Source organism: Corticium candelabrum, chromosome 5 (assembly GCF_963422355.1).
Source record: "Corticium candelabrum chromosome 5, ooCorCand1.1, whole genome shotgun sequence".
NCBI lineage: Eukaryota > Metazoa > Porifera > Homoscleromorpha > Homosclerophorida > Plakinidae > Corticium > Corticium candelabrum.
The window spans coordinates 1,790,051-1,859,480 of record NC_085089.1 but is presented as its reverse complement, the minus strand read 5'-3'; the positions used below and the strand labels follow the sequence as shown (position 1 = coordinate 1,859,480).

The window sequence follows — 69,430 nt, the reverse complement described above, 5'->3', positions numbered from 1 at the left end:
CGCGGAAGAGCGTTTTACCAGGTGATAGAATCTGCATGCCTAAAGTCCTGCATGCAGACTTTTAATTAATTAATTAAGATAGAAACTTGGCCCCAACTTCGCAGCAAGCTCTAGCAGCCGGTACTGTACAGATATACAGTATTTTCCAATTGTAAATACAATTTTGAGAATACTTGCATGCACACAAACACTAGCCACTAGTTGTGAGTGGAGCATCAGTGGACGATGACTTACCAGCGTTCCTGACAGAAAAGACTTACTAACGGTCTTGCCTCTACACTTTCATTACGACAATTCATCAATGACTTTGCTAAAAAATATCCCAAAAGATGGAATTAATCCATCGTTTGGGGTGCATTCGATTTACTCATTCCGGAATGAAGAGAATAGTCATTCCAAATCGAACACTGTAGGGTATGCGAGGTTATACGGGGAGTCAGTGTTGAGTTGAGTTCTGAGCGCGAACATGTCTAACAATACTTCTACCGTTACAACTGGTGACCGGAGTGGGATTGAAGTCAACACATCTCGCACCTACACAGGACAAGGGAACCTAGCGGTGTGGTTAAAGAAAGTAGACGTGTGGGCCGCTCTGAAAGGTTATAGCGGGGAAAAGAACGCTCTGGCCATTGCATCACGCCTAGATGGACCAGCTTTCGAGTGCTATGCGCGCATGAGCAAAGAATACCAAAAAGACCCAGCAGTGGTTGGAGACGAGCTGAAGCAGGAGTTTGTCAAAGCAGAGAGAGATAGAGGTACCGCTACCCACGAGCTTACAGGACAATCTTGGCGCGAAGGTGAGTCTCCAGCTTCATTTGCACATGATGTTTGCCGCCTTGCTAAACTGGCATATCCCGGATTTGGCGCGGATGTGCTCGATACCATAGCGAGGGATTGTTTTTGAAAGGACTACCACCGGAGCTACGCGTGGCCCTACGACGAGACTCGCAAACTACAACCAAGAAGGTTCAAGACCTGGCCGCAGAAGTCGTACGATTACAACTGGCTGGGGTGGGAAGCACGACACCACAGACTGCACGCGTTGCCCAGGCAACGGTTACAGACCTGGATGCATCTCACGCTAGCCCGTCTTTAGTAGATCAGATTGCAGAACGAGTCTATCAATTGACGACTGATCACGACGACGGCACCAGCGAGACGGAAACCAGCCACGTGCAGGTAGTACGACACAAGACAGCTCCGTCAAGAGGCAGGTATTCTGGCTATTCAAATAGCGGTCCAAAAAGGCGATCACGCATTTTCCACGAATGCTCCATCTGCGGAGAAGACAACCACACGAGAAAGTTCTGCCCTCATCGCGACCATTGCTACCGTTATTTGAAACCGAGGCACTACGCACGTGACTGTAGAGCTAACCAACCATCCAGACCTCCCTTCGGAAAAGCCTCTGTTATGGCCCTAGCAGTTGAGAAGCACGGGCTTCTTCGTGTTGATGTACAACTTAGTGGGCCGGGTTATCACCCTTTTCTCGTTGACACGGGGGCAGAAATTAGTCTTATTCCCGCGTCGCTCGCCTCCAATATTAAAGGCAAGATGAACCGGCAATTGTCCCGACAACCGGTCATGGTGGATGGGTCTAGCATCCGCTGCGAAGGCACGGTTACTTGAAGGATACGTCTTGGACACGAGATATTTCAGCGCAATTCTACATTGTGCCGGGTATCACGGAGAGCATTCTAGGACTAGATACGTTATCTCATCTGGACTTACAAATTGACACAAGAACTCGACGGTTGCTCGTTGACGGTCATGCCATACCGAATGTGAATGGCTTCGCCCTCCTGAACGATCACGCTCGTAGATCCATCTGGTCACGTTCGGGAAAGTGTATGCTACTCCTGATGAGTACATTGCTCCTGGCCAAGAATACACTGTTTGGGGCAAGGTTCACTGCCCAGGTCTACGTCCACGCGAGACATACACAGGTGTAGTGGAAGTAGCAAAGCGGTTGCCGGCCTCCCACGACCTTGTAGGATGTTGTACGCTTGCCATTGGGAGACCATCACAACACGTCCCAGTCAAGACTTTCAACTTGTCAGAAGAAACAGTACGCATTCACAAGAACCAGAGCTTAGCAGAGTTTACAGAGGCAGTCACATCCACCAAGGCAACCACAGGACCGCCAGACGTTGACAAGATTACGACCGGAAATCATCTCACAGATGAACAATCAAGACGACTGCAACATTTGCTTTGCAAGTATCAGACTGTGTTTGCTTACGTTGGAAACGAAGGACGAACGTCTACCATTGAGCACACAATTAAGCTGACAGATGACACACCAGTGGCTTCTAGGTACCGGGGCACCCCTAGCGGGTAGAGACATGAGATCGAAAGGGAGTCTAAAGGCTACGGAATAACGGTGTTATTAGACCGTCAACGTCCTCATACGCTGCTCCAATTTGTCCCGTAAAGAAGAAGGACGGGACTATGTGCCTCTGCATTGACTATCGTCAATTAAACGCACGTACCAAGAGCGATGCGTTTCACACGGGGAACGTATTGAACGTTATCGAAAACATGGCTGGCGCGCGATACTTCAGCACAATTGATCTTGCACAAGGCTATCACCAGGTACAAGTCGCTGAGGCCGACAGAGAGAAAACCGCTTTCCGTACTTCATCCTGTGTCTGGGAATTTACTCGGATTGAAAGGAGCGCCCGCGACCTTTTGTAGGCTGATGGCCCGTGTTCTCAGACATATGTCGCCAACGCATTTGGCGCTCTATATGGACGACATTTGTGTTATTTCTGGTACGTTCGACTCTCATCTGGAAAGCTTCGAGGCCACGTTAAAAACTCTTTTGGCCCATGGTCTCCGCATCAAAGCACATAAATGGAGATTCGCTATGGCAGAAGTCATCTTCTGTGGACACAAACTTAGCGCCGAGGGGATACATCCATCCAGCACTAAACTGGACGCCACCAGCAGGTTGCCCGTGCTATCCACACCTACCGAAGTCAAACTTTTCTCGGGGCGACTGGATGGTACAGAAAGTTTATTAAGAACTACGCCAAAACAGCTGGCCCTCTCACAAAACTAACACAGGCGGGAGTAGCATTCAATTGGACGCACGAGTGCCAAACAGCGTTCGAAACATTAAAACTACAATTGATGAAGTCATCCTTGCTAAGTCATATTCGTCCGGTCGGCACTTTCATTCTGACAACGGAATGTTAATAATAGCTAGCGGTTGAACTATGTAGAGAGGAATGTACAATCATCATGATCACGCTGTGCTGCCTCGGCAATCAACAGAATCTTGTCTTGCAGGCATAGTAGGGCAATTAGAACACAAGGGTGAGGGTAATCTGAAGAGCTCGTAGGGGTAACAATGCCAGTCTATCAATAGGTAAACTAGTATCGATTGGCATATATGCACACCCGGCTTTCAGGGAACCCAACATACCAACTACCCCATTCACTTTCGGACGCTGGGGAGCAAGCACCAATTCCCATGCTAGCCTTATACACGCAGTACTTGTTGCTGGAAAGGCTGTTTTAACTGAGAAGCGATAAGTAGTGGTGATACGCCTCTACCGTTGGTCTGGGCTCGGATTTCGCTCAGGACACACACGAAGGGACACGTCCTGTCGCTTTCTTTAGCAGAGCTATGACTAAAACGGAACGGAATTACTCGACATACGACCGCCAACTACTTGCTATAGTATCAGCTATTCGACACTTTCGCCACCACCTGCTCGGCAGGCGGTTTGTGCTACGTACTGGCCACAAACCACTGCAATATTTTCCCGTCACCCGAGACCCTTGGGTAGACGCGCCCGATGGCTTGCGGAACTTCAGCTGTATGATTTCAGCATCCAGTACGTCGAAGGTACCCAGAATTGCGTCGCAGATGCTTTGAACCGTTTGGGTTTTTAAAGGAACCCATTGACACAATTGCCAACGTCACGACAAGTGAATCATCGCAATTTTTGGAAGACGACATTCGGACTGCCCAAGCAGCAGACTCTGACCTCGCGGTAATCATCAGACTTCTCAATTCTCGTCGTCTTCCGTCAGCCGACGCATTCCCTAGTGTGAAGAGTTTTCTGCGAAGTGATCTTTATCTTGCAGAAGACATCGTTTGGCGCAAGGCGCACGACTCGAGACAGCTGGTCGTACCACTCTCGTTTGTACCACGAGTCTTACAAGTGGCGCTCGATGACCCTACGGCAGGACACGAGGGAGCCAACAAAACTCTCGACAGGCTAATCGCACGTTTCTGGTAGCCTACAGTTCGCCAGGATGTTGCTGCTTATACCCAGTCGTGCCACCGTTGCGGAGAATGCAACAATACGACTGCTTCAGCTAAAGTTCCACTTTGTCAATGCCCTCGCCCTTCTCGTCCGTTTGATATCGTGGAAAAAGATATTAAAGATCCATTGCCACTGTCCCCAGACGGATACCGCTACATTCTAGTCTTCCAAGATGCTTTCAGCAAGTATGCAGAAATGACATCCATTGCAACCGCGTCGGCCCACACCGTTAGCACCAAATTGAGAGAGTGGATCGGACGCTACGGCATCCCGCGTACCATCCATTCCGACCAAGGTGCTTGCTATACGAGCACAACGTTTAATCGTGTCATGCTTGGCAGAGTTGTATCCCAGCTGCACGTCCAGAAGTCGATCTGGCCAGTCGGTTTGAGAGTGGTGAATGACTTTTGCCAGAGCTGTTCCTATAGGACGGTTCAGCCGTTCAACTGAGCCATTAGCTTGCGGGTGGTAGGCTGAAGAGACGATGTGCCGGATCCCATACTTAGCACACAAGTCGTTAACGACTTGTGTGCTAAGTATGGGATCCGGCACATCGTCTCTTCAGCCTACCACCCGCAAGCTAATGGCTCAGTTGAACGGCTGAACCGTCCTATAGGAACAGCTCTGGCAAAAGTCATTCACCACTCTCAAACCGACTGGCCAGATCGACTTCTGGACGTGCAGCTGGGATACAACTCTGCCAAGCATGACACGATTAACGCGTATCCATTTCGCGTCGTTCTAAACAGGGAGCCCACACAATGACCGATTCTTTGGCGGACCATCTCCAATCAACACTGAAAGCAGATGTACAGCAATCACAAGAACGAAACGGTTTCTCTTCACATCTCCAACCGACAGAAACATTACAGTGCACACAAGAACTATATGACCGCGTCGCAGACCATCTTAATATCGCCACCTCTAATCAACAAACGCGGTACAACCAGGGCACAGACCACTCGCCATATGGCCCTGGCGACGACGTATGGCTCTACCAGCTACGTGTCCCTCGCGGCAAGGCACGTACACTAACGTGGTATTGGACTGGACCTTACGTTATTGTAAAGCGTTGCTCAGAGGTCACTTACGTCATTCGTAAGCTAGGCGGCAGAAAGGAAACATCGCTCACTACAACCGTATGAAGCCTTAAACACATCGTCGTCCACAAGTTCCCCCCGGAAACACGCAGACACGCAGCCCACTTACAAGCTCACCACGTACTAGTGTTGATAAGGCGCAAGAAAACCAGAGCGAATCGGAGTTGACGACTGCGGACGAAGCGACACCATCTACCGACGAACAACAACTGCGCGAACGACGTAACGCGGATCGCCCACGACGCCAGCGCAGAATGCCAAAACGTCTCAACGATTATATCATAGACACTGACATGACCTAGCGTAGTTAATTGCCGATCGTAGCGAGGCTTCTAATCTGGGTCGCTCAACAGAAATGGGCGTGGTCATATATGGCTCTTCCTCGAGCTTTTGGTATATATATATATATATATATATATATATATATATATATATATATATATATATATACGTATATACATATATACGTGTGTGTGTGTGTGTGTGTGTGTGTGTGTGTGTGTGTGTGTGTGTGTGTGTGTGTGTGTGTGTGTGTGTGTGTGTGTGTGTGTGTGTGTGTGTGTGTGTGTGTGTGTGTGTGTGTGTGTGTGTGTGTGTGTGTGTGTGTGTGTGTGTGTGTGTGTGTGTGTGTGTGTGTGTACACAAATCTCAAATTTCTCCTCCTCACGACCACGTTTTATGATAGGACCTACCTTAAAAATCGTTTCCGTGTCTGACTACAGATGAGTCTAGGAACGATTCTTGCAAGTGACCAAACGGCGGCGAAAACGCTTCATGAACTTACGTCGCCCCATCCTTTTGTATTGTAGCTAGGGACTGTGTGTACGTAACAACCAAGAAACACCCTCAAGAGCTGAATGCCACCTACAGTCAACTATTTACACGTCCCATACTACCATCAATCCTTTACTACAACGTGCTGCATCTAACACTGTTGATAGTCAATGTTTGCTGATATCAATTTTATGTCAGTAAATACCATACCACTGTCGTTACACAATTGAGTGCATACCTAGACTGTACATTTCAATTGTCTTGATCACGATCGCAAAACGACGACTACCTATACCAGCTATACCAGGCCTATATACGTAATCTAAACTACTAGGGAAGTTTTCATGTTTACTTCCATGACAGCTAGGGTTTCAACAAATAATTATTGATTATCTAGAACTGGGCGTTTCAGTAGACGATCTGAAAACTTCCTGGACCTGTTTCTCACCAACGCGAGGCGCCTACGGATACCGTACAACTAGTTATTATGGACAGATAGAGTTGAGTTGTAACGTTGTGTTGTACTTATTAGTCTAGAGTACCAATGAGAGACGTCTGGACTCGCTTTCATTTAAGGGGGAGTAGTGTAAGGGTATGCGAGGTCATACCAGTGTTGAGTCGAGTTCTGAGCGCAAACATGTCTAACAGTCCTTCTACCGTTACAACACTCGTACCGCATACCTAAGTGAAAGACGCCTGCGTAGTAGTTTCGTTAGGTCTGTTATCCATGTATGGTTTGCGGTTTAGTCCAAACCAGCAGGTATTCCTTTCATTCTCACACCTCTAGTAAGCAAACTAAACTGAGTAAGCTCGCCCCTCCTACTTTTGACCCCATAACCCTGTCACGTGCGTGTACTGTACGAGAAACCGTCTGAGGAACCGAGGCTAATCATAATTTGGAGCTCTGGATCCATGCTGTTGCGCGCGCATGTGCCTGCCTGCCTCACGCACGCACACACACAGCATTCCTTCGTCGAATTTGGTTAAAAATAGAAGCCATTTGTGATTTGCATAGCAAGCCCCACCCCGAATACCCGTACGGGAAACCTGAACTGAAATCATAGCTGTTCCTGCTCACGGAAAGACAGTCGTTACTTCGTCGTCTACCGCCTGACTAGAGTATGCTGCTTACGATCACTTTTCTTCTTGGCTTCCTACTCGACTTGTCGTCCGGACAAAGATCTGGAGGTGTCGGTGTCTCAACGACGACTATCCGGAGCAGTTCACAGTATTGGCACTACGGTGAGTAACACTGGTGTCCGCCTAGATACGCGTACATACTAGAAGCCACGCCGGGGATCGGAGTTCTACACGCTAGATAATTGGTTGAGCCCAGTTTTTCTATTTCGTGGGTGTAGCTAGTTAGTTCTTGCAGATCACTTTGGACGATGTTGCAGACTCTCTACATACTATTAGATGACACACCCAGCAGTAGTCAGATGGGAAAGATACCCGAGAAGCGACGAGGCAACTCGCAGTATAGGTGCATGCGCAGTCAAAAAAACGCTTCGTCTCAAGCAGCTACTTCATTGCCCTCAACAGTAGCTCTAGAGTTGCGGTTGATTTCAGAAATCAGGGCACACTTAATTGTCAAACCTTTTGCAGCACAATTGTCTTGTCTGCACCTGCGAGTGCCGGAATATAATAAAACACGGGAGGTGATGGAGGACCTTTGCGGAATGCAATTGTTGTAAAGTGATAATTTACTTATACATAATATTGTCATGTAGTAGAGTAGAGAGTCTGACTGGAAATATCCAGTGACCAATTGCAACTTTGTAGCTTTAGAAATGCTTAACAGTCAGCTAATTAATAAAAAAAGTTGCAACAATGTAAACTTCCCACCAGTTCTGAATGAACAGTTCACTCTCCCTCATCTGTGTGACTGTCACTTACACCTACCTCTTCCATCATCCAAAAAATGGAAGAGTTGCCTCAGAGACCATTAATTAATTGTGTGCAGTAGGTTGTGTTGTACGCTTTGTGTTGTATGTAGGCTACATTTTTTGTTGATATTTCAGTTACAGTAACATCAGACTCTGGGTGTTTACCTCCTGAGCAACACCAACACTGACACACACCAGCACCAACACAAGAACCTAGAGCACCAGCCACTAGCTGGTCCCACACTCATAAGGTTGTAGCTATATTTATATTGAAGCTTCGCATGAAGCTATCATCGATATGCATAAGACACACATGTAGCTATTGATTTTTTGTAATCTATCTCTGCATGCATTTACTATATATTGTTGATGAAGTAAGGATGCAGTTACATACCTACAGTATTTAGTCTCAGGTAAATGATATATATTTGTTATTGTGAGCAGTAAGGCCAGCTGCCAACCCATGACTCTAGAGGCTCGCGTGCAGCCAGTACAAGTACATGTACATACCAGAAGCCACAATCACTGTTCCTGCTAGCAGGAAATGTTTATAAGGTTGTAGTTGGAACTAGTTTGTCTGAACGAGTACTCTCTATGTCCTCCGTAGTAGTTCTATAGCCAGTCTTTAGAGGCTGCCCTGCAGGTAGAGCTGCATTTAGCTACAATTAAAGTCACTCTGACAGCCACCTGTTGTGGAGAGGTATGGTTAATTGTAATTCAATTGCATTGCCTGTGAGTATTAATAGTCTTGGAATCATTCTAAACCAGTCTTATAATATTGCATGATGTCACTCATGTATATGTATGGTGGATGTTCACTGCAAAATAGAAAACCTTTCTGAGAAAAAGCCTTTTTCAACTATAGTAAGACCAACCCATCTATAATACGTTATGAGAGAAAGGAAAGGAGATGACTATGTGACAGCAACAAATCCTTCTAATATAATACTCCTTTGTATCACTGACATATGGCACCTATCATAGTACAATTAAGTGCAGATATATTGGGTGGCCCACCGGGCCCACCCTAGCCAGTCTTCCATGACCCTGGGTACAGTATAAGAGAAAGGAAGTGGTTTGAATTGGAGCAGTAGCGTGATTTGTGTCTTACTAAGTGGACACATTTAGGCTGACTTCTAGCAGCATTTGTAGTTGTCAATTAATCTAGTAAGCAAATGAGTTTCAATGCTATACACATATTTACTTGGATCACCTTTCTCAAAGGTCAGAAATAGGCATAGCTAGGCTGGAACGCCATGGGGCCCTCGTACTGCAAATTCTGGATCCATGTCTGCAGAATGGGATTCTTTAGACCAGTTATATATTCAATGTACTGCTAATTGACTGCTGAAGAAACCAGGAATTTAGAAACATTTTGTTTTTGAAAAGGAAAATGTAGAGTTTTGAATTATTATAGCTGTGTATCATTGTTAGTCAACTTCAAATTAGTCATCAAGTGTGTCAACTTGCTGATTCTGTTTTAGGCAGCTCATTTTTCCATTTCACTGATATACCAGGAGTTGATCCAACTATCACGTTTTCTCAGGTATCTTCTCAAGGAAGTTATCAGGGATTCAAATCACCACTGCTGCTGTGTAGTGCTCAGAAAAGCTGGATGAGGTTCAAGTATGAAGTAGCCTCACCCTCTCTCCTCAGAGTACACAGTCGAAGTAGTGGCTATAGAGATCTTGGTGGGCGTTCTTTGACAGGAATGTGGCAAGCACATACAAGTGTGGACAGGATGGTTTCTACTACAACTGGTTACAGATGTGTGCAACTCACAAATAGGCTAAACAGGAATAGGTGTCAATCCTTTAGAGTGACAGCAACTGTTTCAGTTGATTGTAAGTATGTCACAATCAGTGACATCACATTTGGTGACAGGTCAATTTGTGAACATTCATTCAACACAAAGAAAACATTTAAATGTAATTTTGATGATGATGACTGTGGTGTTAGGAATGATGCATGCGGCTTGGTTGACTGGGACATAAGATACAATGATTCAAGCAGCTTAGACAAACCATCATCCCTCTGCAGTAAACATGTTGGTGTGCCACTACTGAAGCAACAAATACGAGAAAGTTGCTCATATGATGATCTCAACATTGTCAAGCTACAGCAGTCCGGGTTTACCCAGTTTACCACTTCATCAAGAGTTACTAGGCCGTTTACAAGCACGACTGCAGTCTTAAGCAGACATAGACGAACATTTGGATATTCTCTTTACCTTGTTCCATCTCAAATTGGGGGTGTAGCCATTGGAATTCTCAACCTGCCCATTGTTGTACACCACGATGACAATAGTTATCTGAAATTTGAGTGTGACATGATTGAAGATGGTTTTCATGATCTTATGGTGACTGCTGTTTGTTTATCAGACCCTAGCCGCTCACTGATCCCTCTTGGTCAACTAGGTTTACATTTTCATGTTACTCATTTAACTGGAAAAGGCATAAGCCACTCAGTCTGCCTAGACCTTCACAGTAAAATAAATATAAGGACATGCTCGCAGTTTGCAATACAAATCAAGGCTGCAGCTGTTCAAACTGCTATCATTGTTGATGACTTTGAGTATTTGCAAAACCTAAAGGGCAGTTACTGTGGTAAGTGATAATAATCATGCATTCTGTATGTTTGTTTTCTAGTTTTGAAATTTTGTGTAGATTATGGAACCGGATTTAAGAAATAAAATGTGTCCACTTGAGCGATACCAATTCAAATGACCAACTTTGTTGGATGCTATTGGTATGTGAACTGACATGTGATGGATTTATTACATTACATTTTGAGTCTAGGTTGATGTGCTTTGATTGCCTGGCAGTACAAAGCTCTAGTAAAGCTCTTAACAGCGTTTTCAGATATGCAAAATAAGAGTTGAATAAAAAAGTAGATTGTTACAATTTTCTCTGGTATAATGTTTTGTAAACTGCACAAAAGTCACAATTGTATTGCACTACAATAACACACACACACACACACACACACACACACACACACACACGCACACACACACACACACACACCCACGCACGCACGCACGCACACACACACACACACACACAGACACACAGACACACACACACACACACACACACACACACACACACACACACACACACACACACACACAAACGTGGATTTCAGGTTTAGGCTTAGCATGACAGATTTTAGCTAATTCAATAGACACTTAATGATTATAAGTTTCTCTGTACTACTGTATCAATTCAGCGTTGTTGTGTTCAATGAGCTGGTCACTTCTGATTTAGTTAATAGCTTGCTGTTACTGAAGACAGCTATGTTCATTCTAATGATGTACCGTAGCCATTGCAACCCCTGTCTTTTTATTTGCAAATAGGGTCTTTGTTTGCTGTAAAAGGTTCTCTTTATTGGGAACCCTATGCCATTTGCGATACACCTAGAATTGTTCTGATACCATCTCATATGAAACGTATATGTGCCTGGTGCATTGGCAACATCTTCCTAGACAAACATGCCCTAGACCAACGTACTGGTCAGCCCAACTATGCATTTTCCAACTTCAGACGACATGCTACATCCCCATATGAACACCATGCATGTAGAGACATTTATCAGCGCATTATGCGCACAAGGCTCAAAACTCTGATCAGTAACAAAAACGGGAGATAACATTTCGTGCCTTATCAACTGAACAGTGGATTGACCTTTGGAAGATACCAGAAACAGGAAGTTTTCTGCCTTTTCAAAAAGATAAATGAAAATGTTACATCGGGTTCTACCAATATATGTATATTATTGATTACACCGGTGGGGTCATTCATCCAATGCATCATGTCCAGCCAGCTGCAAATCACATGCAGAAGACACGATCGATCATTGTTTTGGAAACTGCCCAATAATATGAAGAGAAGTTTTATGAATGCTGTTAGACTTCTACATGTATTAGATGTATCCGCACCACCTTATATTCATCAACAAAGTCATGCCTTGGATCTTCTTCTGAAGGGTATAATCTGCAATTATGGTTCTCTATTCTACTTGTTAACATTTTGGCAGAAGCGACAAACTTCCACCAATGACTATCATCATCAGTTTCAAATGAACGCTTAGAGAACTTAGACATTGTTGACACAAACGTAAAGGATTAGAATCCTTTTATAAGTTTTAGACATCACTGATAAAATCAATTACACCAATTAGGTTTCCTGTGTATTCTCTGTATGCTCTTCCTTCTTTCTTTATAGTTTAGTTGTGTATTGACGTAATTTTAGTGCGCTTTTTATTGGAGACATACAGACTCCTATAATACAAAACTGTATAAATGTAGATAGCCTCAAAATAGTCTCACGCATGCAGATGCAGTGACATGGGAGTGTCATTCCGTTGGGCGTCAGGATGTGTTTCTGGGGCCACACCAACTTGGCAACCCCTAAACTTCTGTATGTGAATTAGAAGCCATTCAGGTTGCATAGCAACCCCACCCTGAATACCCGTTTAACTTCATTAACTTGCGGTAAACCTGACCTGAAATCATAGCTGTTCAAGCTCACGGAAAGATAGACACACTACTTCCTGGTCTGCCCTTCTAGAGTAATGCTGCTTACAATCACTTTAGTTCTTGGCTTTCTACTCAACTTCTCGTCTGGACAAAATACAAGTGTCCGTGTCTCAACGACTATCCGAAGCAGTTCACAATATTGGAACAGAGGAGGTGAGCAATATCCATCTTGGTGTCCGCCCTACGTATACGCGTACATGTTAGAGAAGGCTCGTCGGAGTTCTAGACGGTAGATAATTGGTCAAGGTTTTTGTATGTCGTGGGTGTAGCTACATATATGTAGATCTAATAATTAGTTCATAAAGATGCAGTTATGGACGATGTTGCAGATCTCTCTCTACACCCATAGATGACACACCCATCAGTAGTCGGATGGCCATACAGGAAAGAAACCCGATCAAGAAGCGACGTAGCAACTCGCAGTCTAGCTGCTGCGCGTCAGTGCGGGAGGTGATGGTATACTTTGACGGAAATGCTTCCTTGTAAATGTTGTAAAGTGATAATTTACTTGTCCTCTATATCTTATTCAACTGACGCTGTCGGCACACACATCACATATATTGTTTAGTAGACTCTAGAGTCTGACTGCCAGTATCCAGGGAACAATGGCTAGTACGTGGCTTCAGAAATGCTCAACTCACTCTACAACATAACTTCACCATACGTACGTGTACATAAGTAAAGAATGTTCCACCAGTTCACTCTCATTGTGGTGGCTGATTTGTGTAACTGTCAGTCCACATGCACAAACCTCTCTTATCGTCCAAAATGCAACAGTTGCCTCAGAGGCCAGTTAGCCAGTATCTAGAGGCTGCCAAGGAGATACAGCTACATTTAGCTTCAATTGAAGTCACTTTGGCAACCATCTGTTGAGGAGAGCTATTGTTAATTGTATTTCACTGGTATTGACTCTTGGAATCACTGTAACCTATTGCATGATGTCACTCGTGTTTGGGGAAAGTTAGCTGCATAATAAACAACCTCTCTGAGAAAAAAGCCCTTCAGCTATAGTAAGGCCAACACATCTTTAATAACTACTATATAAAGGAAAGCTGTGTGTGTGTGTGTGTGTGTGTGTGTGTGTGTGTGTGTGCGTGTGTGCGCGCGCGCGCGTGTTTGCATGTATCTGCGTGTCTCCAAAACGACGAGTCAAAGCGCCACCGAATTTTGCTCGCGCACTCTGAATCGATCAACCTCAAAAGTCAGATGTCGCCATCTTCCAGCGTTCTTTTGGGACGACGCTATTTCTTGCTGATAGAACCCGTCTTCACTCGCGCGCAAATTTCTCTAAAATGGCGCATAGCACGTCCGCCAAATTTTAACTGCTCGTTCGTGACCTCGGACGGTACGCACAGAGCGTGTCGTTTAGTACCGACGACATCGATAAACGCAATATATTTTCGACCATATCCGGGTCTTTAAATATCCGGGGTTTTAAAACATGCTCCTACCTTCGTTTGCCCGTGTACGCGCGTCGAATAGTTGCCATTGGCTACACCTGTTTTCTACAACAGCAGCAACGTCTTCGAAACTGACGACGTCCAACGAGACTGTCGAATAGCTGCAAGTTAGGCGTAACTTTGTCATATATACGGGAAACCGATTATCCGGGTGAGTAAGTAACTGCAAGTGACATCCAAATTTCTGCTGTCCGGATATGTAACTCTGGAGGGAAACTCACTACTAATTTCTCAAAATGGGAACACTCGGTTACATTTTCATTTGTCTTCAAGTGACAACGGGGTAGTGACTAAATATCAATGATTTAGTCAGCCCGGGCGAAGAAAGGGATACTCAGTGAAAAAGTAACTTCCGGCTTCTTAGCACAGACATGGCACTATGGGGTGGCTCACCAGGCCCGGCCTAGACTCGTGACCAGTCTTGCCAAGCTTTCGTCATTTCCTCACTGTCGATATCTGGGAATGAGGAAATTAAGCGAGGCGAGACTGGTCAAGAGTCTAGGCCTGGCCCCCAGCCACCCTTTAGCCGAAGAGCTGGAAAGTTTGAATTAGAGTAGTAGCACGATTTGTATCCTAATACATAACTAAAGTCCATTCCCGAATAGGAGAATACGTGGGAACTGTGGTTAATAGATAAGGAATTGAAGAGCAGAGATGGGCGTAGCTAGCGGAATAAAGGTTCCAGTATAGAAACGTTTCGCTATAAACTTACGTTCAAAGGTTCAACCAATGCCTCAACTACATAAGCTTGCTAGCTACAGCCGTTTTACTTATCAATCAATAGTTCAAAGTACGTCCGCGTCAGCTTTCAAGTAGTGGGCGTCGCAGCGGTGACTTTGAAGTTATCTGACACCTGGTGTAAATGGAGAGTAGGGCAGGGCCAAGCGCATGTCATACAGGAAGTTAGTAATTGTGTTGTAATAGAGCACCAATCATCATATTCAATAACTGATCTGGAACCTCCTCCTTGAAGCTTTCCAATGATGTTGGAATCAACTCGCTAGGACGTCTCCTTCAGGAGATGCAGGTTTTCCCCCACGTATTCTCCTATTCTGGAACGGACTTTAGACACATTAGGCTCATGTCCAGCAGCGTTTAGTGTTGTCAATTAATCGATCTCGTTCAATATGCTTTAGACATATTTACTTGCAATTGGATGTCAGAAAAGAGCGTGGCTAGGCTGCAAGGTCATTGAGTTTCTTACTGCCTCTAGTCTGGAATTATTTAGAGTTGTTATTTATTCAATATACTGCTAATTGCATAGTTCCTGGTTTTAAAAACAACGTTGCGATTTTGAAAAGAAAGTATAGTGTTTGAATTGTTACAGCTGCATATCGTTAGTCAACATCAAATTAGTCGTCAGGTGTGTTAACTTTGTTTGAATCGGTTCTATAGGCAGTTCTTTCTTCCATTTCACTGATATACCAGGAGTTGATCCAGCTGTAGCGTTTTCTCATGTTTCATCTCACCGAAGTTATCAGGGAATCAAATCACCACTGCTGCTCTGCAGTGCTCAGAAGAGCTGGATGAGGTTTAAGTATGAAAAAGCCCCATCCTCTGTCCTCAAATTAAGCAGCCAGATTACTGGCTATAAAGATCTGGGTGGGCGTTTTTTAACAGGAATGTGGCAAGCACGTACAAGCGTGGACAGGATGGTTTCCACTACAACTGGTTTCAGATGCCTGCAACTCACAACTAAGCTAAGCAGGAATGGGTGTCAATCCTTCAGAGTGACAACAACTGTTTCAGGTAATGGTGAATATGTCACCATCAGCGACATCGCATTTGGTGACCAGTCAGTTTGTGACAATTCAGTGAACATACGGACAACATTTAATTGCAATTTTGATGATGATGACTGTGGTGTTAAGAATGATGCATGTGGCTTGGTTGACTGGGACATTAGATACAATGATTTAAGCAGCTTAGACAAACCATCATCCCTCTGCAGTAAACATGTTGGTGTGCCACTACTGAAACAACAAATACGAGAAAGTTGCTCGTATGATGATCTCAACATTGTCAAGCTACAACAGTCCGGGTTTACCCGGTTTACCACTTCATCAAAAGTTACTAGCCGGGTACAAGCAAGGCTGCAGTCTTAAGCAGACAGAGACGAACATATGGACATTCTCTTTACCTTGTTCCATCTCAAATTGGGGGTGTAGCCATTGGAATTCTCAACCTGCCAAGTGTGATACACCACGTTGAAAACAGCTTTCTGAAATTTGACTGTGACATGATTGAAGGTGGTTTTCATGATCTTATGGTGACTGCTGTTTGTTTATCAGACCCTGCCTACTCACTGATCCCTCTTGGTGAACTGGGTGTCCATTTTCATGTTACTCATTTAACTGGAAAAGGCATGAGCCACACAGTCTGCCTAGATCTTCACAGTAAGATAAGCATAAACACATGCTCGCAGTTTGCCATACAAATCAAGGCTGCAGCTGTTCAAACTGCTATCATTGTTGATGACTTTGAGTTTCTGCAAAACCTAGATGGCAGTAACTGTGGTAAGTGATAATCATCATGCATTCTGTACGTTTGTTTTCTAATTTGTTTTGAAATTTTTGCAGATTATGGAACCGGCACGAAGAAATAAATGTGTCCATTTTTTAGCAATACCAATTAAATTGGTACGTGAGCTGACATATGATGGATTTATGACATTGCATTTTTGTGTCTAACATGACGTGCTTTGACTGACTGGCAGCTAGTACTTGTACAAAGCTGTAAAGCTCTTAACAGCATTTCAGACATAATAAGAGTTGATAGATGAAGAGGTGAAGAAAAGTAGAATGTTAGAATTTTCTCTGGTATGTTTTGTAAGCTGCATAAAGTCACAATTGTATTGCACTACAATAATTCTTCCATACAAGTACAAGTCATACATCGGTTAAGGAAAGCACACAAAATGTAGAACAAATACAGCAAATGTACAAGAAAGCTAATATAAATGACAAGCATTAGCACAAGTTAATTATCATTCTTGTGTGAAATTACAGCAAAAGGCAGATATACGTGTGTGTGTGTGTGTGTGTGTGTGTGTGTGTGTGTGTGTGTGTGTGTGTGTGTGTGTGTGTGTGTGTGTGTGTGTGTGTGTGTGTGTGTGTGTGTGTGTGTGTGTGTGTGTGTGTGTGTGTGTGTGTGTGTGTGTGTGTGTGGTTACACACTGGCACACCTACACACGCCCCCACACCTGAGCATAGATTTCAGCAATAGCTATTTACGAGTTTAGACCTAGCATGACAGTTGTTAGCCAATTCAATAGACAAATAACGATTTTTGCTGTTTTTGAGACCAGCTATTGCACTGGCCTAGAAAGTGGGAGGATGCCCCCTCGCTCAGTGTAGGAATTGAAATTTTCTGTGCTGAACGTCTTCCTAAGTCACTGTATTGTCCATTCTAATAACGTGTCCTAGCCATTGCAAGTTCTGTCTTCTGTTTGCAAATCAATAGGGTCTTTTTGCTGTAAAAGGTTCATTTTATTGGTACTCTTATGCCATAGTGATACACATAGAATTATTCTGATACACCTCATATGAAATGTAGATAACCGTTAGATACTCTCACAAATTGCTGGCCAGGTTTGACAACCATATAACAGAGTTGGGAGGGCCAAGACTCTAAATACTCTCAGTTTGGCTGTTCTTGAAAACACCTATTAGTAAATATTGGTTTTTGGCAATAGTTAAATGCCATACGTGCTTTAGCAATCCTGTTGTTTTCTTTGAAACAACCACCTGATTTGTAGATAACACTGCCCAGATATAAAAACTCATCACCATTTTGTAACTGATGACCATCAATGAAATGAAAGCTTTTCAATTCTCTGCACTTAGGAATTTTCGTCTTGTCAATGTTGATAGTCATACCCCTCTTGACACATGATTTGTGTAGAGAATCGATGAACAGATTGTTGTAAACCCAAAACAGACTTTGATATCAAAGCCAAGTCATCTGCGTACATTCTTGCTCTGCTTTTACTATGACCCTGAGCAAGAGATCTAATTCATGTATAGACCACCGTCAGTTTTGTAGCACTCAAGCTGAATGTCACTATCATTAGTCAAAGAGAGAGTTTCACAAACTATTTTGTTCATATAGATATAAAAGGTGCTAAAGCAGCAGCCTTCTTTTATCTGTGCAGTTTACCTGAACCTGTCTGACTTCCTACCTGTATTCTTAACAACACATCCAGTGTTATCATAGATGTCAACAATTAACCTACATACTTCTTCCTCTAATCCAAGAAAGCCTATCTAGAGACTAAAACAAAAAAGGCTTTTGACAAGAAGCATAAGTGGACACCAGTGTTATGCTCTAGAGCTTTTACAATGATCTGTCTCAATACCAAAACCTGGTCAACAGTACAGTACCTCTACTAGGGCAATACTCATACTGCTATCCTAAAAGACAACATTGTATTACTTTCTTGAAATGTTCCAACAGCATTTTCGCCAAAACTTTCCCAAGGACACTGAGCAATCATTTGCCGTTATAGTCATCAACTATTCTTTTTAAATAACGGCACCAAGGCAGCATCTTTCCAAGCCTATCAGACTTTGCCATATTCCCAACATGACTAAATGACTTAAACAAACCAAGAAAGAAGGCTGGGTGAATCAGCTTTCAGAAATTCCACTATGTTGTCACTGCTGTTGCCTTACCATTTATCAATTTTTTGACAGCAACTAGAATCTCTGCATCAGTTAGTGGTTCGATCTCCAGATGCCAAGTTGTTTGAAAAGGAAAGTTCATTACTTAGATTGGTATAACACTCAACATTCATTACTGAATCAAACTGTATTTCCAGTGATCTAGCTTTGCTTCCTCTATTACCAATTTCTGTCCATGTTCATCAAGAAGGACATCAACTCTTTGGAGTTCAATCCTATCAAATGTCTTAATTTTTCTAAAAACTCACTATGTCAGTGATGTTTTATATCACTCTCGACACACACACACACACACACACACACACACACACACACACACACACACACACACACACACACACACACACACACACACACATGTGCACACCTCTGAAACATACAATGCACATCAATAAGAGTACTGTTGCATTTCTTTGCTTTTTCTGTTTTTCTGAAATTGGTGTCGAAAGTCACACTACCTCTTTTCATCACTTCCTGTTGTAATGTGCCTCTTCTCCTGCTAGTGTTAAAGAGTTATAAAACTTCTCCTAACTTGTCACCCCACAAAACAAAGAAGCAGAAAAGAAGTGAACATGCACAGACAGCTGTGTCTAATTTGATCCCGTACATGCTTGCTTTAGAAAACTAACAAAGGTTCTAGCAACATTGCATATAACATCTTCAGTTTGGGTGAAGAAGTACTGCTTCCTTCCATGCAGTCCCAGGAACAACAAGCTCAAGGTCTTCGAGATGCTTCTTTGGTTTGGTTCTTCTGATTAGACTCTGCACGATCAACCTCTTCTACCGTTTTTGTGACAACTCTAATACCTCCCTGGTTACATATCGATTTCAAAAGAGCAAAAGTGTCAAAGAAATGCACCCAGACTCTAGAGACGGTTCTCACCCAAATGATTACTCTTACAATATAATAAGATTGCCAATGACAGTCTTTGTAAATTGCTTCTTAGAGCTTTAAACCAAAATCTAAAAGGTGTACGTGCCACACAACAGATACATGTACAGATGAGAGTGTCGGATTATTCAGAAGAATCCAGTGATTAGGGTGCCTGCAAGATCGGTGTTGCCAAAGGTGTTTCCCTGGATAACTAAAACAGTTATCTATCTATCTATTAACATCATTAATTAATCAAATAGTTCGTGTAACTACATTAAACTTAGTCAAAGCTAATGATATTTCAATTTCACCATCTTTCAGTCAATAGTCTACTTAGTCGCACTGCTATAGCTCAAGAAGTTACGCATTATAAACCATGGGTGCAGATGGCAATGACCACAACCCTAAAGGTAGCATTGTGCCCAGTTACCAAACTCTAAGTAGTCCCTGCAAGCAAAGACGCATTCTACAAAATACAAGTTGTATTTGTTCCTCGTGTCAGTTTGTGACCATTATTTCAAGTTCAATAATCACTATACCTACAGCTGCATTATCTTGTTTTAATACGCTATTTCATGTTTTGGAGTGATATTTACCATCACTAGGACGTCCTCTCATACCTTGTACTAACCGGTCGACTTCTCTTAGTTGAGCTGCTTGTGTTTCAACACTTAATTCAAGCTCTTGTACTTTTGCCTGCAATGTCTTTAAACTCTCATCCTGTAAGTCCTGTTTCTCTTGTTCCTTCCTTGAGCTTCGATAGTACTCAGCAAAAATTCCTGCAGATGCAATGGTATAAATGAAAAATTCACCAATCAATTCTGCTCCTAGCTCAACAGCTGTTTCATCATTGAGCTTTGGGACTTCCACTTTCCCAGTTGTCCCCATTACACGCATTTTGACATTCATCTGAAGCCAGTTGTACGCTAGAAACAAAAGAAAACAACGCTAAAGAGTTTCAGTCTCACTTTGCTGTGTACTTGTTGCAATAGCGACTAAGAAATGAGACATGCTCCTAATTAGTCTCACTATGCATGTGAAACCACTGTGTCTCTACATGAATTCTTTGTCACTCTTGTTTGCTGGTTTTCTAACTTGACAGATCAAAGATTACATAAATTTCAAGGCACCTGGGCTTGCATATTCTCTAAATAAATCAGCAATTTCTGCAATGAGTGCTTATATATTATTTCAACTAATTGACAATATATGATCATACTGCTATTGCATAAGCATGAACATATACAGTAATGACAACAAACAACAGCTAGTATCTATAGTTTATCTTGATCTTTCAAAAACAAGCAGAATAGCCAAATTCTTCACTCAAGTCTTTCTGTTGTTTACACACAGTACGTTGCAGACACTAACAATTTTAATACGTTACTACTTAAAAAATAACCAAGCAAACATTGTACAGCCATTGAGTTTAAATGAAGCTACTATAAAGAATGCAGAGCTCTAGCATGCTCATCTGAATGTTCAGCATCACATACTACTAGTACTTGTTGTGAAAGTTTATCACACATTCTGTCGATGATTCTGTCAATAGGCTTTGAAGATCTACCCGAATTTTTGTGGTAAACTCTGAACACTTCGTCCCAAGTAATCCATGCATACAAGTAATAACTACCAAATACACACAAATACCTATGGCCCGGAGGCCCGGATGTATGTCCAAATCCGGGCCTTTCCATCAACGACATCTGTCAGAAGCGTACTATTAGCGCTACAGATCATTCTCTGTCATTGAATCAGTGACGTTTGTCTGTCTGTACAGCGTTTGCACTTAGGTACCCTAGAGTTTACCTTGGGCTGGTGGCATGCAGACGTAACGTTTGAACCACAAGCTGCGCTTTGCGCCGGCTTTCAGCTGGTTTGCAATCGGTTTGGAAATCTGCCTGATTCCCAAATAGAGCAACTTCCCTAATGGAAAGACTCCCACTACCATCTCACAATTAGCCTCGTCCCCAGACTCTCTCGCGCTAGTCTTGTCCGGTGCCCGTATAACAATTCCAGGCGCGAGAGAGTCTGGAATTGTTATACGGGCACCGGACAAGACTAGCGCGAGAGAGTCTGGGGACGAGGCTACTCACAATCACAAACGAACAGAAACGCTAACTCATAAAAATCAATCTGTAGAACAACGTGGATGTTGATCACGTGATTAATTTACTACGCGTTGTCGTGAGACGACGCGATTTCTGGTCGATGTAATCACGCGCGAATTTCTTTGTAACCCCGCCCTGTACCTCCACCAAATCTCAAATTCAAATGCCAAATCGCGCACCAGCCCCTCCCCTTTTGACAAGAGAGTGCATGCGCAGTGCGCTAGTGGCGTAGGAAGAGGCTGGGCTACAGTAAATAAGCAAAAACACTACAGTCGCTTCCCAGGCCCTAGACAGCTATTTTCAAAATTTACTGGCAAAGAAAATTTCAATTCCTACACTGAGCGAGAGGCCCCAGCCCAGCCCTCGCTTCCTAGTGTCGACGACCAACAGGACTGACGAAAAAAGGGCAAATAGGCAAGTCAGCTACAGTACAGGTGTACAGTAGACCAATCTTCGAGATGACGACGTCCACATACAGTGGCAGGTTATCTGGGATTTAGTGTTAATTGTCACCGCGCCTACAACAGTGGTCTACGCGGGAATCTGTTCTGATTAATTAATTTGCTAGGAGAATGAACGGGCTAATCAGCTACTTGACTATGGCTGCAATGCTTACAGGGTGTACGTGGTAAGATAATTGTAACATCCAGTGACTGGTCTTCCTAATGTGCACATGACCGTCAGGTGTGTATTATTTTAGACGGCTGGTGAGCTGCATGTACGTAGATCAGCAACTGTGCAACTGCCATCATAGAATCGATCTCTGCTGGTGGTCTCACGCCCATGCACAATCAACAGTTGGACACAAACAGTTGACCTAGGAAGCTGTATAGAGTCAACGGTGTCATGTACCAATGACAAAACTTAGGCTGTAGAAAAGACATATATAATGATACATAGAATGTTTCACACAACTTATTCGGAGGCATTAATAGCCTAATCACAATCAGTTGATTACCTACTAATTTGCTGAGCATGCGCAGACGCTAAAATACAATCTCGACAATCTCAGCACGCTACACCTGTTGCCTAGTATGAATCCTTGTGGGATACTTCAACGTTTACACAAAATTACCGACAGTAATTTGTCTCTAGATAACACAGACATGCGTCAGCATTCCTATGATAGTTAGCTGTCAATGCTTCACTTCCATACACTTGCAACAACGCTCTAGGTATTGAACTGCAGCCTGGGCGTGAACTCCTATTGCATGCATATGTCGGTACATGGCCATTCTGCTTATTTATTATTAATGAATTTATGTATCACAAAACTGAATTGAGTCATTTTGGTTAAATGGTTAAATGGTTTGTTTAGATTTGGAATAGGTTGCATTCAAGGAACTAGACGTCAATGCATACGTAGCAGTCTTTTGATGTTTGTGATTACTAGTCAATTGACTCAACCATTGTTCATACTGTATATGGCATTCTCAAATTATAAATTTTCAAGATCTCCACAAAGTAGCGACCAAAGAGAAAAATTATGAGCAGAATGTCGTGAGCTTTCTTGTGAGAGTTGACTTATTGAAACCCTATAGTTATGCAGTCTGCTTCCTTACTCAAATATTATGACAGACAAGCCTACATTGAATTACATATCATGAATGCAGAAGTGGGGTGCGTATGTGGTACCTCGGGGTATATACAAGGTGGTGATAGAAGATCAAACTGCATTTCGTCATCATGATAGGCGTTGTCATGATCAGTTTGTTGCTTTGTACTGCTGCCTTTCAGCTCGTGTCTGCAGCATCTGTTGCTTCCGCACCATCTTCTACTGGTAGGATTGAACGTATTTTCTGACATAACACTGAGTTATAATCTTAGAGCTTGTTGCGTTTCTTTGATTGAGTCTCTATCGATCAACAATTGAGTAAAGGTAAAACTATGATATGGGTCTTCTTTTTATGACCTCATGCTTGCAGCCATCAATAGCAGCACAAGAAGTTAGAAATTGATCTAGAGTGTGAGGCGGCTGCCAGGTTTCCAGATGGCGCCTGCCACGTAGGAGACCTTACAAGAAGACATACCTCTTTTCATTGATCTACCGCTGCATTTACATCCACATTGTCACGTTGGTGTATGGTTTACATATTGTTGTTGTATGGATCAGTCCGAAGTTGTCACAATCATGGTTTCCATCAGTGTTTGTATACTGACTGATATACATGCATGCAGGCACTGCTACATTAATTGAACTGCATGCTGCATTCATCCATGTAATTACAAATTTATATCAGATAGCTTTAGCTGCCCTGTATGTGTAGATTGGAATAAAAACAAATCTGGCCCCAATCCAACGTTCTCCTTGTCTGGCACTCAGGCAATTACGTCACCTTTGCTTCTGTGTAGCAAAAAGAACAGCTTCATGAGATTCACATATAAGCCAAGTTCGGAAAATTCACAGTTTAAAGTCACACTGAACACTTACGCCTACAGTGATCTGGATGGTGCAGATCAAACAAAGAAATTAGCACAACTCCAAGATATAAAAGACAAGAAAAGCGATGTATATGGTGATGATTGCTTCCAGATCCTCGACAAAAACCTGATGAAAGAGTGCAAAACTTTCAAGGTAGAGGCAATTTTCCACTTAGTAGCTGGAGACCGTACACATGTTACTAACTTCAAATTTGGTGATGAGTCAATTTGTTCCACTGATGCTGAGTTAAGAATCGACTTTGAGTGTACATTTGAAGATGGTGACTGTGGCACTCGGAATGACGCCTGTGGTTTAGTTGCTTGGCGAATTCGAGACAGGAGTGCTTCAAGCAGTGCACGTCGAAGATCAGCAGACTGTACTAAACAGCCTGGAATCTCTCTGCTAAAAAAGACGATCAAGACTACTTGTTCATATGACCATCTTCAAAATATTGTGGACTTGCAACAATCAGGATTTCTTGTCTCTCAGTCATCAGATGCAGATGCCATTGACTCTTCACGAGCGAAACGGTCACTAGGATATGAACTGTATCTTCCTGCACCAGAGAATTCTGATGTTGGCAGCGGTATCCTTGACCTACCAGAAGTCCAATATGATGCCGCTAATGCAATTTTGCAGTTTCACCATGAAATGGAAGCAGGGGGATTCCATAATCTTATGGTGACTGCTATATGCACCTCAGATCCAACCAACCCACTCATCCCACTTGATAGCTTAGATGTTCACTATCATAAGACAAATTTGGATGGCAGTGGTAGTTATGGGAAGATATGCTTGGACATTCATAGTTATGTTGATCCGACAATGTGCTCCACATTTGTAATCCAAATGCAAGCTTGTGTTGTTGTCACAGACCTCATAGTTGACTCTATTGCCTTCTTTGACAGCATTGCTGCGTCTGATTGCAGTAAGTAGTCCTAAGACCTGTGGTTATACTAATAATTCACTTATGATGTGTTTCTCTAGGTGAAGTAGACAATATATAGCCAGAGCAAGCGTAAGTAGCTCATGCAGTATTGGTGGTGCTACTGTAGTTCTATGAATTATTCCCTAGTATGCTACTTTGTGGTTTAGAATTTGCTTGCTCTTTTGTTGTTCACGCACTAGGACTGTATTATTTGCAGAACTTAACACGAATGCAGTATGCAAGAATAAAGAAACAGAGAATCATGCAATATGTGGTTAACAGTGTGAAATAGTGGGTTTAGCAATAAATTCTAGCTGTAAATGTACCTACCATAGTTTGTTCATAAACAATACCACACCAAACAGCACACCTGCCCACATTCACAGACTTGATTGATAGTCATTGTAATCATGTTTTGCTGATTTTAGTCACATATAGCTTGGACCTTTTACATAAGTTATGAGCTAGCTGATTGTGAAAGTAGACTGCAATGTTGCAAACATATCATTAACAAACAGACAGACAAACAGACAGACAGACAAAGACGTTGACTACCACTTGAACAACAACTCAAACACAATCAGAGACAGAGCTCGTTTGCATTCACAGGTAGAGAAGCTAAAGCTTGGGTGTCAGCAAATTCCGTTCTCATCACATGTTGCACTTCCACCACATAATTTTCGTTTGGCAACTATGATGAGGTTGGGATGTGGCATTCCTGCATCGAGCAGTTGTTGTGATTGTGGCAAGGAACTGGACATCTAAGGATACCATCTAATCACTTGTAAGACTGAAGGCAGTTCAGTGCACACTCACAACTCAATTGTGTCAGCATGGTCTAATTGCCTGTCTCAACTCAATTTACAGCACAAACTACAGCCGCAATACAGGTATGTCAACAGTGACAAGAGGTCGGACATCCTTATCTTTAAAGGGAGGGTGACATGCAAAAATTGCTACCTATTTTATAACTTAGAAACGTTGCTTTGCCATTCAAATGAATGCATGAATTTTTTAGAATTTTTAGCTAATGTTCTAAGGGCTAAAACGTAGGTTTTTTCGGTGACCATTGACCACGCCTTCCGCCTTTCGATTAGTTTGAGGCGTGTACGTTGTGACATCACAAGTTGAACGGAAGTCGCGTAAAGCCTAGTTCACAATACGACGCTGACGTTGACGTTGACGATGACGATGACGCTGGACGTTGACATTGACGCTGACGCTGACGCTGACGATGACGTTGTACCATTCACAATATTTTTCCGTGAGCGTCAGGAGACGTTGGTCAGCACCTGTCTGGATACTCGAGCGTTGAGCGCATGCTAACGCACGTTATTGTAACACCACGTGTGTATCGTAGATGGACGAAGAAATTGTAATTCTTCTACTTCTCATTCGTCGCCGTAGGCGTAGAGCTAGAGAATATCAACAACGGCAGTCTTCTTGCGAGAGACCAGTTTCTTCCGCCACTTTCTTCCAGGCGTTTTCCTTGACGCGCAGGTCTTTGTATTCTTTTAGATGTACGCGCCAAAGACACGGATAACTCCGTACGCTGTCGATTAGACCCTCCGTGCGAAATCCGGGATTTGATAAGACTGTTCTTTGATTTGTAGAAAGTAATCACGTGTTTTCCGGTTACGTTGGTACACTTCCGGAATCGACGCTAGAGTTGAACTCGAGTCAACTCCAGCGTCAAGAACGCTGGACGAACGCTGGACGAACGCTGCGACGAACGTCGTCGACGTTGACATGTTCACAATACGACGCTCACGCCAGCGTCATCGTCATCGTCAGCGTCATCGTCAGCGTCAACGTCAGCGTCGTATTGTGAACCGAGCTTAAGGCTTTTCCAGATGGAGGAAGAACATAGTCCAAGTCAATCTAGCATCGACTCTGCCAGCTTAGATTTGAGTTACAGCAGGTCGTCGTTGAATAGCAGTAGTTCCGACACATTTCAGGAGGAAATTATAGCTTCTGGAGGCATTGTAGAGCCTTACCAGTACGAGCCTGTGGAAAGCGAAAACCGCTCATCTTCTCACAGTCCGGCCAATGATGGCACGCAAAACGATGAAAGACTTCAGAATTTAGACTAGTAAGCATGATTGCAGTAGCTTTGTGATCGCTTTCCGCTTGTTTTTGCGAGTGTTTACACTTGACGTCTGTCGTCACGTGGCCGTACACCAGGAAACCAGAGAGTACAGGAATCGTTTGACAAGCTTATCTTTACCTTTAGTAGCCAATCATGATTCACTTATAGCAATATCATGTCTGGTCATGGCAGAAAAATGATGTATACCTTTTAGCGTCCTGATATACAGCTGCATGACGTCATACCTTTCACCTGCAACCTCGAGTACAAATAGTTGTGTTGAAATGAAGGTGCAGCTGTGGACAGTGCGAAGTTATGCCTACAGTAGATGAATGTGTGTGCTGTTGCGAGTATGACAACATTGAAAGGAAACTGGAAGAAAGTGTAACATCATGCAAGTGTATCACAGAGCACGAAGGATTTGAACCAGTCTGCCTGAATGTGTGGGTCCTTCAAACAGCATACTTTCAATATCGGCAGGAGCATGATCATGATGATGAAGATGAAACTCCACAGGAGTAAGTAGTTTTAGAATTTATTGTTGACTCCAAAACTTAGTACATGCATGCATGTGTAATTCTCTAATTTGTAGGTACATTCGCACAAGTTGTTAGTCAGTAATCAAACTATCCTGTCACTCACTCCTGGAGACAGTTTTTGGCTTTACTTGAACTCTGACATTTACAGTGGATCTGCGTGGAATATCCTGTAAGCATACTGCCTGTACACCAATATCTGCATGAGTTGCACTCTTCTCACTCTCATTGTCTTCACTGTCTTGCCAAGTAGATTCCATTTCTGTTTCTCTTTCCACAGGTGCTTTGGAGTGCTGACAATTTCCTGTAGAAGCTGCAAAGTAAACGCATAAAAATCAGTCTAGACTGCAGCGAAGCCTCGCCGTTGTGTTCACACTTCAAGCCTAAGGCTACTAACCACACTTCTAGCAACACGCCTACTGCAAATCACACGTTGAGGTGCATTCACAATGCAACACTTCTATCAATTGTCAATACGACGTTACACAATAGCTACATACCCTAGCTCTTTGTCTCTTCTCATATGCTCCCCTCTTGCTTGTCAACTCACTCTCACCGCCAGTGGACGTTCGTTTCCGTGTTCGTTCCAAAGACATAGCTGACGATCCAGAGGCGCCTGTTGTCAAATTCGCTCTGACAAAATGCGTTGGAACGACGTCTGGCTTCAGGCGTGCTCGCCTGGCGATGCCAAACGATGAGGCCAAAAGATGATCGGTTTCAAAACAGTCCTCTGTAAAGTGGTCGCTGCATAGAACCGAATACCGTGAAGGCCCATTCCATTTGTCTCTAGTCCTCTGTACTGCTTCTGTCCATCGCTTTCGAAGAACTGGGTCTTGTGGGAAAGAAAACAAGCTGACTTGGTCGCTGTGTGAGTTAGAACAGCCAGCCGCAACACATCGCTTCACCATTGTAGACCTGATTTACTTCTGCGCGAGCAGTTTCCGTTCAACTTGTGATGTCACGACGGACACGCCTCAAAATTGCCGGAAGATGAAAGGCGGAGCCAAATTATAGTCAAAAGAACCCTCGTTTTAACCCTTAGAACACTAGCTAAAAATTCTAAAAAATTCATGCATTCATTTGACTGGCAAAGCAACGTTTCTAAGTTATAAAATAGGTAGCGATTTTTGCATGTCACCCTCCCTTTAAATTGATCCAGAGTCAGGTGCAGACATTGAATTAGATGCGTAGTTGGCTCATCCATGGTGCTTGGATCGACTCAGTATAAAGGCAGCCTCCAGACAAGAAAGAGTAGCAGCAATGAAACGAGAAGAAAATAAAGAGACCAACTAGAACTCTGAGCTGCTGCCAAAAGGGTTGCAACCATTCGTCATTCCTCTCGTTTTCGAACACTTTGGCCATTGGGGCAAACAAGCAGTAAACTATTTGAACAAGCCGGCAAAGAGTGCAAGGGATGATGAAGGAAGACGAAATGAGATCAAGATCAAGACCAAGTGGCGATCAATCATATCAGTAACACTTCAACGATGCAATGCAAAAGTTGTCGATCTTGGACAAACCTAGTTATTAGCACACCAGATTAGATTGTCAAACGTAGTGTAAGTGTAATTTGAAAGCTTCAAGACTGTAATGGTCCTGCATTAGTGTTACTTTGGATATTTCTCTTCTATTTGCTCATGATGTAAAGGCTTGATTTAAATGGAAATATATGTATTGATAGAGATAGGCAAACAGACCGAGCTACAGTTAAAATTAGATGAGAGAAAGATGTACACAACAATTCTTGACTTTGTGAGAAAAAGAAAGTTGCAGTAAATAGAAATTGCTTACCAATCACAGTTCACACTTCAAGATCTAGTCGATAGTAAGTAGACTAGATCTAGTATACCATCTACTGAGCACCTTTAGAAATATTACGTATTAATTAGCACTTAGGCACTAACTTCTGGAAAAACTGTGATTTAACTGGAAGACAGACAAACAGTATGACACTCACAAATAGACGTCAAGCATTTCCTTACCAGATGACTTGTCTTGACATCGTGTGTCGATAGGCGTAGTCACGTGTCATGCACTTCTGGCATGCGCAGACCAAAATGGTAGAAGATGAGCGATTTGGTTGTGAAGATTTTGATGCAGATGAATGTAACAGAGACCGCTAGCACACATTAGTTATTTCTCATGAAATGTGTCTTTTTCAGTCGCAACAGAGTTGGCCTCTCGCAGTGACAGCGATATTCAACTTCAGAAGCAACGGCGAGCTATCCAGATGCTAAGCGAAGATACAGCGCAGTCATTGAAGAGAAATGTGTACAAAAACTACGCTCAGTTTATCGAGACATCTAAAGAAATCTCGTGTCAGCCTATGTGTAGTCACGTGACGCTGTTTCATTCTCACATTGCTTTATTATATCCATAGATTTAGAGGCAGAAATGTATCAGTTGAGTCACTTGCTGACGGAGCAGAAGAACGTTGTTTCTGCATTTCACAATATTTCTCTTTCAGAGCAAGGTATGTGTTTTTGTTGTTGTTGTTGTTACTGGTGTGTGTGTGTGTGTGTGTGTGTGTGTGTGTGTGTGTGTGTGTGTGTGTGTGTGTGTTTGTGTGTGTGTGTTTGTCAGAAGTAAACTTAGATGTTTGCTAGAATTTGCATCTGAAGACCAACTAGAAGTAGAAGAGTTAGCTGATGACAGCAAGAACATTACATCAGTGCTAGAGACTGTAGAAGGATGCTCTGTAAACAAAACACTCCTTCTTTGTCTTTGTCTAATTAACCTTTTCATCTTACAGCATATTACTGAGGTTCCCAATCGTGCCTGTGTTCATTCTTCTCACGTTGTTGAGCTAGACACTACAAGCTATGTTGCAGTCCAGATGGTTCGAGCATACTTGCTTAATGATAGTCTGTTGATAGCCTCTTACATCAAACATCGGTTAGTAATTTGTGTTGCCACTTTGAAGGTTACAATTTGACATATTGAACAAAGTATGCTTATGCTAGTCTAAGTGCACCATGTAGCTTCAGTGTGTATGGATCCTAAAGTTGTGTTTGTTATGAATGATTACTTAGGAACTAACTGAAACATAGCCTGCAAGCTGTAGTTATAAAGTATTTTGTAGGCTGAAGACTTGTAGACTAGCCTTAAATGTCTACAGTGTTTGTACTCAAGAGCTCTAAGGTTAGTTGTTACTGTACCTATTAGTAGGAATAGTTATTCAGATGGGTAGTTTGTACAGGTGGCAGTGTCTGTTGCAAGGCAATGATGCACAAGCAATGTTTGTTAATGGTTTAAGTAAATTGAAGCACTAGATAGTATCAAACAGCAACAATTGTATGTAGCTTACAGTATTTACTTCTAAGACATACCGGTATAGTTATCAAATGTTTGCACCTGAATTTTTACTTTGTGGAGATTATTTTTCTATATGTGGACAAAATTTCAAATGCTAGCTACTGTTATGGCTGTCTAATATATACTTTTAGTTGAATGACACACTACACTATATATCTATTCAAGGTTTTTTGGCGTAGTGTAGATTGGTTGAGATTGCGATGTCAGAAGGACGATGCTTACTTGTTAGTCAGAGTTTAGACGACTTGTATGTAAAAAATTGTTTAAATCAACTGTATGGACAATGAATTTGTTTGAATTAAAAGACATCATTAGCATTTGTAAGTGTACTGGACAAGCATTTGGTATTGAAGTAGATTTGTGTCGTATACTGTCTATACTTTGTACAAGCCAATCTACAGCAATTAATTCTAGTAGTCTGTTGGAGTGATGTGGGTTGTAGTTAGCCTGTAGACCACTTTTGCACGTGAGGGGGTGACAGGGCACAGAGAGAGAAAGCTCCGCCCTCTTACCCACCCTTCCCGCTCCCTCACATGCAAAAGGATCTGGCTCCAAGGCTAGGTTTGTAGTATAAGTTAAGTTTGAATTCAATGGTTTACCTAATGTTCTTGCGTTTTGATGTTACGGTGTTGGTCAATTTTACTGTTTACTCCAGTAGCTTATTGTGAGGTTTAGCTTAGCAATTGTGGGTTCCTTTATGATTTTGGTGTCATAATTAAATTGTATGGATACTTACTGCGCCAGTCAACCAATGTAGGCACCGGTTTCAGTATTGATGTTTAGTGACCCAAAGAGCTGTTTAGTTTAGATTCTATTTGATGTATAGTGTCAGCTTTCAAAATTGCTTCCAAACAAATGTTGAGGGCTTATGATTGTTGCATTTGATTTGTTTCCGAAACAATATTTACAATGTAATATTTGCATGCATAACCTTTGATTTATGTTAGTCACAGGTAAGGCCATGATGCATGATGATTACAAAATTGATTTTTGGGTACAGGCATTACCATAATATGGCAAATAGCTTCCGTATTAACAATCAGTAGAACTTCTGGGGTATTTTTGTGGTCAAATAAAACTTTGCTTTTAGATTTAGTTGATTAATCTGTTTTAGACGAGGTCCTGTCAAATATAAATTTCAAGCTTTGCTTGAGTTAGACAGCTTGGCTGTAGTGAATGTGAAAGACTCTGAAGGTACAAAATGATATCTAGTACTTGTGTTGATTGCGTTTCTGATAATGTAATTTTATCAGATGTTCAAAATGCGTTCAAGGTGTTAATGTTTCCAGACAGCTACATGTTTCAAGCAGAGACAGCTGTTGAGAAAGTAGGAAATGAGAGTAGGTTTGAAATAGAGTCACGACTTACAGAAGTTCTTGACATTGTAGGCTCACTGGCTTGAGCTGATTGAGAAGACAAAGCAGAGACATAAAGCACAACGAGATGCACGAAAGAAATCATTAGCCAGCATTCCTAGCTTCACTACGACAGCAGGCTCAATAGCGAGAAGTTTGTTATAAGACACTGTCATATGAAATGGCATTATTGTATCAAATGTGTGCACAGAATCGGTGGCTGCTATAGAAGCTGAGAAGCATCAGGTGTAGAGATTTTGTAGTGAACTGTAATATGCAGACTTGACGTTATGAATTTAGGCTGAAATGCTGCAGGCAGACTGGCTGAAAGATGCACCCGATGATCTGGATGTGTCCATAGCACAAAGAGACTTTGAAAGTGCAATGGAACTTATTGAAAAGAGTAGAAACTGTTGAATCCATGCAATCCACATGTGCATGTAATTCATTATTTTGTAGCGAGAAAGTATCTTTCAGGTCTCTCAGAAAATCATGCTGTAAGAGACCTGAGGTATAGATGTTGTTTTTGTTTTGGATTTTTCTGATTTTGTTTTTTCAGGAGTCGCATTGATCATCGTGGCAAACAGCTAGCCGAGGTATTGGTCAAGGAACTACGTGGCTCACCGGTTGGTTCTCTTAGAGGTGGACCTCGAGCTGCACGTCGTGCTGTTGGTTTGTTGATACGATTGGGTCGATCAGCACAGGTCAGATGACTGCAATGTACTGAACAATCCACATATTTCAATTCTACAGCTTTAGGCTTGTGATTTATTTTTGAAAAACAGAAACAAGGTTATAGTTCACAGCCTTCAGTAAGTCTGCCATTACATGCAGTTTTTGTTTTCATACTGGCTAATGTGTAAAATTTGCTTGGCTAATGTGTAAAATTTGCTAGACTACTGAAAATTGAAGGCTCTGTCGTGTTGTACATTACCAAATTGGCGGGGGTGTTTTTTGGCGGTCTGCTAGAGAGTGTTCAAGAGTTTCAAAGAGCATTTAAGGATGATGTAAATAGTTCATCAGGTTTGTTAGTGATTTTAATGATTGCAATGTAGATCTGATCTAACACTGCGTTGAGTTAGCATTTGTTGTGTGGGCTGAAGAACAACTGCAAGGTTTTGTTGGCCAGCTAACAAGTCAGTTAGCTAATAAGAAGGGCCTATCTACAGTTGCTGAGTGTGTGGAAATTGCAAAACAGCGTTGTGCTAAGGTACTATTTCTGTAGTGTAGAAATAAGTAAGTGGCTGCATTTAACATAAGGAAGTCTCTCTTCATTAGGCAAATTTGAAGCCAGCATACCACTGTGCTGTTACTCATAGATTAAAGAAGACGTAGAGTTTACTTTTAGCCAAATTGTAGTTTAGTGATTACCCAAGAGAATTCATTATGATGAGTGCAAGATCATTGCACCTCAATCATAAATTATGAGTGGTGCTACTGAGAGTAATGTAGCATTTTCAAATTGATTAAAACCTTTTATTGTGCTTGTTGGTATATGTAATTTTAATTGTGGAATGCCTTGTTACTCCTAAGCAATTCTAGCTTGGCCAGGCAGTAGGGCATAGTTTGGAGGTGGAGGAAGACTACAAAAAGTGTTAATTCGACTGGAAACAGTTGAAATTGTGTGAATTCTGCACTGAGGGGAGCCATGTTTAGAAACATTGAGGGCGATGAGTGAAATAAATATTTATAGTTATAAGCATTATGTTTATATACTTTTGTAAACATACATAGGACTTATAAAATACAGGGCGCATTCGATTTGCAGTTCCGGCAGTTCTAGAATTGTAGGAACTGCTGGAACTCGCATTCGATTTAGTTCTGAAACTGTTCGAACTGATTTCGACAGTTTTGTCCAGGGAGCTGGAACTGCTAGAACTGACTGAACTGATACTCCTTTTTCTGCAATAGTCCCGGAAGTATGATGGTGCACTATTTTGCATAGCGATACTGATAGTTTTGTGCGCTACACTTCTCTTGAGGAAGATTGGCATTTATCACAAGATCAACAAGAGGCACTGTTAGCTGAAGTTGCTCTGGTAGTCGATGGATCCGCAGCTGATGAAGTCTTAGTAGGTGTTGACATTGCTTCGATCAGCAGTTCAAGTTCACAAAGCATATTTTCATTTGATTTAGTTCTTGTTCTGTCAGTTCCAACAGTACCGACACACCCTCTGTTTCAGTTCCAGAATTGCAAATCAAACTTGCCCACAGATGTTCTTGAACTTTCATCAGTACACGGGTACTTGTGACTAGTAGTTGTATAAATTACCCAAGCTGTGCAAACTCTTGATACACATCTGCCAAAAATGGTTCTCGGGCATTTTCAAATTAGCTGAAGTTGACAATAAGGGCAGTAAGGAAGATAACAAAGGCAACACCATCTAGTTGTTGTTGCAGAAAAGTCAAGAAATACTTGAACACAATACCGGTATTTTTATTGGAATCTGAGAAGAGTAGTTGAAAGCGTAGGGATAAAAGATTGCCTTTGATGTTTCTTTATATCTCTGAGCAAGTGGCAGCAATGGTAACAAGACCATCTCCCAGAACATGGGCAGGCATGTTACTTTAGTCACACAGTTGTACTGGTCTTAGACTTTGTTGGAGTTATGTTGCTTAGTTACAACTAATAAAGTAAAGTGATCCCAAATGTAGAGTGATTCTTAAGTACACAGTAGTTGTGTAACGTATTAACTGTTGGGGTAATATCTGCCTTTGACATTTATTTTCAAGAAAAGTCAGTTAACCTCTTATTGTCTTGTCTAGCTGTGTGATGTGGGTCTGGATTTTGGTTACACAATGCACAAGATGCTGTTGGAGTCTATTGTCGAATGCATCAATGAAAGCCGGGACCAGTTAGTGGAAGCTAATCGTCACAGAGCATCTGTAACTTTATGAGGAGAAGTTGAATTTACAGCCTGTCATAGTAACTATCTGCGTTCCAGGAAGAAACATGGAAACCGGTTAACTATCGAGAGGAGCCTCGACAATTGAGTAGTATCACTTTGGAAATGGTCAACATGGGAATTGACGATTTTTCCAACTTAGTGTTTGGCAAGTCTACTTGTATGCTGCACGTATGTGCAGCTAAAGCGATTGAATTTTATTACAGATGGTGGAAAGGTCGATTTGAGCAGTACAACATTGAGTTTTTGCCGTGGTGTCAGTGCTTTTGTTCAAGACGGTCTTAAACTGTACATTCCTGAAGTAACCTGCAGTTTTATGGAATATCTTGAATTGCAAATAATTGTGCTGTTTGTGTGTTGTTTGTGCAGCTGTATGGTGTTCTGATTGAAAGCATTGGTAACTTGTTTCAGGAGCAACTAATAATAATAGAAGAGGCACTGAAAACAGATCAGTACTTGCAGGAAGTAAAGTGGGAACAATCAGTAATTATACTTTGTTACATATCTTTCTGTTTGATAGCACGATTTTATTAAGAAGAATGCTTCTTTTCTTCTGGAGACAATACTGCCCATAATTGAAGAACGCATTGAGGTGTTTAGATGTGAATGTTTGATAATCAATGTTGCGGCATTACTATATTTAGGAATCTCTTGGTCGAGTGTCACCTGAATTAGCAGAGTTGCATGGAGAACTGGATGGGTTGATAGCAATGTCTGCTTCCAACAATCTTGGTGATTCTGATGAGGACGACTCTGACGAGGAAGTTATATGAAACAAGCTAAGTTGTTATTGTGGCCAGTTTGTAGGAAAGATGAATGTTGTAGTTTGGCATCTGTATGATGATTGTAAAGTTTTGGGCTCTAAAACAAAGATAGTGAAATTACGTGATTGAATTTCTTCTATAAATTTAGAGTTTGAAGTTTTTTTGGTTGTACCTAGTTTGGATACTAAGTGTTTATTTGCTCATTTGAATCAATTAGTACAGTAATCTTGTTAGAAAATGCCGTCAAATGCAAAGACTACATAGTCACGTGCAGACTACTTATTGAAAATATATGATTTTGACACTAAGGATCAGCTTTATTAAAAGTGAAACTTTACTTTTGCGTATGTGAAAGAAAATATAGCAAATCTCAAAGCGTGAGTAGGGTGTTTAATCTTTGAATGGTATGTATGATTATGGTATTGGTCATTCTGGTGTGGTAACTATATCATACTCTGTGATGCTATTGTGTGCACTCCACAATGTCGTATTCTGTTGCTATTAGATGCAGTTGCAATATTGGTGAAGTAGGTGAGAAATACAGATTGCTTCAAATCTGACAAAAATGTGACAACACATCACCCTAGTGCTAAATTTAGAAAAAGACAAAGTCAGACATAACTCTCGATTTTGGAATGGTATTTGAGAACTGATATATTTTGCCATGCTGTGTGAACTTAAAAATATTAGTTTGGCTGCAAACACTACCTGTAGAGGATCAAGCAAGAGTTGTAAATTTGGTGGTATAATCTAAAGTGACGTTACTTTTATCAACTTGTCAGTCATTGTAGTGAGGTGTGTTGAAGTGACTGTAGTACGGAGATTAGCTAACTAAGAAGGATGGTGTACTGGTTGTTCTTTGTTTCGTTCAGTCTTTGTGTATGTAGAAGTGGATTCTTAGAACAGAATGCAGTTTGTGGCATATATTTCTGTACGTATTTTTGTCTGCATGTGTTGTCTGTATTTTGTTATGCTCATCACAAACACTTCATTGCCGTAAAGTACTATGTAGCTCTAATACTACATAGTTATGTGTTCATTGGGATCTAGGCTTTAGTATAAGATTTGGACAAAATACTTGCTGTCGATTGTGACATGAATTGTCAACCAAGAACTGTAGCTTTAGATATTTGCTATTCTTTTAGATTGATACCGCATCTTTGCTTGGGATAACAGGAAACTGTGTTTTTTCATCCTATTGAAATAGAGACTTTAGTGTTTTAGCCAAGGGGCTAGTGAAGAGGCAATGTGCAGAATCTATGAGTTTGACACATGTCTTTATTACGTAGTAGGTGACATATGCATGTTTATGTGTGCGACTCAGGTATAATAACGATGACGTTCAGTGCTTTCCTGGTGATATCCACTAGGAGTGCTGTAACGAGTTCGTGGTCACTGTAAGGCCTACAATCTATATCGAATTGGCTAGTCATTGATCGCCATGTGGACTACACAGAAACATGTACCCTGCTGGGCTCACCTGCCGGGTTGGTGGGCGCCCAGATGGGGTAAAGACCCCACTTATCATTATGCAGGGGCGTAACGACACGTATGTCTTGTTATTGATGAAAGATGGACAGCTGTATCGCTCGTCTCAGAGCTAGCTGAGGAGCGCGTTTCTTGTCGGGAAACCAGAACAGGGCTTCTGGAATCACTGGAGCTGTTCGGAAGACCAGGAATAGTTCTGGGTGTAGGGCGACCGGTCGAACCATTTCTCGTGCGGCGTCTGATTTGAATTTGGCTTCAAATCCCGCTGACGAGACTACTGTGATGCCCACCGTTCCTAGCGAATCTTGTGTTTCGGCTAACAGGAGCGGCAATGCAACAAGACGACGGAAATGCAGGGTCGTAGCCGCCAGTTTGAAAGTGGTCCGGTTGGATTTTTGCATGTGCGCAGACGCAGACACAGACAGAAGTTACAAGCCTGTCCTCACTGTGCATTGGCACTCGGAAATTAGACATGTATAATTATAACATAACATATAGTTATAGATTAAAAGTTGCAATTGTGCTCTTTCTGGCTTCGTTTTTTGCAACATATTCGTTGGCGATACACTTTAAGTCTAGACTATCAGTCAAATCCTGATGGTAGTGCAGGATCATAAGGTGATTCAACCTTGCTTGAGACATCCTGCTCCTCAGCCAAGAGTTTATACGGCGGAGGGCACTGAATGATCGCTCTGAGGTTGCATTTGTAGTTGGCAAGATTAGCAGTAGCTGAAACACTCTGCACACTGTCGTCAACAACTTACGCTGGATTATGGACAGCGTCAACAGTACATTCTTTATGCTTTCAACAGATGGCACCTCCTCCTCTTCAGCTGAAGAGAAGAGTTCACCGAGAGTACCTAGTTCTGCCACCAATTCCTCTTTGTTAAAGTCTTCATAGAAGAAATTGCACGCAAGATCCAGCTCCTCATCGAAACATTGCTTCCCACATGCCTTAACAAGAAGCTGTTCCAAGCTTGAAAAGATTCTAAAGCCTTGTTGGTTGAATCTGCTTCTAATGCTTGCCATTGCGAGGTCAAGAGCTTCGAAGTACACTCGCCGGTATTCCTCTTTTGGAGACAATGCAAATTCAGCCACAGCGATACCAAGTTCCAATCGCCTAGGTAATTTTCTTCTCCTTGCAAGGCGAGGTTCATCAGTGTTCTGCAGGATCCTTTTCTTCTCAACAGTCAGCCAAAACATGTCAAAGTTTTCATCATTTCGCAAACTTTCAAGGGTTTTCACTGTCAGCATTGCTAGTTCATGGCCTTCGACACTAGAAAGCTTGGGTTGTTGCAACGTTTGAATAAGCCTGTCGGTGTGCCGTAAGATCATTTCAGATAGAATGAGACAGAAAAAGAACCTAAACAACTGCATCTGACTAGCTACTCCCTGAATCCTAGCTTTTATCTCGGTGTCTGATGTTTTATGCAATGATGTTACCCAAAGTACCTGGATCTTGTCATAGTTTGCAAGTATGCTGGCAAGAGATTCTGCACGAACAGTCCACCTTGTTGGGCAGAGGGTTTGAACGGCAGGAGCATCACTACCAATCTCTTCTTTCACCTCACGGAGCACGGCCTCTCTGTTTGGGGAGAACTTGATCAGCTTCACAAGTTCAAGACAAGTGTCTAGACAGTCCTTCATAGCGAGACACTGCTTGACTGTATCACTAACAGCAAGGTTCAGCGCATGCCCATGACAGTGTTTGAATACAGCTCTAGGCTTCACTTGCTCAATTTTTGCAGCTACACCAGCCTTCACTCCAGCCATGGTGCTGCATACATCATAGCATTGACCACGGAGCTTCGCCAGAGGAATCTGGAACCGCAGAAAAGCATCCTTCATGGCCTCGACAATGCTCTGTGCATCAATCGCAGACAGACAGTACAATTCCAGGAACTCTTTAGACACTACAAAATCCTCATTGATCCATCTCACAACAATGGTCAGCTGCTCCTTATTTGCCTTGTCGGTGGCCTCATCGACCGTTACAGCAATGAATGGCGAGCTGTGGATGTTTGCTGTGAACATCGCTGTGTGGTACAGCCGACATTGCACTTGGAGCTTACAAGCTTCAACAGTGCTTTCGGGGCAGAAATCTGTGTCATCCAGCGGACACGTATGCGAGAACCGTTTTCATCAGTTTCAACAATCCATTCGTGACTAGGCAGATTCTGCATAGAACAGAAAGCATTTTTCCATACAAAACTTTGATTGTTAACCCATCGTACTGCCGAAAAGCATCTTGAGTCGTTGGCATCTGCTGCGCTTTCGAGCACTTCATGCGAAATAACTCGTACCGAACCTCGTTGACACTGGTATACAAGTTGGCAAACCGTGAAGATGGGATACAAACTTCTCACATTCAATAAACAACTATTCAGTCGGAGCCAAGCTGCATCGTAGTGTGGTTATTGCAGGGCGTAAACAGTCGTTTTGAGAAGCTAATCTTTGTTTTTGCCATTTTCAGCAAAGGCACTCGTCGTGTCGCATGCAGAAAAAGCGCGTATGCCAGGGAGCGCAGCAGACATGTCTTCGCCTAAATTGACAGCGATGTACGTGAGACTAATGCAACGGCGTCGTAATTTTGTGCCAGTGAGCCATAGCAATGATGCGTTGATTGCGACCGCTTCTGTTTGCTGGTATTCCGTTGACAAATAACGCACGAAGCAAAATTTGTTGGTGGAATTGCGCTTCTTCTTGATCATTCCTGAGAAAGCAGCGTTGTTTGGCTAGCCGTTGCATCTTGCACCACAGTAGCAATAGGTTGCTGCTTTCGAATGAAATTAACCGCTCAATGTTGACTTATTTGTGTATTCTTGGTAAAACTTTCGATGGTAGAGACCTCTAGGTGGATCAGTTTGTGTCAGAGCACAATTTGAGAAGAACGCATGCAATTCGTCTTCTCGGATGGTGGATACCTCGTGCAAGCGAATCCAACTTTGCTGAGAAATTGCTACCAAGTTTGTGTCTAAACCACTCAGAACTTTCCCGCTGGACTGACAAATGCATTTGCTCAAACTGAAATGTGGTACTTTTGCGGCTGGAGGATTCAAACTTGCCGAAACTGCATATAATTTCTCTGCAGATGACCACCGTCCTTTTCTTTTGCTTGACCACTCAAATCGACTTTCATTACCACAAAATTATGGCGGTAATAGATAAAAACGTAGACGGTGCTCAGTACACGAATCGATTCAAAGACGGTACCTGTTGTGTTCAATAGTAGTGTATTTCAAAGACAACAATAGATACAAACTAGATCGAATACAAAGTAAACAAATTTCACTCTACGCAGAAAACGAATGAACAAAGTCTGCAGTTCTAGTAATTTTATACACTGATCGATCTCGAACTGACACTATGACTCAACAGCGATGAACGTATTACATGAACTTCTAAGACGTGAACCAACGTGAGCTTTCAGTAAGTCATCGGTCAAGAAACCGGTTGGTACGTGTACGTACACGCCGAAGAGAAAGGTCAAAGTAAGTCGTCTCCTCACATCCGGTTTTAGATATTCTTGCCTCTGGTAAAAATTAAAACAAAGCAAGTGTCAAGCAAACAATTCACACAATGCGATACCGTTGCGAAGCCGTAGAGATGCTGATTTGCCTGCTCTTTGTGTGATATGCGCAGAGTGTGCGCGTGAGCTCGGTGTCCCGACCCTGTTGACCAAAACATTTTCGTTTGCAATCGTCGCAATAGTTCGCGACCGCAAACATCGATTTTCGGATTGTATACTTATAGAACAAAGCTAATTTACAAAGAAAATGACGTCCACTGGGGGGGGGGGTCGAAACAAGTTGTTTCTGAAGCCAGATCGGCTCCTAGACTATATGGAGATTCTCAGACTTCGACGTGCGATCTCACTGTTGCTGGAGGTTAGAAAGGGTTTGTCGAACATTCGTATGTTACATGAACTCCGACTTCTCCTGCATCAGTTAGGTATTTCCTGTTCGGAAAGTTGTGAGGTCACCATCAATCGGTTGAAAATGGAACTTGAGTCCAAGGTCGAGCGAACCAGGAGGCTGGAGAAGAATCGTAAGAGATTTCGCCAGAACGGTTTGTTTCAACGAGATGCTGGACGGTTTACAGAGAGTTGGGTAAGCAGACTATCCAGGTCACTTCCCGCTATCCGAGTCTGGGATCGAGCAGTATTGGGGTGGTATCCTAGAAACTGAGGTACATCACAATTAGTCTGCCTTCTGGCTGAGACGTCAAACCGATGGCGAGACGCACCGGAGAGATGAGCAGCAGTTGGTCCCTATCACAGAACGACAAACAAATCCACATTTTGAAAATGTGTTTTCATGGAAGACATTGCGACTCATGTACACATCTTATATATGCACTGATTGCTTGACAGACAAAAAGTGCATGCTGTAAGTGGTGCTATACTTGCCTCCTTGCCATCACACAGACGCACACGCACACACACACACACACACACACACACACACACACACACACACACACACACACACACACCAGTTTTCAAATATCCTTTTATCGTAATTAAACTACAACCGTTACACACTAGAGTACGTTGACATGGTACTTTCTTGTAGTAATGTTCGCCACGTGTGTGCAGTAAAAGCAACTCCTTCCAACTCGTTTTAGATCTCGGAGCCTTGTCCCGGGGATGACGAATGTCTCTGAAAGAAGACGCGAGTAGGTTACACATCTAGATGCCATAGCACAACTGGAAGGAAATACCATACATTTACATCAAATCAGTATGAGAGATCTAGTCTAGGCTTAGTTATACCTTGGCCTCGGCAATGACCGTAACTCATACGAGAGCAAGCATTGCTCTTGCAACGCATGGAAGCTAGACTGCATTGCAATCGATAGTCTTGCAAGTTACGGGCAAGTGTACTCAAAGCTTTTTCACATTCACTAATTTATCTCAGCTGCTGTACCGCATGCAAGTCCTTTCCGTCAAAGTAAGTCTACAGTATACACTACTAGGTATACAGGACTGTATTTTGCTGACGTGGCTAGACCGTTCTCAGCACACCAATACTCTACACTATACTCGAGTCAGGAGTCTTCTTGCGAGTTCAAAGTTCTAGACGTTTGTCCCCTAGATTCACGTCTTTGTCGCCAAATTTAAAAGTCTGTCGCCAATTTTTCTTTAACCGACTAGAAAGTACGAGATTGTGGAAAAACGATGAATGCGACGTAGCAATGGCTGAGATACATGTAGATCTGTTAATCTTTTCCGAAAATCTATTATTTAAAAATCACGTGCATTTAGCTTGATATTGATGAACACTGACCTAAACTTGCAATGACTAGCAAACGTGGGAGTGACTTGAATGAATGGGGCGCTTTGTGTGAAATCACTGAGTCAAAGGTTAGACAACTCCAAGCACACAATTGCAATGCAATCTTAGTTGCCAAAATATTGTAAACTGAAATACAACGAAGCAGGCATGCATACATTCGGATACACTTTGCAATGATGCACACAAGCATTACAATAAATAACAACAGCTAAGCTAATCAATCACGTAATCTCCGTGTCAACAGTGTTCGTCACTCTTCCAGACATGACAATTTCAAGAAATTTTTCTAATAGGCGAGACTCTCAACCTGTACTTGAATTCGAAAGTAGGAAAATATGAATTGCTCGATGGCGTCACCTCGGTAGATTTCTAAGTAGAGTCCACGTTCAAAATGGAGTGGATCGGTATAGTTGCGATAAACGGACACTCCTCTGTCGTAAGACCCGCTGAGACTGCCCGAAGCTGGCTGTCCGGATGGCAAACGAAAGTGCGCAGAGTGGACAGTCGCCGGGTCGGATGTAACTCGGAGACTATCACTACGGCAAGATCTTGTCAGCGTATTTCCACTCGTTCCTTCGCATGACAGTATAGGAGACTGAGTGTCAAAATTGCTCTTATCTACAGTTAGAAATCCTACGGCAGAAACGCCATCGGACAGCATGACCGTGGTATCCATGTCCGAGTTTGGTGAGATAGGATTTCTGTTTGAGTAGGTGACGTCGACTAGCAGAGTCTCACTGCCGCTCAGTCTGTTTGGTCGAGATAACGGAATACGAAAGAGACGAGCTCTATTATTTGCCCCATTTTGGAATACAAGTTCTCCGTGTGAATTCAGACTGTACGATTCCCCAAAATTTGCGCTGTTGATGATAGCGTCAGGATTCAGGTAGGCATCGTAGATGGTGCCTCTGCTGTGTTGTGACCGAGCTTCTTCGCCGCATACGTTGTTCCCATTCACACAAAGATTGCACAGTAAAGCAAAGACCGTCGAGGTGACAGTCAACGAGAAACAAGAGAAAGTAGCCATAGAAATGAGATGCCACCGGTCGATCGAGTTGCAAGTCAACACTAAACTAAACTTTGCTTCCAATGCGAGAGTTTATATACGCTTGTGCTGCACCAGGGACGTTCCGATTAATTATTATTAGATTCACACAAAGTTTCGTAACCGAGTTGTTATAACCAGGAGAATCCATTGTATGTTCTCTCGAATAAAGGAACAGCTGGGAAACACATACACACTGACTGTATATTGATAAGCATGCGGTCACCTCGTTTCTGCTAAATTCAAACCCACGCTTTTACACAACAATCGAATCCATTGTTTGCCTCTGATAGAGTTAGAAAACCCGGGTTTTCTCTAAGTAATCATAACACCTTGCTGTGCTATCATGCGCAAGGTGTGTTCTTACATGTAGAACTTGTCCAGTTGCCTCTAATTAGTCATAATAGGCTGTGTGAACTCTAACAGACTGCAACTGATTGTATCATGTACTCGAGCTACGCTACTCAATTCCCGCGCAAGAATTGAAATGTATACCGACCGCTTTCCGTCTTCGAGTGCCTTCTCCAGGTGCAGGGATCACATGCGTGTGATAGAACAGCAACAGCTGCCTGAATCTATGGATGCGACAACGTTTTTCAATACAGAATTCCGCAAGTTGTGCTGCGGATTCGATTTGCTCAAGAAAAAACTGGCAGACCAACACTAAGTAGAGCAATCGACTTTGATTCATTGCTGTGATACGCAAACATGAATAAAGTGGAATTATTTGACAAGCGCTAATCCCAGCTAAACCCAGCGCTAACCCTACATTTGGAAGGGCTAGGCTAGCCCTACTCTAACCCACATTCCAAGTGTGAACACGGCCAGCGACTCAGGAGACGCGCTTGTTACGTGGTGGTCCTGCTGTTTCAGCCGCCAAGGAAGCTAATTATGCAGCGATTAGACCACAACATGCCGCGAGAAAGGAAGCGACAGATGGTTCTTTTTTCAGAGGAAGTGGCCTTCACAAGACCTCAAGGAATGTTCTTTGAGGAGGTACCGGTCATCATTCAGCGAACTACAGGTTCAAAACCCAATCCTGCCATCGCTGCAAAGGAGTATGTCACATTGCCAGAATGTGCCGCAAGAACAGGAGAGGCGAGAGCACTAAGGTAGCAGCCGCCCGTCAGCTACGCCTTCTAAGCAGAAGGGAAAACCGCTCAAGAGGAAGCGACGCTACTAAAGAAAGTTCATTCGAACAATAGGTGCAGTGTGGGAATTGTGGGTGTGGACTTTGTCAATTTGGGCTGTCTATTGGGGAAAATAGGAAATTGAATTAGCGTAACTACTTCAATGACGTCTGCTAAACACAATGTAAACACTCATTCAAGTTTGTGATGGCATTCTAGAACAGCTGCAGAAATACTAATGACAAAAGTAGGTGCGGATGTCTTCTAAAGCTCTCAATTGAGTTCGCTTGTGACTCTGGAGACGTCATTGAGAACTAATTGGCTGTCTAATGTATTCTAAGGAATGTAATTTAGGTGATTACATCTACTCTCTAGCTAGAATAGGATGGGCCATGTCAGACTGGGGTGGAGTCTGCATATGTAATATTCTGGAAGCTGCCCGTTCCAACGTATTTGAGCATCATTCTGACTGTTAGAATGCACCGGTGTCTCCACCTCCTCACGTGCATTCCGGAGGTATCATTTCCACATTTGTAAGTGCCTGGGATACCAAGATCTGGTAATTTTCCCGCACTGCACCTATTGTTTGCATGGACTTTAGTACGCCTTACGTGGTGGAGTAACGCGCGCGATTATGTGTAGGCCACATGACCGGAACGAAGTTGCCATCGTAAGGAGCCTCGAAGTTCCAGACTGTCTCCCCAAAGAAATGAGAGACGGTCTGGATCAACTCCTCGAGTTTGGAAGTAGGCGTAGTTACCTAAGTGAAACGGAAGGGTTGTAACAGTCAAAAACACCTCTTTAGATAATAGCGCTATGCCACCCGATGTGACAATAGGAGATTGATTACTACATTTTAGGGGTGTGCTCAAACAAGGTGGGTGATAATCAACTGCGATGGCGGCGAATCTGCAGCGAACCGCTGTTCGGGATACATTGAGTCAATTTCGAAGGCCTTGGGCGCTGTTTCAAAGGCACGGTCCAGTGCAATTTTCCATTGCGAAAGACGCACGTGCATGCAATCAATTACGAGATGTCTATGCCACACACACTCCTTTGCCAGAAGCCGTGCATGTCATTACAGAACTCTCGACGTTCATTGGCCGCCACTTCAGTGGCGGCAGCTTGCTGATTGGCTGACTCGGATGACTTCCGAACTTTGTGGCGCGTCTCCACTAGGGCTTAAACATGTTTACAACCTGTTTAAGTCTAAACATGTTTAAGAATAATCGCGTCTCCACTAGCGTTACACCTGTTTAACTGTAAACCTAAACAGCTTTTGCTAAACATGATAAGGAGGTAGTTTAACGAAAGTGGTAAAGTCGGAGATCGTCACGACCAGAAGACGATCTCCGACTGTCTGGTGCACAAGAAACGAATTCGCGCGATACAACGAAGTCCCGGATAATTCTTTTAATAGCCCAGAATAAATGGACAAGTGGAGACGCTGTCTACTAAACATGTTTACAGTCTAAACGTGTTTAACGTTAAACATGTTTAAAGAGCAACAAGTGGAGACACAGCCGCGGTTTGATCAGAAGTTGATCCAGACCGTTCTCATTTCTTTTGGGAGACGGTCTGGAACTTGGAGGCTACACCGTAAGCGGCGAAGATTGGGCTATTGCAGTTACTCCCCAGACAGGGGTATGGATGACATTTTCGAGGGGGAGGAGAGGGGGCAAGGGCAGCAGATCTCTTTCCAAGGATGAGAGCAGGTGCGATTGCAGCGTACCCTTTCCTGAAGGGGGAGGGAGTTACGAGTGCAGTGTACCCTTTTCCAAATGGGAGGGAGTTACGAGTGCAGCGTGCCCTTTTCCAAGGGGGAGAGAGTTGCATACCTTTTTCCAAGGGGAGCTATAGCTAGGGAAGATGCAGTGCAACATACCTTTTGCGAGCGGATGTTGATGTATATGGCACCGCAGCATATCTTTTCCAAAAGGAAGGTAAGGATAGCGCGATAATTAATTTGAGGGAAGAAGATGGAATGAGGAAGATGGAATGAGGAAGATGGAGATGCATTGAGTAACAATTTATTAAAATGAGACAAATTATTTGTGTTCTGTCTTCTTCATATACTCCCGTATACTAGTTATTTTTCGTTTTCCTTTTTTGTATTTCTTCTTTTTTTACACCAGGTATTGTGTGTGACATAGCAATAATAATAGTAATTATAGTTCAGCCTTGTGAAAATGTGTCTGGCAACTTTGAAACTTTGATGTTTACAATCCTAGTGCCAAATATATTACACACGCGCACACCCACCCACCCACCCACTCACACACACACACACACACACACACACACACACACACACACACACACACACACACACACACACACACACACAGCAAGCGCCATTACACAGCTCTCTCTCAACGGCCAATAGTTTGATTGATTACACACGTCCAGTCTCCACAGATCGTTGAGAGCGGAGAGTGTCGTCGTTTGTCCATCAAACATATGGAACGACCCGTTCTCTATCTCGACCATCGTGCTGTGAGCACGCGAAATAAACACGTCTCTAGTGTGTACGGTTGGCAGACACGGCGTCTACCTCCTGATCGTGCCATTGAGTATCCATAGAACGTGACCGTCGACGCCGACGTAATGTGTTAGTGCTACGAGGATCGACCCAGAGCTGTAAAGAACAACCAGATCTCTATTCATGGTCGTCGACGTCGCAGTACTACACAAACGCGGAGCAAATCTGCTTGAGATTGAAATCAAGCCTTCCCAGCACATGATATCGCCACAGGGAAGATGGCGGGTCTTCAACACTTGCTGACGTTTCGTCTATGACGACTTGTTGTTGCTGTACTATGTAGAAATTTGTCGATAAACTGCCCGGTTTGGAACTCGTCGAGAAACACTGGAGGCGATTGCTTCGTTGTGGGCATTGATATCCAACGCCATAGAGTAAAGTTTTCTGTATTTTCAATGTTTTGGACCTTCCAAACCTTCAAGGTTTCTTCCGTGCTGGAATAGCCAAGAACACTGTAGCGTATGACACTTAATTAGCATAGATGACCTAGTTGGCATGGTATGTAGTAATTAGACTGTGAGATAGCACTATTTGGTTAGTACGTTAGTGAGCGCTGTAGAGTGTGTAATAACAAGTGAGTCTCTAACTAATCGAGCCTGTGTCTACCGATCAAACACAAAATTGGCGACGAGGATGGCGCAGAGCCACACAAAGTATGGACATTTGGAACCACTCCAACCAGGAGACAAGATTGATGAATATCACCAACGCTTTCTGCTCTATTGTACCGCTAACAACATTGTCGACGCGGACAAAATGAAAGCAATATTCCTCACGACAGTCGGAGGAACAACGTACTCAATATTATCGAACCTCGTCAGTCCAGTTAAACCACAAGATAAGACCCTCGACGAACTCATCACATTGCTGAAGAATCAGTACGAACCGAGGAAGATAGTCATTGCCGAAAGGTTCAAATTTTATAAGAGACAACAGAAAGAGGGCGAATCTAGTGCAAATTACCTTGCAGAATTGCGCCGCCTAGCAAAAGATTGCGAGTTCGCGGACAGCCTGAACACAGCGGTACGCGATCAATTGGTGTGCGGTCTCCGACATGAAGGCCTACAGCAGAAGGTCCTAGCAGAACGAGCCCTGACATTGGAAAGGCACTGTCGCTAATTCAAGCGCACGAAGCCGCAAGACATGAACTGAAATTGTTGCGAGGAGAACCGCAATCAAGTCGACAAACATACCAAGCAGCGGAGACAACGTTTACCGTGCAAGCATCCGGAGGTAGGCGGTTCACTCCCAGGGATAGCAGAGCTAAAGAGCGTGTTTGCCATCGTTGCGATGGGCGCAATCACGACTCTGAAAAGTGCTGGTACAAGAGCGCCACTTGCCGGGTTTACACCGTTAGAGGTCATATCGCCAAAGCTGCAGGAAACGGAAGCAATTCGGCCAGAAGCATCAAGCGAGTTATGACTCGGGATTTCGGAACCGCAAGCAAGCATCGAAGTCGACGAAACCCAGACACCAAACGAATCAAGTCAAAGAAGACGACGAGGTGAGTATAATATATACTCTGACAGACAAACAGAGCTCATCCAAAGTCACCGTGGAAGTTGCGGGGGCGTTAGTGACAATGGATCGATGTGGATACCGGGGCATTTATGACTGATACTGGCGTACATATAGAAACGTTTTCTGACTCACGTGAAGTTACAGAAGAGTAGAGTCAAACTTCAGACATACTCTGGAGAACCAATGACGGTAAGGGGGGAAGCGTACATTCCAATCCGTTACGGCAACCGGACCGCACGTGAGAAAATGGTAGTTGTTGAAGTTCAAAACAAACCAGCAGTCTTGAGGCGAAACTGGCTTTCACAGATCCGACTGGATTGGCACATGTTATTTAGGGTTGACAGACCGACTAGTCCACGGAAGACGCTTTCGTCTGTCAGTGACGTGTGGAGCTATGAAGTTGTTTTCTATGAAGTGTGGTCGTGGGCACGACGTCCTTACGGTGTCACAAGAAAAAAACTACGAAGTGGCTATACGCAGCTAAGCAATCGCAAGATTATTTTTGCAGTTATGTATTTTAACAACTGTTTTACTGCGCAGTTGATGAAGATTGAGACTGGATATCGCTTTTCTCCTCCTCCGGGATGTTCGCGTTCTCTTTTCGAGGACGAAAAGAGAACGTGGAATTCGACGGTTGCCTGTATTTCTAACATGTCTGTTCAGCTGCGGCCTACATTCGAGGGCGGTCTATAATCGACAGCGGCCTCTATTCGAAGAAATACGATGCATACATACATTCTTTTGTACATACGTACATACAAGAGCCCCTAAGGCCCAGGTTAGATACTGCAATGACTAAACTTGCTATACTCTAAACTTTCAACAGTCACTCTATCATGTCACTAGGTACGTCATACTTGCTGTACTTCATACTTCATACTTGCTGGACAGAACTGACACTCCGGAGAGAGAGGGAAAAAAGTATGTTAGTTCCTTGACCAAAAGGGAATTTATGTATGTGGCCCTCCCGCACTCAAACTCTGACCCGAAGGTGCCGGATGTTGCCAATCTCCAACTGCACACTCTAATCAATTAAGCCACATACATACATACATACACACATACATACATACATACATACATACATACATACATACATACATACATACATTTTTTGTTACAAGGACCCTTAGGGCCCAGGTTACTGCAGACACTACTGAGTACTTGCTACGATACTTTCTACGATACTAGTATACAATCGAAACAATCGAAACACTGTCACTGTCTGTATGTCACTTCTTCTTTGCTTCTCGGACAGAACCTGACACTCCGGAGAGAGAGAGGCAATTGTATGTTAGTTCCTTGCCCAAGGGAACTTATGTATGTGGCCCTCCCGCACTCAAACTCTGACCCAAAGGTCCATACATACATACATATACACTCATGCGTCCAATGTGCGTATCATATATACAGACTAGCCCATCATCCCGTTCTCCGTGCGGGCAAATTATTAATATTACTAATGCTTAGTAGAGTGAATTAGTCTAACGTTGTATGCTATTTTCATCCTGATTTACATACGAACATACACACAGACACACAGACAGACAGCTCTTTTTATATGTATAGATACCTATTTATTTACAGTTTAATATAACCTTATTATCATAATCACGTAACTATACGGTAACGTCAGAAGTCCACTTTTATGGAATTGAACCCCCCGCTAGCAAAGCAACTTATGGACCTGCACGGCAACACTACACATGCCCAACAGGTTCCTATATAATGCCCTTGCCTTGAAAGTGAGAGAATCAGATAAAAAATAGATCACACAATGATGTGTCTAGAAGCGATTGGCTTGGCTAGATACTGACTGAAAGCTTACGATGTAAACAGGAAGTCTATCACAGAACGACAAACAAATCAATGTTTTGAAAATGTGTTTTCATGGAAAACATTGCAACTCATGTCTAGATGTACACATTTTATACATGCACTGATTGCTTGACAGACCAAAAGTGCATGCTGTATGTGGTGCTACACTTGCCTCCTTGCCAATCACACAGACGCACACGCGCGCGCGCGCGCGCACACACACACACACACACACACACACACACACACACACACACACACACACACCGGTTTTCAAATATCCTTTTTATCGTAATTAAACTACAACCGTCACACACTACAGTACGTTGACATGGTACTTTCTTGTAGTAAGTTCCCCATGTGTGTGCAGTAAGAGCAACCCCTTAGAACTCGTTTTAGACCTCTGAGCCTCGTCGCGGGGATGACGAATGTCTCTGAAAGAAGACGCGAGTAGGTTACACATCTAGTACATGCCATAGCACAACTGGAAGGAAATACCATACGTTACATCAAATCAGTATGAGAGATCTAGTCTAGGCTTAGTTATACCTTGGTCTCGGCAGTGACCGTAACTCATACGAGAGCAAGCGTTGCTCCTGTAACGCATGGAAGCTAGACTGCATTGCAATCGATAGTCTTTCAAGTTACGGGCAAGTGTACTCAAAGCTTTTTCACATTCACTAATTTATCTCAGCTGCTGTACCGCATGCACGTGCCAACACCTTACTTTTAGCACAGAACACGTGCAGGAAACTGCATGGCTTCTGCACGGATAAAATAATAGCGCGCGCAGCATGTCCGTCAATTAGTACCTCGCGGGCTAAAAGTCCTTTCTGCAAATAAGTCTACAGTATCCACTACTAGGTATACAGGACTGTATTTTGCTGACGTGGCCAGACCGTTCTCAGTATACCAATACTCTACACTATACTCGAGTTAGGAGTCTTCTTGCGACTTCAAAGTTCTAGACGTTTGTCGCCTAAAATTCACGTCTTTGTCGCCAAAATGAAAAGTCTGTCGCCAATTTTTCTTCCACCGAATGGAAAGAACAAGATTGTGGAAAAACGATGAATGCGTCCTAGCAATGGCTGAGATACATGTAGATCTGTTAATCTTTTTCGGAAATCTATTATTTGAAAATCACGTGCATTTAGCTTGATATTGATGAACACTGACCTAAACTTGCAATGACTAGCAAACGTGGCAGTGACTTGAATGAATGGGGCGCTTTGTGTGAAATCACTGAGTCAAAGGTTAGACAACTCCAAGCACACAATTGCAATGCAATCTTAGTTGCCAAAATATTGTAAACTGAAATACAACGAAGCAGGCATGCATACATTCAGATACACTTTGCAATGATGCACACAAGCATTACAATAAATAACAACAGCTAAGCTAATCAATCACGTAATCTCCGTGTCAACAGTGTTCGTCACTCTTCCAGACATGACAATTTCAAGAAATTTTTCTAATAGGCGAGACTCTCAACCTGTACTTGAATTCGAAAGTAGGAAAATATGAATTGCTCGATGGCGTCACCTCGGTAGATTTCTAAGTAGAGTCCACGTTCAAAATGGAGTGGATCGGTATAGTTGCGATAAACGGACACTCCTCTGTCGTAAGACCCGCTGAGACTGCCCGAAGCTGGCTGTCCGGATGGCAAGCGAAAGTGCGCAGAGTGGACAGTCGCCGGGTCGGATGTAACTCGGAGACTATCACCAGGGCAAGATCTTGTCAGTGTATTTCCACTCGTTCCTTCGCATGCCAGTATAGGAGACTGAGTGTCAAAATTGCTCTTATCTACAGTTAGAAATCCTACGGCAGAAACGCCATCGGACAGCATGACCGTGGTATCCATGTCCGAGTTTGGTGAGATAGGATTTCTGTTTGAGTAGGTGACGTCGACTAGCAGAGTCTCACTGCCGCTCAGTCTGTTTGGTCGAGATAACGGAATACGAAAGAGACGAGCTCTATTATTTGCCCCATTTTGGAATACAAGTTCTCCGTGTGAATTCAGACTGTACGATTCCCCAAAATTTGCGTTGTTGATGATAGCGTCAGGATTCAGGTAGGCATCGTAGATGGTGCCTCTGCTGTGTTGTGACCGAGCTTCTTCGCCGCATACGTTGTTCCCATTCACACAAAGATTGCACAGTAAAGCAAAGACCGTCGAGGTGACAGTCAACGAGAAACAAGAGAAAGTAGCCATAGAAATGAGATGCCACCGGTCGATCGAGCTGCAGGTCAACACTAAACTAAACTTTGCTTCCAATGCGAGAGTTTATATACGCTTGTGCTGCACCAGGGACGTTCCAATTAATTATTATTAGATTCACACAAACATTCGTAACCGAGTTGTTATAACCAGGAGAATCCATTGTATGTTCTCTCCAATAAAGGTACAGCTGGGAAACACATACACGATGACTGTATATTGATAAGCATGCGGTCACCTCGTTTCTGCTAAATTCAAACCCACGCTTTTACACAACAATCGAATCCATTGTTTGCCTTTGAAGTAACAGACGCAACCGTTATCCGTGTTCACACTATAGAGTTAGAAAACCCGGGTTTTCTCTAAGTAATCATAACACCTTGCTGTGCTATCATGCGCAAGGTGTGTTCTCACATGTAGAACTTTTCCGGTTGCCTCTAATTAGCGACTCAGGAAACGCGCTAGTTACGTGGTGGTCCTACTGTTTCAGCCGCCAAGGAAGCCAATTATGCAGCGATTAGACCACAACATGCCGTGAGAAAGGAAGCGACAGATGGTTCTTTTTTCAGAGGAAGTGGCCTTCACAAGACCTCAAGGAATGTTCTCTGAGGAGGTACCGGTCATCATTCAGCGAACTACAGGTTCAAAACCCAATCCTGCCATCGCTGCAAAGGAGTATGTCACATTGCCAGAATGTGCCGCAAGAACAGGAGAGGCGAGAGCACAAAGGTAGCAGCCGCCCGTCGGCTACGCCTTCTAAGCAGAAGGGCAAACCGCTCAAGAGGAAGCGACGCTACTAAAGAAAGTTCATTCGAACAATAGGTGCAGTGTGGGAATTGTGGGTGTGGACTTTGTCAGTTTGGGCTGTCTATTGGGGAAAATAGGAAATTGAATTAGCGTAACTACTTCAATGACGTCTGCTAAACACAATGTAAACACTCATTCAAGCTTGTGATGGCATTCTAGAACGGCTGCAGAAATACTAATGACAAAAGTAGGTGCGGATGTCTTCTAAAGCTCTCAATTGAGTTCGCTTGTGACTCTGGAGACGTCATTGAGAACTAATTGGCTGTCTAATGTATTCTAAGGAATGTAATTTAGGTGATTACATCTACTCTCTAGCTAGAATAGGATGGGCCATGTCAGACTGGGGTGGAGTCTGCATATGTAATATTCCGGAAGCTGTTCGTTCCAACGTATTTTAGCATCATTCTGACTGTTAGAATGCACCGGTGTCTCCACCTCCTCGCGTGCATTCCGGAGGTATCATTTCCACATTTGTAAGTGCCTGGGATACCAAGATCTGGTAATTTTCCCGCACTGCACCTATTGTTTGCATGGACTTTAGTACGCCTTACGTGGTGGAGTAACGCGCGCGATTATGAATAGGCCACATGACCGGAACGAAGTTGCCATCGTAAGTAGCCTCGAAGTTCCAGACTGTCTCCCAAAGAAATGAGAGACGGTCTGGATCAACTCCTCGAGTTTGGAAGTAGGCGTAGTTACCTAAGTGAAACGGAAGGGTTGTAACAGTCAAAAACACCTCTTTAGATAATAGCGCTATGCCACCCGATGTGACAATAGGAGATTGATTACCACATTTTAGGGGTGTGCTCAAACAAAGTGGGTGATAATCAACTGTGATGACGGCGAATCTGCAGCGAACCGCTGTTCGGGATACATTGAGTCAATTTCGAAGGCCTTGGGCGCTGTTTCAAAGGCACGGTCCAGTGCAATTTTCCATTGCGAAAGACGCACGTGCATGCAATCAATTACGAGATGTCTATGCCACACACACTCCTTTGCCAGAAGCCGTGCATGTCATTACAGAACTCTCGACGTTCATTGGCCGCCACTTCAGTGGCGGCAGCTTGCTGATTGGCTGACTCGGATGACTTCCGAACTTTGTGGCGCGTCTCCACTAGGGCTTAAACATGTTTACAACCTGTTTAAGTCTAAACATGTTTAAGAATAATCGCGTCTCCACTAGCGTTACACCTGTTTAACTGTAAAGCTAGACAGCTTTTGCTAAACATGATAATGAGGTAGTTTAACGAAAGTGGTTTAGGTTTAACGGTCACATGATGGGAACGCACGTTCCACGACGATGGATGTTAGTTCTTTCGCGCTGTTCTTTCTCTATCTATAGCTAGAGACTATTGGAAGAAGACAGAACTAGGCAATGTAAGAGAGTGCGTAGACTGATGCAGAGGGTCAGGAGAGAACGATTTCGGCAAAGACAGAGACTCGTGTCTCTGATGCGTTTTCAGACGACCAGAAGACGATCTTCGACTGTCTGGTGCACAAGAAACGAATTCGCGCGATACAACAAAGTCCCGGATAATTCTTTTAATAGCCCAGAATAAATGGACAAGTGGAGACGCTGTCTACTAAACATGTTTACAGTCTAAACGTGTTTAACGTTAAACATGTTTAAAGAGCAACAAGTGGAGACACAGCCGCGGTTTGATCAGAAGTTGATCCAGACCGTTCTCATTTCTTTTGGGAGACGGTCTGGAACTTGGAGGCTACACCGTAAGCGGCGAAGATTGGGCTATTGCAGTTACTTCCCAGACAGGGGTATGGATGACATTTTCCGAGGGGGAGGAGAGGGGGCAAGTGCAGCAGATCTCTTTCCAAGGACGAGAGGAGGTGCGATTGCAGCGTACCCTTTCCTGAAGGGGGAGGGAGTTACGAGTGCAGTGTACCCTTTTCCAAATGGGAGGGAGTTACGAGTGCAGCGTGCCCTTTTCCAAGGGGGAGAGAGTTGCATAGCTTTTTCCAAGGGGAGCTATAGCTAGGGAAGATGCAGTGCAACATACCTTTTGCAAGCGGATGTTGATGTATATGGCACCGCAGCATATCTCTTCCAAAAGGAAGGTAAGGATAGCGCGATAATTAATTTGAGGGAAGAAGATGGATTGAGGAAGATGGAGATGCATTGAGTAACAATTTATTAAAATGAGACAAATTATTTGTGTTCTGTCTTCTTCATATACTCCCGTATACTAGTTATTTTTCTTTTTCCTTTTTTGCATTTCTTCTTTTTTACACCAGGTATTGTGTGTGACATAGCAATAATAATAGTAATTATAGTTCAGCCTTGTGAAAATGTGTCTGGCAACTTTGAAACTTTGATGTTTACAATCCTAGTACCAAATATATTACACACGCGCTCGCACGCGCGCACACACACACACACACACACACACACACACACACACACACACACACACACACACACACAGCAAGCGCCATTACACAGCTCTCTCTCAACGGCCAATAGTTTGATTGATTACACACGTCCAGTCTCCACAGATCGTTGAGAGCGGAGAGTGTCGTCGTTTGTCCATCAAACATATGGAACGACCCGTTCTCTATCTCGGCCATCGTGCTGTGATCACGCGAAATAAACACGTCTCTAGTGTGTACGGTTGGCAGACACGGCGTCTACCTCCTGATCGTGCCATTGAGTATCCATAGAACGTGACCGTCGACGCCGACGTAATGTGTTAGTGCTACGAGGATCGACCCAGAGCTGTAAAGAACAACCAGATCTCTATTCATGGTCGTCGACGTCGCAGTACTACACAAACGCGGAGCAAATCCGCTTGAGATTGAAATCGAGCCTTCCCAGCACATGATATCGCCACAGGGAAGATGGCGGGTCTTCAACACTTGCTGACGTATCTTCTCCTTGCAAGGCGAGGTTCATCAGTGTTCTGCAGGATCCTTTTCTTCTCAACAGTCAGCCAAAACATGTCAAAGTTTTCATCATTTCGCAAACTTTCAAGGGTTTTCACTGTCAGCATTGCTAGTTCATGGCCTTCGACACTAGAAAGCTTGGGTTGTTGCAACGTTTGAATAAGCCTGTCGGTGTGCCGTAAGATCATTTCAGATAGAATGAGACAGAAAAAGAACCTAAACAACTGCATCTGACTAGCTACTCCCTGAATCCTAGCTTTTATCTCGGTGTCTGATGTTTTATGCAATGATGTTACCCAAAGTACCTGGATCTTGTCATAGTTTGCAAGTATGCTGGCAAGAGATTCTGCACGAACAGTCCACCTTGTTGGGCAGAGGGTTTGAACGGCAGGAGCATCACTACCAATCTCTTCTTTCACCTCACGGAGCACGGCCTCTCTGTTTGGGGAGAACTTGATCAGCTTCACAAGTTCAAGACAAGTGTCTAGACAGTCCTTCATAGCGAGACACTGCTTGACTGTATCACTAACAGCAAGGTTCAGCGCATGCCCATGACAGTGTTTGAATACAGCTCTAGGCTTCACTTGCTCAATTTTTGCAGCTACACCAGCCTTCACTCCAGCCATGGTGCTGCATACATCATAGCATTGACCACGGAGCTTCGCCAGAGGAATCTGGAACCGCAGAAAAGCATCCTTCATGGCCTCGACAATGCTCTGTGCATCAATCGCAGACAGACAGTACAATTCCAGGAACTCTTTAGACACTACAAAATCCTCATTGATCCATCTCACAACAATGGTCAGCTGCTCCTTATTTGCCTTGTCGGTGGCCTCATCGACCGTTACAGCAATGAATGGCGAGCTGTGGATGTTTGCTGTGAACATCGCTGTGTGGTACAGCCGACATTGCACTTGGAGCTTACAAGCTTCAACAGTGCTTTCGGGGCAGAAATCTGTGTCATCCAGCGGACACGTATGCGAGAACCGTTTTCATCAGTTTCAACAATCCATTCGTGACTAGGCAGATTCTGCATAGAACAGAAAGCATTTTTCCATACAAAACTTTGATTGTTAACCCATCGTACTGCCGAAAAGCATCTTGAGTCGTTGGCATCTGCTGCGCTTTCGAGCACTTCATGCGAAATAACTCGTACCGAACCTCGTTGACACTGGTATACAAGTTGGCAAACCGTGAAGATGGGATACAAACTTCTCACATTCAATAAACAACTATTCAGTCGGAGCCAAGCTGCATCGTAGTGTGGTTATTGCAGGGCGTAAACAGTCGTTTTGAGAAGCTAATCTTTGTTCTTCAAAGATTCTAGACATTTGTCGCCTAAAATTCACGTCTTTGTCGCCAAAATGAAAAGTCTGTCGCCAATTTTTCTTTCACCGAATGGAAAGAACAAAATTGTGGAAAAACGATGAATGCGACGTAGCAATGGCTGAGATACATGTAGATCTGTTAATCTTTTCCGGAAATCTATTATTTGAAATCACGTGCATTTAGCTTGATATTGATGAACACTGACCTAAACTTGCAATGACCAGCAAACGTGGGAGTGACTTGAATGAATGGGGCGCTTTGTGTGAAATCACTGATTCAAAAGTTAGACAATTCCAAGTACGCAATTGCAATGCAATCTTAGTTGCCAAAATATTGTAAACTGAAATACAACGAAGCAGGCATGCATACACTCGCATACGCTTTGCAATGATGCACACAAGCATTACAATAAATAACAACAGCTAAGCTAATCAATCACGTAATCTCCGTGTCAACAGTGTTCGTCACTCTTCCAGACATGACAATTTCAAGAAATTTTTCTAATAGGCGAGACTCTCAACCTGTACTTGAATTCGAAAGTAGGAAAATATGAATTGCTCGACGGCGTCACCTCGGTAGATTTCTAAGTAGAGTCCACGTTCAAAATGGAGTGGATCGGTATAGTTGCGATAAACGGACACTCCTCTGTCGTAAGACCCGCTGAGGCTGCCCGAAACTGGCTCTCCGGATGGCAAACGAAAGTGCGCAGAGTGGACAGTCGCCGGGTCGGATGTAACTCGGAGACTTTCACTACGGCAAGATCTTGATAGTGTCTTTCCACTCGTTCCTTCGCATGACAGTATAGGAGACATAGTGTCAAAATTGCTCTTATCTACAGTTAGAAATCCTACGGCAGAAACGCCATCGGACAGCATGACCGTGGTATCCATGTCCGAGTTTGGTGAGATAGGATTTCTGTTTGAGTAGGTGACGTCGACTAGCAGAGTCTCACTGCCGCTCAGTCTGTTTGGTCGAGATAACGGAATGCGAAAGAGACGAGCTTGAAGACTTACCCCACTTTGGAATACAAGTTCTCCATGTGAATTCAGAGTGTACGATTCACCAAAATTTGCGTTGTTGATGATAGCGTTAGGATTCAGGTAGGCATCGTAGATGGTGCCTCTGCTGTGTTGTGACCGAGCTTCTTTGCCGCATACGTTGTTCCCATTCACACAAAGATTGCACAGTAAAGCAAAGACCGTCGAGGTGACAGTCAACGAGAAACAAGAGAAAGTTTCCATAGAAATGAGATGCCACCGGTCGATCGAGTTGCAAGTCAACACTAAACTAAACTTTGCTTCCAATGCGAGAATATATATGCGCTTGTGCTGCATCAGAGACGTACCGATTAATTATAATTCTATTCACACAAAATTTCGTAAACAAGTTGATCTAACAGCTGCTGCGGTTTGCGAAACAGTAGAATCCATTGTATGTTCTCTCGAATAGAACGAAACAGCTGGAAAACACCTACACAATGACTGTATATTGATAAGCATGGCGCGGTCACCTCGTTTCCGTTAGATTCAAACCCTCGCTTTTACAAACAATCGAATCCATTGTTTGCCTCTGAAGGAACAGACGCAACCGTTAGAGTGACGCACACAAAGTCAAGAACACTCGTCATGTCGTCACCAGATGCCCTCATTTCCATTGGCAACCCACGCAGATCACAAGACAAGTAATGTTAGTGTGTGGTTTCAAAATTGAGATTAGGCATGTGATATAGTATACTAATTAGATTGGCTACGTATATGTTGTGAGACAATGACCGTGTTCACACTAGGACTAAAAAACTCGGTTTTGCGCTAATTAGCAACCGACCTCATGACGTCTAGGACCGACCTCAGTAAATAGAAGCATATACTAACGGCGTAATTTTGACACTGATGACATGCTATAGTTCACACAGCTATTATGACTAATTAGCTAAAGGCAACTGGACAAGCTCAACATGTGAGAACACACCTTGCGCATGATAGCACAGCAGTCGATGAGGTCGGTCCTAGACGTCGTGTGAGGTCGGTCCTAGACGTCGTGTGAGGTCGGTGCTACACGTACTTAATGAGTACACTCAATGAGGTCATGACCGACCTCACGACGTCTAGGACCGACCTCATGACGTCTAGGACCTACCTCATTGACTTAGCGATCGACCTCATGACGTCTAGGACCGACCTCAGTAAATAGAAGGCGTAATTTTGACACTGATTACACGCCATAGTCTTCTAGGGCGCTGGGTTTCGTGTTGTCTTCGTCGACGCATGCAACCTTAATTAGTAGAGTGGCATGTTGGCATTTAAATTGTTTGCTGATGTCTCTACATGTTCAGCGCTGGTTTTCGTGTGGTTTTGGCAGTCATCTGTTGATGCCGTCTAGACGGGCTGAGTGGGAAACGCGGATCCACGGATCCACGGATCCACGCGATTCCACGTTCAATATAAATTTGGGCATTTAGCTGCTTCATTTTTCTATCAGCACTCCAACTCACAAACCGGTGTTCCGAAGGGTGTAAGGTCTCTGACGCGTGACCTTTAATTAACCAGGCTCACCAGCTTTCAGCGTTCCCGGATACTTAATAATACTCAGTCTGGCGATGGGTGACGGGAAGTCTTAGACTCTAGCTATGGTAGCCGTCTGTCAAGTTTTTATGTGTCTTACAACTATGGAAACGCCCTACCATGTGCCTAGCTAGAGGTATTACACCATAGTTGGCCCTAGCAAGTCTATCTACACACGACGTTCCCTTTCACAGCTTTCTCTGTTTGCCGCTGCGACAGGGTGAGGGTGCAGTACAGGCGCTAGATGGCTAGAGAACGTGAGAAACTCGATCTGCAAGCAGAAACGTCGTCAGAAGCTCTCTAGACGCATGCGCAATTTTGTTACTTGTATCTGTGTTACTACGCGTACCACGTACGTGTACTTGCATTTGAACTAAATTTTTTACAACTACATTATAACTAGTAAATGCTCGGTTAGCATTGTGTTTGGCGAGCGATGGTGTTCTGTCTTTACCAATTCGCGTAACAATGGTTGCGTTACTTAGCAATAGTTTTTGTCAAACAAACGCTGGAACTCAGGAAACAGACTTTCAGTTGCTCTTCTAAAGTATTTTGCGTTCAATTAACCGATTCAAGCGTTCAATTATCCGTTGCTTACGGCTGTTGTGCAACTAAATAACTTACATAGTCTGCGGTTGGGCAGCTGCTCAAATATCATCATTCATCAGCTGTATAGACGCAATAATTTGTAATTAATCTTGACTTTAGCGTGAATTTGAGCGTGTATTGTAGGATAATTTCTTTTGCACTAATCTTGGTGTCCCACGTTTCCACAGAGATCTTAGCTAAGCTGTTGTGAGCGAACTAAATCTACATATCTAGGAAGCCTACAACAACGCCTTGCTCCGTCAATCGTGGTGTAATCCGCATACTTTGTAAACCGCGCGTCTTGCGTGATACCATGCATGCAACAGTCCCCATCATGTGTCGCAGCGGGTATTTAGCTAATCAAGAGCTCGAATTTCACTACTTCACGTTCCCACCTTTCTTGAATCAATCATTTATTGCTCAGCTGAAACGTGTGTGAGCATCATAGAAAGACGTCATGAAAGAAATGTGCGACTAAAATAATTATTTTTATATTTGTTACTTCTAATTAGGACAGAACATCGGATAATTGCTTGCCTGAGTCGGACAGTTGAATGCCCGAATCGGATAACTGAACGCCCAATTCGGATAACTGATTGCCTGAATCGGATAATTGAACGTCGAGTTCGGATAATAGAACGCAAAATACTATAGTTGTCTTCAATTCTTCGTTCACGCTTCAATCGTCTCACTCGTTTACTGAGATAGTCGCGTAACAATGGTCGCGTAGTCACGTGATAAATGGTTGCGTAGCAATAATTTCTGTGAATGTAACGCGCGGAAACTCAAAAAACAGACTTTTCCCTTCTTTTAGCTTTTTTTTTCCATTCCGTTTGTCACTCATCAGTCTTCTTTGCTCTTTAGTCGCGTAAGGGAGCAAAATCGAGAGTCGTTTCACTCTTATCGCCACGAAATTACAATTAAGTCGACCCCTCGAAAAGGGTCCCTTGCTTCAATTTTAGAGCATATGTTACGGAGTCAAAATTGCATTCATCTGGCATCGTCGTTTTGTCGATCCGCCTTTCCGTTTTGCCGTAAATCCATATGACAAGTGCTGACGTACGCATATAAATATATAAATATATAAATATATAAATATATAAATATATAAATATATAAATATATAAATATATAAATATATAAATATACTAGTAAATGCTCGGTTAGCATTGTGTTTGGCGAGCGATGGTGTTCTGTCTTTACCTATTCCCGTAACAATGGTTGCGTTACGTAGCAATAGTTTCTGTCAAACAAACGCGTTGACTCAGGAAACAGACTTTCAGTTGCTCTTCTACAGTATTTTGCGTTCAATTATCCGAATCCGGTGTTCATATATCCAAATCCGGTGTTCAGTTATCCTATTCAGGCGTTCAATTATCCTATTCAGGCGTTCAATTATCCGTTGCTTACGGCTGTTGTGCAATATCATGGAAAACTGAATAAATTACATAGTCTGCGGTTGGGCAGCTGCTTAGACATCATCATTCATCAGCTGTCTAGTCTCAATAATTTTGTAATTAATCTTGACTTTAGTGTAAATATTTAGTAAGTGTGGTATGATAATTTCTTTTGCACTAATCTTGGTGTCCCACGTTTTCACGGATGTCTAACTAAGCTGTTGTGAGTGAACTAAATCTACATATCTAGGAAGCCTACAACAACGCCTTGATCCGTCAATCGTGCTGTAATCCGCACTTTGTAAACAGCTCGTCCTGCGTGATACCATGCAACAGTCTATCATGCGTTGTAGCAGGTTCCTAGCTAATCAAGAGCTCGAATTTTACTGCTTCGCCTTCTCACCTTTCTTGAATCAATCATTTATTGTTCAGCTGAAACGTGAGGGAGCATCATAGAAAGACGTCATGAAAGAAATGTGCGCGGTTTTGACTTGACGTATCAGACTGAAAGAATTATTTCTATAAATTTAGTACTTCTAAGACAGAACATCGGATAATTGAATACCTGAGTAGGATAATTGAATGCCTGAATGGGATAACTGAACGCCCAATTCGGATAACTGATTGCCCGAATCGGATAATTGAACGCAAAATACTCCAGTAGTCTTCAATTTTTCGTTCACGCTTCAATTGTCTCACTCGTTTATTAGCTGAGATAGGCGCGTAACAACGGTCGCGTAGTCACGTGACAATGGTTACGTCACAATAATTTCTATCAAAGTAACGCGCGAAAACTCAAAAAACAGACTTTTCTCTTCTTTTAGCTTTTCCTTTCCATCCCGTTTGTCACGTATCAGTCTCCTTTGCTCTTTAGTCGCGTAAGGGTGTAAAATCGAGAGTCACTTTACTCTCCTCGCCAAGAAATTACAATTAAGTCGACCCCTCGAAAAGGGCCCCTACTTCAGTTTTCGCGCATATGTTACGGAGTCAAAATTGCATTCATCTGGCATCGTCGTTTTGTTGATCCGTCTTTCCGTTTTGCCGTAAATCCATATAACAAGTGCTGACGTACGCATATAAATATATAAATATATAAATATATAAATATATAAATATATAAATATATAAATATATAAATATATAAATAAAATATATCTCGAGCTCAATTCACATGACAAGAGAGAGGCTCGCTTCGCTCGCCAATAAATATATAAATATATAAACTAGTAAATGCTCGGTTAGCATTGTGTTTGGCGAGCGATGGTGTTCTGTCTTTACCAATTCGCGTAACAATGGTTGCGTTACTTAGCAATAGTTTTTGTCAAACAAACGCGGGAAATCAGGAAAGACTTTCAGTTGCACTTCTAAAGTATTTTGCGTTCAATTAACCGATTCAAGCGTTCAATTATCCGTTGCTTACGGCTGTTGTGCAACTAAATAACTTACATAGTCTGCGGTTGGGCAGCTACTCAAATATCATCATTCATCAGCTGTATAGACGCAATAATTTGTAATTAATCTTGACTTTAGCGTGAATTTGAGCGTGTATTGTAGGATAATTTCTTTTGCACTAATCTTGGTGTCCCACGTTTCCACAAAGGTCTTAGCTAAGCTGTTGTGAGCGAACTAAATCTACATATCCAGGAAGCCTACAACAACGCCTTGCTCCGTCAATCGTGGTGTAATCCGCATACTTTGTAAACCGCGCGTCTTGCGTGATACCATGCATGAAACAGTCCCCATCATGTGTCGCAGCGGGTATTTAGCTAATCAAGAGCTCGAATTTCACTACTTCACGTTCCCACCTTTCTTGAATCAATCATTTATTGTTTAGCTGAAACGTGTGTGAGCATCATAGAAAGACGTCATGAAAGAAATGTGCGACTAAAATAATTATTTCTATATTTGTTCCTTCTAATTAGGACAGAACATCGGATAATTGCTTGCCTGAGTCGGACAATTGAATGCCGAATCGGATAACTGAACGCCCAATTCGGATAACTGATTGCCTGAATCGGATAATTGAACGCCGAGTTCGGATAATTGAACGCAAAATACTATAGTTGTCTTCAATTCTTCGTTCACGCTTCAATCGTCTCACTCGTTTACTGAGATAGTCGCGTAACAATGGTCGCGTAGTCACGTGATAATGGTTGCGTAGCTATAATTTCTGTGAAAGTAATGCGCGGAAACTCAAAAATCAGACTTTTCCCTTCTTTTAGCTTTTTTCTTTCCATTCCGTTTGTCACGCATCAGTCTCCTTTGCTCTTTAGTCGCGTAAGGGAGCAAAATCGAGAGTCGTTTCACTCTTATCGCCACGAAATTACAATGGAGTCGACCCCTCGAAAGGGGACACGTTATTCAATTTTTAGCGCATATGTTACGGAGTCAAAATTGCATTCATCTGGCATCGTCGTTTTGTCGATCCGTCTTTCCGTTTTGCCGTAAATCTATATGGCAAGTGCTGACGTACGCATATAAATATATAAATATATAAATATATAAATATATAAATAAAATATATCTCGAGCTCAATTGACATGACAAGAGAGAGGCTCGCTTCGCTCGCCAACTATTTTATAAATGATTGCGTTTTTCGAGCAGCAAAGCAACATGCAATTAATTAGACCATTGCTATGTTTAGTATGACAGGAAGATATCGACTTCTGTGACATCATATACTCACAGATCAACGCGTCCCGAATGTTAATCAATTTTCAATTGTCAATTGAAAACAAAATTGTTCCTGACAATTTATATTCAATATTTAATGTTCAAATTTTCATTTTACTTGAGAAACACCACAGACAGTCGAAGAAACCTGAAGAGCGCGAAATGTTGAAAGAGCAGGGCGAAGGTGCGGCAAACATCAACCTCTTGAGCGACCATGTTGTCCAACAGAGAAATGAGGAGAAGAAGAAAGACGAGATGACACAAGAAGCATGAATAAGACAACGGGAACACCACAGACAGCCGAAGAAACCTGAAGAGCGCGAAATGCTGAAAGAGCAGGGTGTAGGTGCGGCAAACATCAGACTCTTGACCGACCATGTTGTCCAGCAGAGAAGTGACAAGAAGAAGGAAGACGAGATGACACAAGAAGAATGAATGAGACAACGAGAACACCACAGACAGCTGAAGAAACCCGAAGAGCGCGAAATGCTCAAAGAGCAGAGAGAAGGTGCGGCAAACAACAGACTCCCGACCGACCATGTTGTCCAGCGGAGAAATGACGAGAAGAAGGAAGACGAGAAGACCGGTACACTCCAACGCAGACAGAAAGAACGCAAAGAGACGAACAAACAAATCACAGGAACTCCACACAGCAACAAGAACAGCAACATACGAATAGTGTTCATTCCCCAATGGGATCTCTTTACGTGGATGAGGACTGGCGCAAGCAGCCAGAGTGGCAAAAGCCGCAATGGCGCAACCTGGAGAGATGACGACCGCTGTTTCTCTTGTTCACTCAGCGAAAGACGAAGACAACAACACACGTGGAGGCGCTCACCATATATATATATATGTGTGTGTGTGTGTGTGTGTGTGTGTGTGTGTGTGTGTGTGTGTGTGTGTGTGTGTGTGTGTGTGTGTGTGTGTGTGTGTGTGTGTGTGTGTATGTATATAGATATGTATGTATGTATGTATGTGGCTCAATTGGTTAGAGTGTGCAGTTGGAGATTGGCAACATCCGGGACCTTAGGGTTAGAGTTTGACTGCGGGAGGGCCACATACATAAATTCCCTTGGGCAAGGAACTAACATACAATTGACTCTCTCTGTAGAGTGTCAGGTTCTGTCTACAGCAAGTACAGCAAGTGTGAAGTATATCATAGTGACTTCTGATACAGTAGTGTTAGATTGCAGAATAGTGATTACAGTATCGAACCTGGGCCTTAGGGGCTCTTGTATGTACGTATGTACAAAAAAATGTATGTGGCTCGATTGGCTAGAGTGTGCAGTTGGAGATTGGCAACATCCGGGACTTTCGGGTCAGAGTTTGAGTGCGGGAGGGCCACATGCATAAATTCGCTTGGGCAAAGAACTAACATACAATTGCCTCACTCTCCGGAGTGTCAGTTCTGGCCAAGAAGAAGAAGAAGCAACATATAGACAGTGACTGCTGATAGCATTGTAGCATATCATAGCATTGTAGCATTGTAGCATTGTAGCATCGTAGCATAGTCATTGCAGTATCGAACCTGAGCCTTAGGGGCTCTTGTTTGTACGTAGGTACAAAAAAATGTATCATTGGCCAAGGAACTAACATACAATTGCCTCTCTCTCCGGAGTGTCAGTTCTGTCCAAGCAGCAAGTTGGAAGCATATGGTGACCTAGAGTAACTGCGAATAGATTTAGATTGTAAAGTTTAGTAGTAATGCTTAGTGACTGCAGTATCTGGGCCTTATGGGCTCTTATAACAAAAAATGTATGTATCCTCATCAACAAGTAGAGGCTATGTTTAGAGAGATAGGGAATATAATAGTATATGTGTACCATGTGTACTTTCTCCTGGTCACTACGCAGACCCTCAGCATACTCCCTATCTTGTTCTTCTCGAATTCTCCTGAACTGCAAAGAGGTCAGAATTGAAGCAACAAATGACAACTAGTGTTTGCTGATTTACGTACCTCTTCCAGGCCTGCTTCTTATTCAGCCTCCATCTGGATTTATGCAATAAGACTGTCAGATATTTATCTTAGTAAATATTATTGAATTTCTCTACCTTATAAGCAAACATCTTCTTTATCCAACTCTTCCGCATACCCAGTGTCTGACGTAGTTTTACATATCAGACTGTCAAACAAAATTAGTAATTAGCCACGTAGAGAATCTTTACTACTTTACCTTCTGTGGCCCTTCGTTTCTGCCATTGTCAAAATCAGTTGTGAGGTCAATTGACTCAATCTACAAGGTAGCGTGAGAAAAAGTTAACACAAAGTCAGCATATAATGTGCTAGTGTGTAATTTGCCTACAATATAGAATGTACATGGGTAGACTGAATTCACAGTATAACTCTATCATCTTTTTACCTGATCCCTAGCCTTGCAGCCCGTAAATCCTGCAACAGAAGGTAACTCTTCTTCTGAGTCAGCTTGGTCCAAACGAGCACACTTTGCCAAAGTCTGAGTGGGTATAATCTTAGGGGATCTAAAAAGAGACGATTGACACAATAATAGTCTGTTAAATTAATTTGTTATTCATGGCAAGTTGTATTAGTGACACATGTCTAATCGTTTCAGTTGTATATTGCCACTCGGTTGTTACAAATCACAAGGAGATGAGGCATTAGGACTTTGAGTGTCTTGATCCAAAGTGCTGGTGCTTTTCTCTGATCTAGACGCAGTCATGCATGGAGTATAACATTCAAACACTATAGTCCGTCTTTATTCACAGCAACCTTTTTGTTGACTGCTGTCTTACCGTCTGCGTTTTCCTTTCCTCTTGCAAGTTGTTATGTGTTTTCTCAATTGAGAAAGGGGAGGAGTGACTTGCAGTTTTGGCAAACTTCAGATCACTGACACTCTAACAATTTGATCAATCATTAACCAAACCTATACATATTCATGCTTGATGCATGCAGATAGTCTTACTCTCCGTATAGAGTACTTTTTCATGTCCTCTTTTGTAATGTCTCTTTGCAGTGGCCGTATATACAACTTTGCTTGGTTCACAACGTCCTTAAGAAAAGGCACCGTTATCCCACTATCAGGCCCTTCTATTTCAACCATATGGTGGGAGTTTTCAGTAAGACGCAAGAGCGTATACCCCTCAAGCTTCGAGCACTGGGAAATTTTCCAGTAAGACACGGTCAATGTGCTCCGCGTCGCCGTCTTCATCGAATAGCACTTCTCCCAAACCCAATCCCATCTTTGTTAGTTCAATCTGCTCTTCGGATGAAGGTTTCAGCGACAGCCCTTTATCGCAAAAGCAAATGCAATCCTTCTTCCACGTGCTGATGCTGCACCTTAGTAACGTCGGGCACCACGAACTTTCTTGCTCCTCTTGCCTTTACCCTTTGCCGGACGGTAGCCAAAAGACGTCGGTGTTCTTCCATGCTAGCGGTTGCATCTTGACTAATTGCTTCTTCGCGTGTAGGTGTTTCAGCGCTTCTTCTCGATCCGAAGGTAGCAAAACTTTGACGCCTGACGGATCCACGTCCAGTATATATTTGGGCATGGGTCAATTATATTGCAGCGACTGGTCTCATTTTCTTTCGCGAAAACGTTCTACTGAGATGGGAGATCTCTAGCTAAAGCGCATATCTCTAGGCTACTTGTGATGGCTGGGCAGAGGGTCAATTTCAAATGACTGATTCTCGTGTCAGTAACTGTTCTAATTGAAATTTGTCGTTCGATATTTCCTACAGTGAGTACTGTATACTTAACGTGACGAGCAATACCTAATTAGTACTTCTAAAAATAAATGTACCAAAATAGCTAATTGTATTATAAATATAATTCTAAATTTAGATAAAACGCTAACAATTTATAAAGCAAACTTGCAGATTTAGATGTGCTTTTAATATAATTTTTTAAAACCGAAGAGATAACAGAAGCACCAGATTTTGTGCTTCTATTTGAAAATGTATTTAATTAACTTAAATTTTTGTAAAATTTTGTAATTTTTAGCTAATGTAATTTGCACGTTCTTTCTTTTTGTAAATGCCAAATACGTGACATTAGAATGTGTGTGCAGAACGTATGGAGTTAGCTTACGAGCGGTATCGCATACGGGACCATTGGTACCAAATACGGGATTATGTGTA

At 42.9% G+C, this 69,430-nt stretch overlaps 11 protein-coding genes across 13 annotated transcripts; 4 read left to right on the top strand and 7 right to left on the bottom strand.

The window, feature by feature from the left end:
- The first annotated feature begins 7,194 nt into the window (after positions 1-7,194).
- On the top strand, positions 7,195-10,943 carry LOC134179839 (uncharacterized). 2 transcript variants are annotated; one of them, XM_062646827.1, is made up of 4 exons: positions 7,195-7,396; positions 9,525-9,586; positions 9,640-10,646; positions 10,707-10,943. In XM_062646827.1, the coding sequence occupies exons 3-4, from the start codon at positions 9,656-9,658 to the stop codon at positions 10,730-10,732; spliced, it is 1,017 nt and encodes a 338-aa protein (XP_062502811.1). In that variant the 5' UTR covers positions 7,195-7,396; positions 9,525-9,586; positions 9,640-9,655; the 3' UTR covers positions 10,733-10,943. The 2 variants fall into 2 exon arrangements, with proteins under 2 accessions (XP_062502811.1, XP_062502810.1); XM_062646826.1 differs by having other exon boundaries at positions 9,525-10,646.
- A 4,762-nt stretch (positions 10,944-15,705) lies between these two features.
- LOC134180401 (uncharacterized) lies at positions 15,706-16,995 on the top strand. The gene is made up of 2 exons (XM_062647557.1): positions 15,706-16,556; positions 16,620-16,995. The coding sequence occupies exons 1-2, from the start codon at positions 16,280-16,282 to the stop codon at positions 16,643-16,645; spliced, it is 303 nt and encodes a 100-aa protein (XP_062503541.1). The 5' UTR covers positions 15,706-16,279; the 3' UTR covers positions 16,646-16,995.
- Positions 16,996-19,943: 2,948 nt separating this feature from the next.
- On the bottom strand, positions 19,944-21,577 carry LOC134180194 (optic atrophy 3 protein homolog). Its single transcript, XM_062647292.1, has 2 exons — positions 21,406-21,577; positions 19,944-20,522 (listed from the first exon to the last, which is right to left on the bottom strand). The coding sequence occupies exons 1-2, from the start codon at positions 21,545-21,547 to the stop codon at positions 20,170-20,172; spliced, it is 495 nt and encodes a 164-aa protein (XP_062503276.1). The 5' UTR covers positions 21,548-21,577; the 3' UTR covers positions 19,944-20,169.
- A 2,662-nt stretch (positions 21,578-24,239) lies between these two features.
- On the top strand, positions 24,240-25,370 carry LOC134180448 (uncharacterized). The gene is made up of 2 exons (XM_062647598.1): positions 24,240-25,057; positions 25,117-25,370. The coding sequence occupies exons 1-2, from the start codon at positions 24,259-24,261 to the stop codon at positions 25,134-25,136; spliced, it is 819 nt and encodes a 272-aa protein (XP_062503582.1). The 5' UTR covers positions 24,240-24,258; the 3' UTR covers positions 25,137-25,370.
- A 2,264-nt stretch (positions 25,371-27,634) lies between these two features.
- LOC134180240 (THAP domain-containing protein 10-like) lies at positions 27,635-29,700 on the bottom strand. Its single transcript, XM_062647344.1, has 3 exons — positions 29,665-29,700; positions 28,183-29,608; positions 27,635-27,995 (listed from the first exon to the last, which is right to left on the bottom strand). The coding sequence occupies exons 2-3, from the start codon at positions 28,588-28,590 to the stop codon at positions 27,828-27,830; spliced, it is 576 nt and encodes a 191-aa protein (XP_062503328.1). The 5' UTR covers positions 28,591-29,608; positions 29,665-29,700; the 3' UTR covers positions 27,635-27,827.
- A 29-nt stretch (positions 29,701-29,729) lies between these two features.
- On the top strand, positions 29,730-36,152 carry LOC134179933 (exocyst complex component 8-like). 2 transcript variants are annotated; one of them, XM_062646970.1, is made up of 21 exons: positions 29,730-29,788; positions 29,845-30,000; positions 30,063-30,155; positions 30,289-30,380; positions 30,435-30,577; positions 32,112-32,191; positions 32,251-32,324; positions 32,386-32,506; positions 32,564-32,598; positions 32,653-32,755; positions 32,830-32,863; positions 32,912-33,056; positions 33,112-33,164; positions 33,248-33,375; positions 33,435-33,562; positions 35,119-35,238; positions 35,298-35,406; positions 35,465-35,559; positions 35,628-35,723; positions 35,779-35,850; positions 35,903-36,152. In XM_062646970.1, the coding sequence occupies exons 1-21, from the start codon at positions 29,740-29,742 to the stop codon at positions 36,029-36,031; spliced, it is 2,055 nt and encodes a 684-aa protein (XP_062502954.1). In that variant the 5' UTR covers positions 29,730-29,739; the 3' UTR covers positions 36,032-36,152. The 2 variants fall into 2 exon arrangements, with proteins under 2 accessions (XP_062502954.1, XP_062502953.1); XM_062646969.1 differs by having other exon boundaries at positions 32,812-32,863.
- Positions 36,153-37,886: 1,734 nt separating this feature from the next.
- LOC134180447 (zinc finger MYM-type protein 1-like) lies at positions 37,887-41,495 on the bottom strand. Its single transcript, XM_062647597.1, has one exon. The coding sequence runs from the start codon at positions 39,542-39,544 to the stop codon at positions 38,009-38,011; it is 1,536 nt and encodes a 511-aa protein (XP_062503581.1). The 5' UTR covers positions 39,545-41,495; the 3' UTR covers positions 37,887-38,008.
- A 1,381-nt stretch (positions 41,496-42,876) lies between these two features.
- Positions 42,877-43,976, bottom strand: LOC134180246 (uncharacterized). Its single transcript, XM_062647350.1, has one exon. It carries the CDS (start codon positions 43,832-43,834, stop codon positions 43,094-43,096), a length of 741 nt encoding a protein of 246 aa, XP_062503334.1. The 5' UTR covers positions 43,835-43,976; the 3' UTR covers positions 42,877-43,093.
- Positions 43,977-52,220: 8,244 nt separating this feature from the next.
- LOC134180334 (uncharacterized) lies at positions 52,221-53,122 on the bottom strand. Its single transcript, XM_062647468.1, has one exon. The coding sequence runs from the start codon at positions 53,073-53,075 to the stop codon at positions 52,335-52,337; it is 741 nt and encodes a 246-aa protein (XP_062503452.1). The 5' UTR covers positions 53,076-53,122; the 3' UTR covers positions 52,221-52,334.
- Positions 53,123-56,752: 3,630 nt separating this feature from the next.
- LOC134179266 (zinc finger MYM-type protein 1-like) lies at positions 56,753-58,090 on the bottom strand. The gene has a single exon (XM_062646124.1). The coding sequence runs from the start codon at positions 57,671-57,673 to the stop codon at positions 56,753-56,755; it is 921 nt and encodes a 306-aa protein (XP_062502108.1). The 5' UTR covers positions 57,674-58,090.
- Positions 58,091-58,398: 308 nt separating this feature from the next.
- Positions 58,399-59,575, bottom strand: LOC134180181 (uncharacterized). The gene has a single exon (XM_062647275.1). The coding sequence runs from the start codon at positions 59,447-59,449 to the stop codon at positions 58,616-58,618; it is 834 nt and encodes a 277-aa protein (XP_062503259.1). The 5' UTR covers positions 59,450-59,575; the 3' UTR covers positions 58,399-58,615.
- Between the last annotated feature and the right edge of the window lie 9,855 nt (positions 59,576-69,430).

Excerpts from the sequence above, each read along its gene's own strand:
- LOC134180194 (XM_062647292.1), bottom strand. The coding sequence starts at position 21,547 with ATGGTAGTGGGAGTCTTTCCATTAGGGAAGTTGCTCTATTTGGGAATC. Across the intron at positions 20,523-21,405 it reads CTGCATGCCACCAGCCCAAG|CGTACAACTGGCTTCAGATG; the intron begins GTAAACTCTAGG and ends TTTTGTTTCTAG.
- LOC134180240 (XM_062647344.1), bottom strand. The coding sequence starts at position 28,590 with ATGGTGAAGCGATGTGTTGCGGCTGGCTGTTCTAACTCACACAGCGAC. Across the intron at positions 27,996-28,182 it reads AGAAGAGACAAAGAGCTAGG|CTTCTACAGGAAATTGTCAG; the intron begins GTATGTAGCTAT and ends TTTACTTTGCAG.
- LOC134180181 (XM_062647275.1), bottom strand. The coding sequence starts at position 59,449 with ATGCAGCACAAGCGCATATATATTCTCGCATTGGAAGCAAAGTTTAGT.
- LOC134180334 (XM_062647468.1), bottom strand. The coding sequence starts at position 53,075 with ATGGCTACTTTCTCTTGTTTCTCGTTGACTGTCACCTCGACGGTCTTT.
- LOC134180246 (XM_062647350.1), bottom strand. The coding sequence starts at position 43,834 with ATGGCTACTTTCTCTTGTTTCTCGTTGACTGTCACCTCGACGGTCTTT.
- LOC134180401 (XM_062647557.1), top strand. The coding sequence starts at position 16,280 with ATGATTGAAGGTGGTTTTCATGATCTTATGGTGACTGCTGTTTGTTTA. Across the intron at positions 16,557-16,619 it reads CCTAGATGGCAGTAACTGTG|ATTATGGAACCGGCACGAAG; the intron begins GTAAGTGATAAT and ends AAATTTTTGCAG.
- LOC134180448 (XM_062647598.1), top strand. The coding sequence starts at position 24,259 with ATGAAAGAGTGCAAAACTTTCAAGGTAGAGGCAATTTTCCACTTAGTA. Across the intron at positions 25,058-25,116 it reads CATTGCTGCGTCTGATTGCA|GTGAAGTAGACAATATATAG; the intron begins GTAAGTAGTCCT and ends GTGTTTCTCTAG.
- LOC134179266 (XM_062646124.1), bottom strand. The coding sequence starts at position 57,673 with ATGTTCACAGCAAACATCCACAGCTCGCCATTCATTGCTGTAACGGTC.
- LOC134179839 (XM_062646826.1), top strand. The coding sequence starts at position 7,276 with ATGCTGCTTACGATCACTTTTCTTCTTGGCTTCCTACTCGACTTGTCG. Across the intron at positions 7,397-9,524 it reads TTCACAGTATTGGCACTACG|GCAGCTCATTTTTCCATTTC; the intron begins GTGAGTAACACT and ends ATTCTGTTTTAG. Across the intron at positions 10,647-10,706 it reads CCTAAAGGGCAGTTACTGTG|ATTATGGAACCGGATTTAAG; the intron begins GTAAGTGATAAT and ends AATTTTGTGTAG.
- LOC134180447 (XM_062647597.1), bottom strand. The coding sequence starts at position 39,544 with ATGTTCACAGCAAACATCCACAGCTCGCCATTCATTGCTGTAACGGTC.
- LOC134179933 (XM_062646969.1), top strand. The coding sequence starts at position 29,740 with ATGGTAGAAGATGAGCGATTTGGTTGTGAAGATTTTGATGCAGATGAA. Across the intron at positions 33,057-33,111 it reads GATTGGGTCGATCAGCACAG|GCTTGTGATTTATTTTTGAA; the intron begins GTCAGATGACTG and ends CTACAGCTTTAG. Across the intron at positions 35,407-35,464 it reads TTTTTCCAACTTAGTGTTTG|ATGGTGGAAAGGTCGATTTG; the intron begins GCAAGTCTACTT and ends ATTTTATTACAG.